A 63422-nucleotide genomic window follows, 5' to 3' on the forward strand; every position below is an offset into this window, starting at 1 on the left:
AGAAGTTCATGAATTTATTACTGCTGAAGTGAAAGCCATCCTCTCTTGGGGAATGCTGTTTTTTAGTTAGCTTTGCGACAGTATCAAAAATAAATTTAGGATTTTTCTTATTTTCCTCAATTAAGTTGGAAAAATAGGATGATCGAGCACCAGTAAGGGCTCTTCGATACTGCACGTTACTGTCTTTCCAAGCTAGTCGGAAGACTTCCAGTTTGGTGTGGCGCCATTTCCGTTCCAATTTTCTGTAAGATGGCTTCGGAGCTCGGGTGTTTTCTGTATACCAGGGTTTGGTACACATCAGCAACTAGCTGTTTCTTATGACAAATGTTTTTAGTTTTTAGGGGTGCAACTGCATCTAGGGTATTGCACAAGGTTAAATTGAGTTCCTCAGTTAGGTGGTTAACTGATTTTTGTCCTCTGACATCCTTGGGTAGGCAGAGGGAGTCTGGAAGGGTATCAAGGAATCTTTGGGTTGTCTGAGAATTTATAGCACAACTTTTGATGATTCCTGGTTGGGGTCTGAGAAAATTATTTGTTGCGATTACAAACGTAATAAAATGGTGGTCCGATAATCCTGGACTATGAGGAAAAACATTAAGATCCACAGCATTTATTCCATGGGACAAAACTAGGTCCAGAGTATGACTGTGACAGTGAGTAGGTCCAGAGACATTTTGGACAAAACCCACTGAGTCGATGATGGCTCCAAATGCCTTTTGGAGTGGGTCTGTGGACTTTTCCATGTGAATATTAAAATCACCAAAAATGTGAATATTATCTGCTATGACTACAAGGGTCGATAGGAATTCAGGAAACTCAGTGAGGAACGCTGTATACGGCCCAGGAGGCCTGTAAACAGTAGCTATAAAAAGTGATTGAGTAGGCTGCATAGATTTCATGACTAGAAGCTCGAAAACGTCAGTTTTTTTTTTGTAAATTGAAATTTGCTATCGTAAATGTTAGCAACACCTCCGCCTTTGCGGGATGCACGGGGTATATGGTCACTTCAAATAAAAATGACATCTGCAATGTTAGACAATGAAAAGTAATGATTCACTTTCTAATAGGAAATACAAAAATAAAATCTTCTCTTCACTGATTTGAAGCAGACAATTCAGTCAGAGTACAAACAGAGACATTTTCAAAAATTACTTGTTTCCAAGACAGTACAGAAAGTAGAAAAAAATAACAAATGAGAACTGCCAGGAGGTGAGGCCTCATTTAACACAGTAAATTCATCAGGCTTAAGTCATGTTTCAGTCAGGCCAATCACATCAAGATTATGATCAGTGATTAGTTCATTGACTATAACTGCCTTTGAAGTGAGGGATCTAACATTAAGTAGGCCTATTTTGAGATGTGAGGTATCACGATCACTTTCAATAATGGCAGGAATGGAGGAGGTCTTTATTCTAGTGAGATTGCGAAGGCAAACACCGCCATGTTTAGTTTTTCCCAACCTAGGTCGAGGCATAGACACGGTCTCAATGGGGATAGCTGAGCTGACTACACTGACTGTGCTAGTGGCAGACTCCACTAAGCTGGCAGGCTGGCTAACAGCCTGCTGCCTGGCCTGCACCCTATTTCATTGTGGAGCTAGAGGAGTTAAAGCCCTGTCTATATTGGTAGATAAGATGAGAGCACCCCTCCAGCTAGGATGGAGTGCGTCACTCCTCAACAGGCCAGGCTTGGTCCTGTTTATGGGTGAGTCCCAGAAAGAGGGCCAATTATCTACAAATTCTGTCTTTTGGGAGGGGCAGAAAACAGTTTTCAACCAGCGATTGCGTTGTGAGACTCTGCTGTAGAGCTCATCACTCCCCCTAACTGGGAGGGGGCCAGAGACAATTACTCAATACCGACACATCTTTCTAGCTGATTTACAGGCTGAAGCTATGTTGCGCTTGGTGACCTCTGACTGTTTCATCATAACATCGTTGGTGCCGACGTGGATAACAATATCTCTATACTCTCTACACTCGCCAGTTTTAGCTTTAGCCAGCACCATCTTCAGATTAGCCTTAACGTCGGTAGCCCTGCCCCCTGGTAAACAGTGTATGATCGCTGGGTGATTCGTTTTAAGTCTAATACTGCGGGTAATGGAGTCGCCAATGACTAGGGTTTTCAATTTGTCAGAGCTAATGGTGGGAGCCTTCGGCGTCTCAGACCCCGTAACGGGAGGAGTAGAGACCAGAGAAGGCTCGGCCTCAGACTCCGACTCGATGCTTAATGGGGAAAACAGGTTGAAAGTTTCTGTCGGCTGAATGAGCGACACCGGTTGAGCATTCCTACAGCATTTCCCTCCAGAAGCCATGAGAAAGTTGTCCGGCTGCGGGGACCTGTAACGGCTTTCTTCCTGGGATGAAGGAGAGGACCAAAATGCAGCGCAGTTAGTGTTCAACATGTTTAATTTAACGAACTGTGAACACTTACAACAATACAAAACAACAAACGTGAAAACCGAGACAGTCCTATCTGGTGCAGAACACAAACACAGAGACAGGAAACAACCACTCACAATCCCCAACACAAAACAAGCCACCTATATATGATTCTCAATCAGGGACAACGATTGACAGCTGCCTCTGATTGAGAACCATATTAGGCTGAACACAGAAACAGACAAACTAGACACACAACATAGAATGCCCACCCCAACTCACACCCTGACCATACTAAACAAATACAAAAACAAGGGAAAACAGGTCAGGAACGTGACAGAACCCCCCCCCTCAAGGTGCGAACTCCGGGCGCACCCCTAAAACTCAAGGGGAGGGTCTGGGTGGGCATCTGTCCGCGGTGGCGGCTCCGGCGCAGGACGAGGACACCACTCCATCATTGTCTTTGTCCCCCTCCTTAGCGTCCTTTGAGTGGCGACCCTCGCCCCCGATCCTGGTCTAGGAACCTTCCCAAAGGTCCCTCCTAAATAGAGGAGATAACTCAGGACAGAGAGGTAGCTCAGGACAGAGAGGTAGCTCAGGACAGAGAGGTAGCTCAGGACAGAGAGGTAGCTCAGGACAGAGGTGCAACTCCGGACTGAAGGGCAGCTCCGGACAGAGAGGCAGCTCTGGACTGAAGGGCAGCTCCGGACTAATGGCAGCTCCGGGCTGAGGGGCAGCTCATGACTGGAGGACAGCTCATGACTGGAGGGCAGCTTGATTGGAGGGCAGCTCATGACTGGAAGGCAGCTCATGACTGGAAGGCAGCTCATGACTGGAAGGCAGCTCATGACTGGAAGGCAGCTCATGACTGAAGGGCAGCTCATGACTGAAGGCCAGCTCATGACTGGAAGGCAGCTCATGACTGGAAGGCAGCTCATGACTGGAAGGCAGCTCATGACTGGAGGGCAGCTCATGACTGGAGGGCAGCTCATGACTGGAGGGCAGCTCATGACTGGCTGGCGGCTCTGGCAGCTCCTGACTGGCTGGCGGCTCTGGCAGCTCCTGACTGGGTGGCGGCTCCGGCAGCTCCTGACTGGCTGGCGGCTCTGGCAGCTCCTGACTGGCTGGCGGCTCTGGCAGCTCCTGACTGGCTGGCGGCTCTGGCAGCTCCTGACTGGCTGGCGGCTCTGGCAGCTCCTGACTGATGGACGGCTCTAGCGGCTCCTGACTGACGAACGGCTCTGACGGCTCGGGACAGACGGGCGGCTCTAATGGCTCGGGACAGACGGATGGCTCAGATGGCGCTGGGCAGACGGATGGCTCAGATGGCGCTGGGCAGACGGATGGCTCAGATGGCGCTGGGCAGACGGATGGCTCAGATGGCGCTGGGCAGACGGATGGCTCAGATGGCGCTGGGCAGACGGATGGCTCAGATGGCGCTGGGCAGACGGATGGCTCAGACGGCGCTGGGCAGACGGATGGCTCAGACGGCGCTGGGCAGACGGATGGCTCAGACGGCGCTGGGCAGACGGATGGCTCAGACGCCGCTGGGCAGACGACCGACTCTGACCTGCTGAGGCGCACAGTAGGCCTGGTGCGTGGTGCCGGAACTGGTGGTACCGGACTGGAGACACGCACCTCAAGGCTAGTGCGGGGAGAAGGAACAGTACGTACAGGACTCTGGAGACGCACAGGAGGCTTGGTGCGTGGTGCCGGAACTGGTGGTACTGGACAGACCGGACCGTGAAGGCGCACTGGAGGTCTTGAGAGCAGGGCTGGCACCATCCGCCCTGGCTGGATCTTCACCCTAGCCCGGCAGAGGTGGGGAGCTGAGATGTTGCGCACCGGGCTAAGCACACGCACCGGGGACACCGTGCGCTCCACCGCATAACACGGTGCCTGCCCGGTACGACGCCCTCTCTCTCCACTGGAAGCACGGCTGGGAGAGCTGTAGCGCCGAGCTGGCAGAGGACGTGCAGGGCTAGGGAGGCGCACAGGAGGCCTGGTGCGTGAGGCTGGCACAGTCTTAACCAGACGGCTAGCACACACCTCAGGACGAGTATGGAGAGCTGTTCCCGGTGACATCAACTCCCCGACACGTTCAGTCGGGCGGATGTCGTGCCTCATGTACCAAACCAGCACCTCCCTCATAACTCTCTCCTCCAATTTCCCCATTAACTCCTTCACTGTCTCTGCGTCGCTCACCTCCAATTCCGCCCTGACCGGCTCCTTACGGTAAGCAGGGGGAGTTGGCTCAGGTCTGACTCCTGACTCTGCCACACTCCCCGTGTACCCCCCCAAGAAATGTTTGGGGCTGCCTCTCGGGCCTCCAGCCGCTCTGCCGTGCTAGCGCCTCATAATAGCGCCTCTCCGCCTTCGCTGCCTCCAGCTCTTCTTTGGGGCGGCGATATTCCCCTGGCTCTGACCAGGGTCCTTTGCCGTCTAATTCGTCCTCGCATGTCCATTCCTCCAAATAGTGCAGCCTCTCCTGCTGCTGCTGCTGCTGCTGCTGCTGCAGCCTCTCCTGCTGCTGCTGCTTGGTCCGGGTTAGGTGGGTGGTTCTGTAACGGTTTTCTTCCTGGGATGAAGGAGAGGACCAAAATGCAGCGCAGTTAGTGTTCAACATGTTTAATTTAACGAACTGTGAACACTTACAACAATACAAAACAACAAACGTGAAAACCGAGACAGTCCTATCTGGTGCAGAACACAAACACAGAGACAGGAAACAACCACCCACAATCCCCAACACAAAACAAGCCACCTATATATGATTCTCAATCAGGGACAACGATTGACAGCTGCCTCTGATTGAGAACCATGTTAGGCTGAACACAGAAACAGACAAACTAGACACACAACATAGAATGCCCACATCTGCTTGCTTGTAGTATCCCCCTGAGGATAGCCTGTGCACTTAAAGCCATGATGGGCCAGGTCAATGGATACTCGTAGCTCAGGATCTAGAATAGCCCCTGGCATAGATAGCCTACCGAAGTGTGAAAAGAGTGTGGATCTCTATTAATGGTCCACACTGTAGTAATATGTATCTAACTGTGCAGTCATATGAAAAGTACTTGGATTAAAATGATGATGTAATCTTTTGTTTCACAGACTTGTTGGAGACCTCATCAATGTTGCTGTCTCTAGAGGAAAGAAATGGCTTCTCTCAATGTCCTTGTAGTAACTAGATCACTGTGATGCCCTGACCACTTCATGTGGATAGAGGAGTGGGTGTGAGCGTGTGTGTGCTTTTGTGTGTGTAGGTGTGTGTACGTGCATGTCTATGTGTACGTGCATGTCTGTGTGTACACCTGGGTAAGAGACCCTTTGATCCCCTTATTGGGTAGATTAATATTTGAAATCATAGATGGACACATCTCACCATCCCTCCTACTGTCTCTCCTCTATATCAACCCATTCATCCCCCTCTCTCTTCTCTCCCTCCCCTTTCAGAGTTAATATGTTCTGCATCTTTTCTAGATTAACAATCATCAAAAACGTCATGCTTAATTACATACATGTACAGTATCTATGTTATGTTGATTTAATTCCATGTCTACTTTGTCAACAGTATGTTGATGTCAGGCTGATCTTTATTGTGGAGAGTGCACTCATGTACAACTAGGGGGTTTCTCAGGTGAAGTACAGCTTGGCTGTAGCCCTAAACGATGTGCTGCTACTACTACTTCTCTCAGCTCATTATCCATGCATGTAGGCCACTGGAATATGCAGCTCTGGGGAGGCTGTACAGCTGGTGACCACAGGCATGACAGAGACAGAAAAGTGCAGTTTGACCGAAATCTTACCTGTGAGAATTCATAAAATACCTAAATTCTCAAAATGATTTTCTAACGGAGCATTTTTCACCCTGCATTTTAACACTTAATTCAATAGTTTCAAAGTTCTCTATTCTGTCACCATTCAAGGTGATAAAACGACACATACAGTATGTGTGCTAATCAATTACTCTGATGACACCAATATATCCTCCCCTCCTGTAATATAGGCAAAGACAATGATGTGCTGTAGTATGAGGATGTTCCCACCATCCTTATTTAGGTTGACTGATTTAACCAATCCCCCTGTAATCTGTTGGAAACCCACCAGTAACACAGCACCTTCAGGTGGCCCAGATATGTGGTGATAGGAGGACTCTATTTGATGCATGTGTAACAAAGGTAATTAGGCCCTGAGTTTGCGAGGTGTTATTAAAATGCTAAACAGTTTAAGGGCTGGACAACATGACAATCTAAACCTCATCAGGATGTGGGAGGGACGGACAGAGGGAGAAAATTGAACACGTCTGATTTGTATTCGCTGTGGGTGAATGTTATTTCATACATTAGAGAATGCAATATTCCTATGGATCATTATTGTCCAAATGAACTCTATGCTGATATATTCACTCTCCCCTACCTGTAGTGGTTTGATTGTTCCCTTGGCAGTAATATTTATAATTTTTGGTGAATTCAAACAAATAGGTCTAATCTAAACATGCTGCGTCACATTTCAACAGTAATGAAAATTTGCTGCAGAAAAAATGTTTTATTAATTGATCATAGTATAGCTTTTGCTACATTGAAATGTTCATTAGGCCTATTGGCTCTTCAGAAATCCATTAGGCCTATTGGCTCTTCAGAAATCCAGAGGCAGCTCGATCTCCACTGTCAACATGTAGTCATGTTGACGGTGGCATTATCAGTAGCAGTGGTAGAGGAGGCAGCCATATCCTTCAGCTCATTGTCATCTTCATACTCAGCGATGAGGTCTTTCAGGCTGGTCTCACTGATGGATTTCTCCATAGAGGTGTCTGTTAGGTTGGAGATCAAATCTTTAGCAGAGTCATCCTTCACATCCTCATCAGTAATGATCATGTCCTTAGTGCTCTCAGGGGTCAGTGCCATGTCAAGAGTGGAGGTCTTGGTAATGGAGTCTGACGTGTGAACATCTATCATGGTCTCCGATGAGACCATGGAGGTCTGGCTCTGAGAGGCTGCAGTGGTCTGTGTGTCTGTGTTCATTTCTGTTGTCTGTGTTTCCATCTGCGCATGTGTCGAAGTGCTGGTAGAGGATGGCTTTCTCTCTGTCCTAGCTGCCGTAGACGAGGTGGTCAGAGGGACTCCAGGTAGCTGCCACTCCAGCGGGAGGACGGCCAGGTTCCTAGCCAGGGATTCCTGGGAGAGGGAGCTCTACTCAGTGGAAAAGGGGGGTTAGGTTGAGGTCAGAGGGGAAATTGTCGAGATGTTTGAATCTCTGTCTGTCCGTATAGTAATTTAGGTTTCAGTAACTTACGTTGGCACGTGGTAGAGTCGGAGAGTCAGGTCTTATGTAAATTTCCTCCACAGGGGTCTTCACTTGCCGGGGTGTCCTTCGATTTTCCTGAATAACACAATTGTAACACCCAATGATAACACAGCATTTGGGGAAAGATCTTTTGCTCACAATAAAATATGATACAGCATGTTTGGTTGTCTCACAGAGTTAGGTCTTTGTCCCAAATTAGTTCCCTTGTCTGTTTCTGGTGTTGTACTTATGGGTTTGTGGTCTTGAGATGATTTCAACAGCTGAACTTCAGTACGGTCTTTCTCCCTCCCCACCTTTCCATTACTCTTGTCCTTTACCCTTTTGGTTGTAACATCACCTCCAGACACGACCGAGCCTGTGTAGATTAGACATTTTGATTTTGAAGAAACGTTCTTCCAAGTGGAGCCAATCTCATTCTATATCTAATCAGCAGACACCCCATAACACTCACCAGTATCAGATGCATTGTCTTTGTCCTGGTCCTTTCTACTCTGTCTGTTCTGAGAGAGACCAGTCTTCCTCAGCTTGACTTTCCCACCACAGCAGACGAGAGTGAACATCTGCATTGCCGCCACAGCTGGATGGATGCTCTTCTTCTTCTCTTTCTGCTGGGTCTCCTTTGCTTGATCCTCAGAGGAGACCTCAGTGTCGCATTCAGTACATCAGTTAGAAATCTACTGATATTTCAAACTACAATATCAATGTTGAATATATGTAGCCAATGAGCTCTAGCTTGATTGACAACAAATATTATTTCCTAAGTGTGTTTCCATGTCAAAATGTTACACCATAATAACTAGGGTTAGTGCTGTCCGTGATCCTTAGGACGTCCCTATCCTAAACCCTAACCTAAACCCTAACCTTAACCCTTACCCTAACCTTAACCCCTACCTTAACTATTTCAATTTCAACGTCAAAGGTCAGAGTTGGGACGTTCCATGGATTCTGTTTAGACTTTTCCTAATAACTATTAGGGCCTACCCCATCCGAAGGGGCATTGTGACATTATCACATTTGTCAAGCCATGTCAAAGGATCAGATTCAACACAATATGCTGTGTTTTCCTTATTGTGGTCATTATCAGTTGTCAAATGCTTTGGTTAATCCTCATTAATAAACAAGTTTGGATGTCTTACCGAGTTAGGTCTTTGTTTAATGTCTTTTTCTTTTTCCGGTGTCGTTCTGCATTTGTGGTCCTGAGATTCAATGCAATATTTCTCTCCCCCAACCTTTCCTTTACTCTTGTCCTTGATCCTTTTCACGTCACCTCCAGAGTAGTCCAAGCCTGTAAGTGAAACATTTCTAAGACACATGACCTGTTGTTTTCCAAGTGAAGCCTAAATAATTGTACTATGTAGCAGCACTAATCAATATACACCTCCTAACACTCACCAGTATCAGAGTCATTATTGTTGTTCGTATCGTGTATCGTTGTTCCCTTTCTCCCCTCACCACTCTGGGAGGGATCAAAGGGGGTTTTCTTCACCTTGACGCAGCTCAGCAGTGTAAACAGCTGAAGAAAAGTCAGGGCTTGAGGGATCCTCTTCTTCTTCTTGGGTTTATCTTTATGTTCCTGTGTCTCCTTTGGTTTCTCCCTGTGGGATACCTCAGGGACAGGGTCACTTAGTCTCTGACCCATGTCACGACAAGGTAGTGTAATGTTGTAATCAATCAAATCAGTTATAGGTTGAGAGATCGTCCGAATGTAGCTAATGCGCTCTACCTGAGCTTGTCTGACAGTTTCAGTGTGGTCTGAGATTATGACATAAGTGTGTTTCCGTGGCAACATGTTACCTCATAATGTTCCCTTATAATAACTAGTGCTCCATCCCTGGTAACGGGGCATTGTGACATTATCAAGTTAGTTACCTATCCACATATCCACCCAGAACACTGGAACAGCCTATTTCTATAGACCTAGTCTGCCTGTATGTCTATTTTCCTGCTGTAGCAAACTGGATCAAATTAAGATCCAGCAACTGTATGTCTGTCTCTCTCTTTCCTTCTCTCTACCTCTCTCTCTCTGTCTGTACTCATATTCAACCTCTGCCTTCACCCTATTGCAGCAGTTTATTTTCTCATCATTTGCCTGCATCATGTTGCAAGGAGAGAGTGTCTGAGCACAGGTCAATCACTCCACATTGCGTATGATTATACAGTTGATTATCAAGTGCCACATTCAACAGACTACTACTGTTGGTAATCAGAATACATGCTTGTTGTTGTCCAAGAGTCGACTCAGTGAATACATGCAGCCCAGTGGGCAAGAGTCATGGCAACACGTCTATTCATACCTCCTCTATGTCTGCACTATTAAAAGCAGATCGCAGCCACAAGTAGCGTAAGAGATAGCAAGCCTCCCTGGCTCAGCGCCTGTTAGTGTCAGCTTTTAAGTGCTACATGTCAGCCTGATAATTACTCTGTGTGTCATCCGCTGAGGCGATTAGTGATAAAAGCTCACACAACATGATAGGCTAACACCTCTGTAGGCACCTGGATGGATCACAGTAGTTTATCCATTTCACTCAGACCACTAACGACAGGTTTGCAGGTATGCACGCACAAACACACACCACATGCACACACACACAAACACACACCACATGCACGCACGCACGGACGGACGGACGGACGGACACTCTCACACACCCTAATGTCACACAGTAATGGTTGGTATAGGTGGACTGCGGGTTCATAGGTCACGGTTGTTAACCTGACGAGAGGCGACCGCAGGCTGGCTGTCATAAAGGCGGAGAGAGAGAGACCTGTGACACTGCGCATACTAATGGTAACTAAATAATTAATCTGTAGCACGGCAACATCCAACAGCAGCGCAGCTAGCTAACGGCCTGGTTTAAATCAGTCAGGGATGAGAGGCCTTATCTACATCACAGCAACTCTAACCAACGGCCTGAGTGATGCTATATGCTAGACAGAGGAGAAGAGAGGGACAATAGAAAAGAAAAAGACTGCAGCTAGCTGAATGTAATGGGGATCAGATATGGAAGAGGATGTTCTACAGTGCAGTAGCAGTGCAGTAGCACCAGTCTGTCTGTTGACAGCACTCGTGGTAGCGGTGATACACGATCTCTCTTTATGGTGGTCCATGTCAATGCCCTGCTTAGCAGTGTTATGTGCTATACAGCATAGTGAATGTATTGTATAACATGTTATAAGACTGTCATCTGATGAAGTTGTTTCTTGGTTAGTGACTAATTATATCTCTATTTGGTCGGTTTTGTGATAGCTACCTATGCAGTAGAAACATGGTGAAAATATGCGGTTGAGTCTTTGGCTATTGTGGTTAGCTAATAGAAATACATATTGTGTTTTCGCTGTAAAACATTTTAAAAATCGGAAATGATGGCTGGATTCACAAGATGTTTATCTTTCATTTGCTGTATTGGACTTGTGATTTCATGAAAATTATATTATATGATTTCCCTGTCCCGTTAGGCTAGGATATGCTAGTCAGCTTTATTGATGAGGAGGATCCCGGATCCGGGAGAGAGAAGTGGTAGAGGCTAAGTAAGCAGCAGCCTCTCTGAGTCAGTGAACGCTGTTCAGCAGTCTGATGGCCTTGAGATAGAAGCTGTTTGTCATTCTCTCGGTCCCAGCTTTGATCCACCTGTACTGACCTCGCCTTCTTGATGGTAGCGGGGTGAACAGGCAGTGGCTCGGGTGGTTGTTGTCCTTGATGATTTTTTTGGCCTTCCTGTGACATCGAGTGCTGTAGGTGTCCTGGAGGGCAGGTAGCTTGCCCCCGGTGATGCGTTGTGCAGACCGCACCATCCTCTGGAGAGCCTTGCGGTTGAGGGCGCTGCAGTTCCTGTACCAGGCGGTGATACAGCTCGACAGGATGCTCTCAATTGTGCATCTGTAAAAGTTTGACTGGGTGTTAGGTGACAAGCCAAATTTCTTCAGCTTCCTGAGGTTGAAGAGGCACTGTTGTGCCTTCTTCACCACATTGTCTGTGTGGGTGGACCATTTCAGGTTGTCTGTGATGTATACGACTAGGAACTTAAAACTTTCCACCTTCTCCACTACTGTCCCTTCAATGTGGATAGGGGTGTGCTCCCTCTGCTGTTTCCTGAAGTCCACGATCATTTCCTTTGCTTTGTTGAGTGAGACGTTGTTTTCCTGACACCACACTCCGAGTGCCCTCACCTCCTCCCTGTAGGCTGTCTCGTCATTGTTGGTAATCAAGCCCACTACTGTTGTGTCATCTCCAAACTTGATGATTGAGTTGGAGGCATGCATGGCCACTCAGTCATGGGTGAACAGGGAGTACAGGAGGGGGCTGAGCACGCACCCTTGTGGGGCCCCAGTGTTGAGGGTCAGCGAAGTGGAGATGTTGTTTCCTGCCTTCACTACCAGAAGACGACCCGTCAGAAAGTCCAGGACCCAATTGCACAGGGCGGGGTTGAGACCCAGGGCCTCTAGCTTAATGATGAGCTTAGAGGGTACTATGGTGTTGAATGCTGAGCTGTAGTCGATGAACAGCATTCTTACATAGGTATTCCTCTTGTCCAGATGGGATAGGGCAGTTGTAACCCCAAAATATTGTTGTATAATTATAAATACTGTTTCGGTATAAATAGCCTCTAAAATATATGTAAACAGACCATAAATGTCAAAAAAAAAAAAAACTTGCAAATCTGTGTTTGATATTATATTATACATTATCAGTACTTGATGCATTCACAACTTGTCTAAATCATATCATCAACTGATTGCAGCCAGTGTATAGCTGTGGATTGACCGCATTGTTTAAATAGAATGTTGGCATATTGGCATAATTAGAAAAATGTATGGAATCATTGCTATTAAACTGTCTGGCTATTACAAACATACAATGCAGATAATCTTCAAATTCATTGTTTTACACTATCTTATCACAGCACTGGCAAATCATGTTTGACCAACTCCCTGACCAAAATGGCTGACCCTTTAGACCATCAAAAGCATCCTGTAGGCTACACAGAACGGGGAAATTGCCCAGTTTATAGCGAACGTTGCATCATCATCATCATCATCTAAACGGTGTCACGCGTCATCTTCTAAAGTGTCCCATATGCAGGGAGGGAATGCATCGGCTGATGACCAGTGGTGGAAAAAGTACCCAGTTGCCAAACTAAAAGTAAAGATACCTTAATAGAAAATGACTCAAGTAAAAGTGAAAGTCACATGGAAAATACTACTTCAGTAAAATTCTATTTGATTTTAATATACTTAAGCACCAAAAGTACATGTAATTGCTAAAATATACCTAATTATCAAAATTAAAAGTGTAAATAATAAAAAATTCCTTATATTAAGCAAACCAGACAGCACCATTTTCTAGTTTTGTATTTTTTTTACGGATAGCCAGGGCACTCTCCAACACTCAGACATAATTAACAAACGAAGCATGTATGTTTAGTGAGTCTGCCAGATCAGAGGCAGTAGGGATGACCAGTGATGTTCTCTAGATAAGTGAGTGGATTAGACTGTTTTCCTGTCCTGCTAAGCACTCAAAATGTAATGAGTATTTTGGGTGTAATGGGTTTTTTGTGTGTCAGGGAAATTGTATGGAGTAAAAAGTAAAAAGTCCATTATTTTCTTATGGAATGTAGTAAAGTAATAGTAAAGTACAGATACCAAAGAAAACTGCTTAAGTAGTAATTTCAATTTAAATTATTATTGTACTTAAATACTTCACACCACGGCTGATGACATACTCAGCTAATAAAGAAATGGATGGCTCCAGTTCCTAATGTTCTCTCTTGTCATATTCAAAACGTACACAATGTTGGCTTGTTATAGATGTGTATGGAGCTATGAAGTCATGCTGGTAAATGTGGTTAACCTTCACAGTAGCCATAAGAGTGATTTCCAGAAATGTTAAAAGTCCAGAGTACAACAGATGTTACATGATTCCCATGACTAAAGTCAATACAATGGTAGCCATCATTCAGGTAGAGTTCAACATGTAAAGTCATTCATCACTAAAAGCATAAGATAATGAAACATGGATATTCAACAGACAGTCACGGTAGACCTCTTCTGATCTACAGTATATCTGATAAACTGGCTCAATACACGAGGTACAATTGATTAGATTAGAACACCACACTTCTAGTGCTGCGGGTAGTAGGCACAGATCTAGGATCAGTTGACCCTCCTAATCCCTAACTTTACCATTAGGAGGAACATGCTAAATGGACCTGAGAACAGCATATGGAGTAGGTACAACTTCATCAGACTCTGATTTCTGGCACTTTGTGAGGGGCAGGCATGTCTGATTGAAAACACTCTCTCTGACAGTGACAAATCACAGCTCATCATCACTGGAGGCAGCTAATCCATGGAGAGCGACGGAGGACCAAATTAGCCCCAGAACATGCAGCCTACGCAATGAGGAGACACATGGTTCGATAACCAATCAGCTTGCTCTAAAACTGATGAGCCTGTATGACACTGAAGGAAACAGTGGAGTCAATATTCTGTCAGAGCCTCAAATGTACAAGTACATGTATCCCCAAGAGGTATGCATAGCCACACATTATTATTGGCTGAACCCAGCTGATAAAGTGAAACAGTAGTTAGCAACTAGGCATGTATCCAGATTATTCTAAACCATAATGATAAGTCATCTGTGAATGTTCTGAGCAGATGTTCATTTGGCATTGGTTTCTATGTGGATTCATTAGTAACCTTCTCACAAATACAGGCGCTTCTTCCAGTCATGGTTATCCACTTGGCTGCGATCTCATTGATTGGATTTGTAATTTGCAAAGCAACTGATCATCGACAAGGTACAAAACAAATGACTAGACCCCATCTCCATCTCTCAGAAAACACTTAGACTCACACGCACACACACACACACACACACACACACACACACACACACACACACACACACACACACACACACACACACACACACACACACACACACACACACACACACACACACACACACACACAGTTTCGCTGTTTATTTTTATGACTATCTCTTGATAGCCCTTCTCTCTGGTCTTGGTCGTCTTTCCCCCTCTCTCTACAGTATTTTACAGCCACTCAGTTTGACATTTATCTTATTGTAATAACTTACAGTTTTTTACAATAACTGTGGCACTAATTTCAGAACCTTGATGTCATTTTTCACAACTCTAGACACAAAACTCACATCCGATGATCAAAATGCACAATTTTCAAAACTCTAACACTTTTTCCATTTGCTTGGATCAATACACATAAAACTAAGATCATTTGTTCATTGAACTAAAATCACCTGTTCAAAATGACACAACTTAAATAATATAATATAATTTCATGAAATCACAAGTCTAATACAGCAAATGAAAGATAAACATCTTGTGAATCCAGCCAACATGTCCGATTTATAAAATGTTTTACAGCGAAAACACAACATATATTTATGTTAGCTCACCACCATATCCCAAAAAACACAGCCATTTTTTCACAGCAAAGATAGCTTTCACAAAACCCACAAATAGAGATAGAATTAATCACTAACCTTTGAACAACTTCATCAGATGACAGTCATATGACATCATGTTATACAATACATTTATCTTTTGTTCGATAATGTGCATATTTATAGCCAGAAATCGTGGTTTTACATTGGCGCCATGTTCAGAAATGGCTCCAAAATAGCGAGAGTATTTACAGATAGCCACGTGAAATACAGAAATACACATCATAAAACTTTGATAAAGATACATGTTTAACATATAATTAAAGATACACTGGTTCTTAATGCAACCGCTGTGTTAGATTTTAAAAAATTACTTTAGTAAAAAGCACAGCATGCAATAATCTGAGACGGCGCTCAGCCATTCTCCGCCATGTTGGAGTCAACAGAAATACGAAATTACATCATAAATATTCCCTTACCTTTGATAATCGTTCATCAGAATGCAGTGCCAGGAATCCTAGTTCAACAATAAATAGTTTTTTTGTTTTATAATGTCCATTACTTCTGTCGAATTAGCAACTTTGGCTAGCATGTGTAGTTCACGTGTCCATCCAAATTTACGCTAATGAACGAAAACTTCAAAAAGTGATATTACAAATCGAATAAACTGGTCAAACTCAGTTGAGAATCAATCTTCAGGATGTTTTTATCATATATATCCAATAACGTCCCAAACGGAGCATTTCTTCATATCTATATAACCGATAGAAAGGAAGGACATCACATGCGCAGTGTGCGTGGCCAAGAACTGGCAATATGCCTGACCAGTCACTCCAATGGCTCTCATCCGGTCCCACATCAAGCTAGACGCTTCATTCCACGTTCCACTGCCTGTTGACATCTAGTGGAAGGCGTATGAAGTGCAGACAGATCCATAAATATAGGAGAATTGAATAGGCGATGCCTTTCACAGCAACCCATTTCAGAATTTTCACTTCCTGTTTGGAAGTTTGCCTGCCATATGAGTTCTGTTTTACTCACAGATATAATTCAAACAGTTTTAGAAACTTCAGAGTGTTTTCTATCCAATAGTAATAATAATATGCATATCATATGATCTAGGACAGAGTACGAGGCCGTTCAATTTGGGCACCAATTCATCCAAAAGTGAAAATGTCGCCCCCTAGTTCTAAGAAGTTAACATCAAAGTATTACCATTTCAAAATACAATTCACACATTACGTCTGAGATGACTGTCTATTCATTTCATTACAATGATCTAACTATCAATTGATACAACTGCTCAAAATGATAAGTAACTGTAGCATTATTTTTAATGCATAGTTTTATGGAAACTGACAAACAATATTCCATGTTTAGATCATGAAAGTTTCAGGATAACGAGATCCATTGACACCAATTTCCGTGGAACAAATTGGACTACATTATCTATGGATGTAATATTTCATCATCAATATCAGAAACTTTATCAGAAACTGTTTCTATGGTCCCATGTACCACTTTTCCAGACCATGTTTTCAGATTTGACATTACTGTACACTTTATTAGGTACACCTATCTAGTACTGGGTAGGACCCCCTTTTGCCTCCACAACAGCCTGAATTATTCACGGCGTTGTACGTTAAGAGATGCCCTTCTGCACACCACTGTTTTAAACGGCTGTTATTTTGGTATTTGTGGCCTTTCTGTTAGCTTGAATAAGTCTGGACATTCTCCTCCGACCTCTCTCATTAACATGATGTTTTTGCCCACAGAACAGCCGCTCACTGATTGTGTTGTGTTTATCACACCATTCTCTGTAAACTCTAGCGACTGTAGTGAGGAATAATCCCAGGAGGGGAGCTGTTTATGAGATGCTGGAAGCACCATGGTCAGAACTTTCTGCAATGAGAACCGGTAAGTCTTCAGCATGCACTAAACTTTAGGCTACTCTCAATTGTCAAACAACTGTATACTGCATACAAATGTGTACCACAGAGTAGGTGATGTGACTAAATGTGTTCTTACTGTAATTTTCCCTGCAGAATTGAGACTAGGCCAAATAGGGGAGGCAGAGGCAAAATTCTGACTGACCAACAAGAGTGGGCTGTGGTCAATTTGGTTCGGGCCAGAAATGATATTCACCTTACTGAAATTCGGCAGCACATCTTGGACAATGACGACATGTTCAACAATGTGGAAGCCATAAGTTTGCGGACTATTGCACGCGTGCTGAAAAGCACCAGGTGTCTCTAAAACAGCTATACCGTGTGCCTTTTGAAAGAAATGCAGACAAAGTGAAGCAACTGAGCACTGAGTACGCTCAGGTATGTTCAGTTTCAAGATGCCTCTTGTGAAAAATTCCCCCCAAATTCTGCATCATTGTAATCAGTAATTCTCCTTCCAAAATGTATTTTTAGAGGGTGATGGAGCTGGATGCTGACGAAAACCATCACAAATTCCTATTTTTGGATGAGGCAGGCTTCAACCTGGCCAAGACAAGGAGGAGAGGTCAGAATTTCATTTGCCAGCGGGCAACCATCCAGTACCTGGACAACATCACCATGTGTGCGGCAAAATCGGAAGATGGTGTGGTGGGACGCAGACCTCGTATTGAATCATATAATGCAGCTCTCCTTGTAACATTCCTTGATGATCTAAATCAGGTCTGTAGAGCTGATGGTGTGACCTATGTCATTGTGTGGGATAATGTCAGGCTCCACCATGCTCAAATGGTGCAAGCATGGTTTCAGGCCCATCCACAATTTACCACCATGTACTTACCCCCATACTCTCCTTTCCTTAACCCGATTGAGGAATTTTTCTCCAAAAGGAGGTGGAAGGTATATGATAGGCGCCCTCACGAACAAGCCACCCTTCTCCAGACCATGGATGACGCATGCAATGAAATCACGGCAGACCAGTGTCAGGCCTGGATTCGCCATGTCCGAAGATTCTTCCTAAGATGTTTGGCTAATGAAAACATCCATTGTGATGTGGATGAGAACCCGTGGCCAAATCCACAAGACAGGGTTGATGAAAATATAGAAGTACAGTAATCAATCTTTTGTTTAGCTTTTTACAGTAAGCCAGGTGAGGAACACTGCAGTTGACCTTTAACTGTTTTTTCTTTTTTTTAGCTAATTATTTTAGCTTTGATTCAAAGAAACCTATGTTGTGATTTTAATGTATTTCATCAATACATTTCATATTTTGTTCAATGATTCCACTATGTCTGTAGTATTCTCTCTACTAGTCCTTTTACAGTGATGTATTAACGTGTAGTAGCATAATGAAACATGTATCACATATTTTGTACTACAATATTTAATGATTGTATGAACAACTACACAGTGAAACTATCGGTATCTTGTGTGTGGGTGATCTCAATGAATGTTCCTATGGTTTTTCATGATAAATGAGTTATTTGAACCAATGATTCTTCAAGTGCAAGGTTTCTTTAAAGATATGAATGCACAATGCAATGTTTTGAACATTGGACAGCCTGTGTTACAAGTGATGACCGTTTTGAGTTTTGTGTCTAGAGTTTTGAAAAATGACCACAAGGTTCTGAAATTAGTGCCAAAGTGATTGTTAAAAACTGTAATAGAATCACAGTCCCCCAATTACACATAATAATTGTATTAATTTACATGATCAGATTAGGCATGTTGGTTTTCATTACCATATGGTTTTACACTTGCCTTTTATCGCCTCAAGACAATCTGTAGTTGCCATAGCAACAGGTGACGAGTATTAACATTGAACACCCAGCTGTGTATTTATTAATAAATATTTATTGATAACAATTGAAAGGACATTTTTACGTACAGGTACTAAGTCTAAGAAATGAATTGCCACTGCACATGTCATGTGATCATCCGACAGAACAATCTATTCCAAGAACAGAAACCGAAAGAAACTGATGAGAAGATATTCCACCAAAAACCATGACCTCATGCACCGTTTCCAAATGAAATATGTATGTCAGTTCAACTGGTTGTTTTTAAGTACACTGTGCAATACAGACACACCCCATTAAAAACAGGTAGAACAAGACTAATGTAAAAAACGGTTACTTCAAACTCAGGCTTAGACCAAACTGTTAAAACTTCCTGGTTGTTTTTGTCATCGATTTTCTTTTTGGAACTGAATAAAAAAGAAAACAACCATATTATGTGGTCACTCAACATGCAACTGAATCAATCCAACTCCCCATGCAAACGTCCTGTCCCAGAGACGCAGAGCAGACAATAATTGGTCTCTGATAACCAGGAGATCGACCGCACACGGTCGTGACGTATAACAGTATGTCGACCACTCAGCAGAACGGTACTCCTACGGTTGGGCTGGGCTGCCTGGCTCTTCTCCTTGTGGTCGTATTCCAGGAGGGACCAGACGGTTAAGCTTACGGGCTTACGGAGACGGAGGAGTCTTCAGGGAATTACAGGACCCTGCCTGGCTCCCGCCTGTGGTGCCTTGGTACTGTGGGAGAGAGAGAAGAGAGATGAGAGAGATAAACCTCCAATAAAGATAGCTGTGTACATGTAGATTAGTAGTCCTAGAGACATTCTGTAAAGGGGATGAAGATAACAGATCACTTCGGGTCAGTGTATTGACCAAATCTGCTACTTCAATAAACTAATTAAATTGTGAGTTCTGTTAGAAAGTGACGTTCACTGCACTATAGTTAAAGCGTAATAGCAGCAATTGTGACCTAAAGACATTAATAAGAGCTCACTAATGCAAGACTCTCTCACTAATTGTAGGTGATAAGCAACAAGCTGTGCCAAACTAAAATATGTTTTGGAAATAATCTTTATTGCCTCTGAATCCTCCTTAGAGGACTGCCAAACAGAACTACTCTCTAAAACACCCGTAGTGAAAACAGAGATTCTCTCAAACTCCCAGCACTTCAACATGAAAGCACTTGATTGATTCTCTTCTTTCGCTTGCAGAAATCTAGCCGCTCAGAATCGGTTAGTTAAGCAAGCAGAAAAACGTCTTCCTCTCTTTTCATCTCATCAAAGTCAGATGTATTTTCCAGTTAAAGGTTCAGTTCTTCTTGACAGTAATTGTTTTGTTTGCTGGCTAAAAAGCAAAAAGACAGAAGCCATTACGGAAAGAGAGTGAGGGAGAGAGTGATGGGTTACAGAGCAAACAAACACACACAAACAAAGCTGCGTTTGAAGTCCTTTTGCGTCCCGGGTGTGTTTTGAATATGTGATTTTTTGGGGGAGGGCCTTGTGAAGGCAGAACAACATTGATTCAAATGGCTGGTGAGGCAGACTGCTAAATAATAGATGTGCTTTCCTGGGGGCTCAAATTAGGATTTCAAAGTATAGTCACATAATGTAACTAACTAAGTAAGTATCCCTGAAGCAAACAGAATAGTCTGCTTAATTGTTCCTTTTCTCAAATCCTGCTCTGTCTGTCTCTCTACCTCTTTTCTTGCTCTCGTACTGTCTCTTTCACTTAATCTACAGTGTCTCTCCCTATCTGTCTGTCTCACTCTCTCTTTCTCCCCCTCGCTCCCTCTCTAAACATTGGTGGTTCACTCAGCTGTGTTCTAAAAGGAAGACAGTCTCCTTTGATGCCAACACAATAAAGCCATTACACAAGGCTGAGTGCACAGGTCACACACTCTCTCCTTCAACTCCTCAACACTCCTCTCCACTCAATTTAGCCGCCATAATAATAGATGTATTATTATATATTTCCAATTCATGTCAGCTATTGTATGTATACCGCTGTTCAGCTACCTTGTACATAGCAACATCTTATACAATGCAATGTAAACATGAAATGTAGAAAGGCCTTGATTCTTCTTCAGAAGAATCAGTATACTTGCTGCCATGCTTCTTGCTGCCATCAAGGTACACCTACTCGCTGAAAGCCTTGGCATTCTCAGCTGTTTTTAACAATGGAGTATTTTTTGCGTTGGGAGGTAGAGAGGTTGAGAGCCTCTTAGGGTATTGATTATTGAGAAGAATGAGGCTTTAGAAAAGAGGAGGGTAATTCTGATGAATGAGTTTCTGTGGCAGTTAACGACACTCTACCGTTTGAAGTCTAAAACCACCAGACATAGGTCAAACTAGTCAGCTCAAAGATGCCGGGTATTTGAGTCATTTTGACAGTATGCAATAAAAACCTATTTAGGCTGAGACAAACCTTGAAAATGTTGCACTTGGAAACAAGACACATATGTGGGCACACACACACACACACACAAACGAACACCGGCTTTACCTCTATGAGCGGGTGCCAGTGGGCGATGGGTTTTCGCGGGTAAGACAGCATTTCGTTCCAGTGGTCTCGGCCCAGGTGCTCTGCATCGGTGCCCACTTTACACACCCCGATGACCTCATTATGGCCTACACTGGATAGGGAAACACACAGAGGCCTTCATTACTCCTGCCTTTGGACTGGAGATGAAGGAGTACTGTCTCTACCTAAACGTAATGTTTATTTGGGTAGTAAGATAAACATACACGTTTATTCCTAACTTTAGACAGAACATTAAAGTAACATTACAGTAACCCTGTGTGGATCTAAAAGTGAATCACATGACTCATTGAAAATGTGTGAATTCAGCGAAAAATAGGGCATCAACCAAAATGTATGATGGGATGTGAAATCTCAGGAAAGAACATTCATATTGTGTCTGTATGAATGGTGTGACAGAACTAAAGGATGTGACAGAAAGAGAGAATCTTTTCAATAATGGTGTGACAGAACAGTCATTCAAAGCTAGGTGATCATGTGAATATGTCTGCCTTCACAGTAATGATGATACATTTGCCATGGTAGAAAAACATAGCGGTACTAAAATGAGAATTGATAAGAGAAAGAATAGAAGGAAGATAAAGACGTGGAGATGTTGGACTGCTACCCACAAGATAGGAGGCTCCGGGGTAATGTAACCTTCTCTAATTCACTCCCATCTGCATTGAAAGCGTTTTAACCTTCTATATGCCATGCATCAATTCTGAGAGACTGACAAGTAGCACAAGGGTATATACTGCATAAGAACCACAATTTAAAAACTACTGTCACTGAGTTAAAAGCTACTGAGTCATTGAGTTTAGCTTTTAGTTTAATTTATTAATTCGACCATTTAAAAAAAACAAGCACACATAAAACTTGAAAAAGCCGTACGTGTACATGAATAAAATCATTGAGGATAACACACAATAAAGTCTGGGACTTATTTCCATTGTGGTCCTCTTGAGACAAGATGGCTAGACAAGACCGAACACAGTACGGCAGTGAAATAATAAAACAAAAACAGAGAAGAAGAACATCTATCTCATCATTCCAGTTACATCATAACAGTTATTCATATGGGCACAAACATATTTTTACTTTATTTTTAAAGCTTCCCATGGAGGAAGTTGTTTTTATGAGCAGAGGCAACTCATTCCATTCTGAGGCTCCAGTACATAAGAAAGTATATTTCCCAGCATTACTCCTGAACCTGTAAAAGCACACATCAGCAACACCTGATCTGGTGCTGTGATTGTGTGCATCCCTAACATGAGGAAATCAATCACTTAGATATCTGGGCGCAGGATCATAAATAGTCCTGTAAACCGAACCTAGTCTAATCTGGGACACCCTAGCCTCAACAGGCAGCCAGTTTAGTTCCTGAAAGCAGCTCCTGCCTATGTGAGTACGTGGACTCACCTTCAATACCACCCTGATCAGCTTATTCTGGGCTACCTGGAGCTTCCCCTTCATACATTTAGATAAGCCCCCAAACCAGGAAGTACTAGCATAGTTAAAATGGTGTTGAATGAGGGCAGTAGCTAGCACTTTCAAAAGCTACTGAGTCACTGAGTTAAAAGCTACCGAGTCACTGAGTTAAAAACTACTGGATCTCTGAGTTAAATTTACTCACCGGTCGTAGTCCATGACGGCGATCATAAGGCCGATCTGGTCAATGTTCTCTGGGGGGACATCAAAGACTATGGCTTCATTGTAGACAGGGTTCAGAGTGTTCCTTTTAGTTGAAGTTTTCCTCTTTTTTAATCTCCGACCGTCACACATTAGCGAGACCTTCACATACGGGTCTAGAGAGATAGAGACATAGAGAGACTGAGAGATTGAGAGATTGAGACTGAGACATTGAGACTGAGACATTGAGACTGAGACATTCAGACATTGAGACTGAGACATTCAGACTGAGACATTGAGACTGAGACATTGAGACTGAGACATTCAGACATTGAGACTGAGACATTGAGACTGAGACATTGAGACTGAGACATTGAGACTGAGACATTGAGACTGAGACATTCGGACATTGAGACTGAGACATTGAGACTGAGACATTCAGACATTGAGACTGAGACATTGAGACTGAGACATTGAGACTGAGACATTGAGACTGAGACAGAGTCTACTGTACTATTTTTGTTGTATACAGCATATGTTGATGTTAGGTAGTATTAAATAGAAACACACAGTGTTATAGTAATGTGCTGAATAGAAATCCACAGTGAGATATGATGTATTTTTGTGGTAGTGTTGACTTCTACCTGATGCCCCAGTGATGTCCATGGCCTTAAGGTTCCTGGCCTTGATCATGGTGATGGTCAGTCTGCCGGCAGTGGGCAGGTAGCACAGAGAGAACATCAGGTCTCCCAGGTCCACATTATCCTGCAGGGTGGAAACACCACAATATCAACCACATCCTGCAGGGTGGAAACACAACCTAACACCACAATATCAACTACTGTGTCCAGGGTGGAAACACAATACTATCAACCACTGTATCCTGCAGGGTGGAAGCACAACATAACAATATCAACCACTGTATCCTGCAGGGTGGAAACACAACCTAACACCACAATATCAACTACTGTGTCCAGGGTGGAAACACAATACTATCAACCACTGTATCCTGCAGGGTGGAAGCACAACATAACAATATCAACCACTGTATCCTGCAGGGTGGAAACACAACACAACAATATCAACCACTGTATCCTGCAGGGTGGAAACACAACACAACAATATCAACCACTGTATCCTGCAGGGTGGAAACACAACACAACAATATCAACCACTGTATCCTGCAGGGTGGAAACACAACACCACTATATCAACCACTAAATAAATAATCTCAAAATAATCAATATACGGTCCGGATCGGTCAAGGGCAAGATCCTTATTGTTCTTACCCCAATATCATTAGAATAAGGATGGAATAGAACACTATCACAACAAGCTCTGACCATATCAAGCTCAAACCATTGCCGTGGGATTTTACAAGGACTTGAGCCAACATGTTGACCAAAACCCTATCATGGCAACTCTCTAGTTGGTTTCGCTGAAGGGTAGGCAGAGCTTTTTCTTATGAGATTAACAATGGCAAATTCCCTCAATCTCTTTATAACTAATATGTTGCTAATTTATAGGAGAACTCATCACTGACATGTCCTCATAAGTATCATCACAATCTCAATCACAGGTAACTGTCACGACTTCGACCGAGGCAGGCTCTCCTTCCCGTGCGGGTGGCGTTCGGCGGTCGTCGTCACCGGCCTATTAGCTGCCACTGATCTTTTTCTCCCCCTCCCTATGTGGTTATTGGGTTCACCTGTGGTGTATTAGGGTTAATTAGTTGGGCTTATTAGTCAGCCGGCCCGCACGTTTCTTTGTGCGGGATTGTTTGCTTGTAAGTAGTGGTGTTGATTGTGTGCTACGTGTTTTCTGGACTGTGTTCCTTTTCCCCCGTGTCTGGGGTTGGTTAGATAGTACACCCAGTGTGTTTATAGGGTGGACTAGATGGTCCGTGTTCATTAAAGAACATTTTGTATTTGGCACCTGCTGTTTCCTGCGTGTTGACTCCACACTCCGACACCCAGGCCTTACAGTAACGGTGCTGTAGCAAAGGTGTCAGGCTAGATTTATCTGAAACCCTTCCCAGTCATTGGTCTGGAAAACTCCCTATCATATTTCCAATAATAAACATTGATGCTACACGAGAGAGAAGACTTGTAACGCCCTGACCATAGAGAGCCTGTTATTCTCTATGTTGGTTAGGTCGGGGTGTGACTAGGGTGGGTCATCTAGGTAATTATATATCTATGTTGGCCTGGTATGATTCCCAATCAGAGGCAGCTGTTTATCGTTGTCTCTGATTAGGGATCATATTTAGGCAGCCATTTACCCTTTGTGCTTTGTGGGATCTTGTCTAGGTATAGTTACCTGTGAGCACTACGCTGAGCTTCACGTTTCGTTTGTTCGCTTTATTGTTTTTGTTATTTGAGTTTTCTCTTCCTAATCAAAAGGATGGAAACATACCACGCTGCATTTTGGTCCACTCCTTATGATGATAGTGACAAGACTTCTGTTCGGCTGTAAAAAGCAACAGCTCAAATATCACCCTGTTCTGAAAATAACTCCGTAGAGGTAGTGAGAGCTCCTCTGACACACTGAGAATTCCACTGGAACATTTTAATGGGAGAGCAATAACTTTCTATGCAAGATTTTAATTGATTAACCCAATGAAAGGTTTCATAAAAACGTTACCAAACTTACACAAAATGTTTTGCTACTGTACTGTAGTCCTACTAATGAATACCTCTAGACATTCCTAAGGCATATTGATGCGTTTGCAGCCGTGCATTTTTTTTTTATAGTTACTTTCTCCTTCCCAAACTAGATTAGCGAACACAAACAGAATGCCCCTCAGACTGTTAATAGCAGGGCATTCTGCTGGTCTCTCTCTGCCGTCTACCATGCCCGAGGGGGGGAGGGGGGTTGTTTTCTCCTAGAACCCCCTGCGGTGTTCTGTGATGAGGTCCCTACGTCCTGTGACATTTACACACCTCTCCCTAATCGTCTTCCTATCGAGTTGCTCTGGGGTGCAAGCAGGATGAGAAGGGTTAGATCCGTGTCCCAGGCATCCAGGGACCCCCCGAAGGGCCTTCGCCAGCAGGAAATAGCATTTTAAGAGAGCGGGAGGGGGGGGGGGGTGACAGTAGGTGTAGGAGGCAACAGCGGGTGCTCCTCTGAGTCTCTGGTCATCACGTCGCCTCACAACCCCAAATCTCATTGGCTTTACACATCCCAGCTAAAGTACAGCCTCGTAGAGAGCATTTACTGCTAACGCCATGGTTTCAGGTAACACAATCTACTTACAGAAGCTACTACTCTGCCTAGGAGAAGCTAAATTAGTCCTACAGTTGTGCAGTCATACCCCTTTGTTTCAGTACAGCAAAATTACATTTACAAGGATTCTTCTATGGCCATGGCCTCAGCACAGACGCGGAATACAGCTGCACTTCCGTTGAATTGTATAGGCCCTTCACACAGATAAGCAAACACCCCTCTATGACTAGCAGAGCTGCTCTCCCCCGGGCCAAACAATCAGTTATACTTCAACTGATATTGGTTTTGTGTATGCGTTCGTGTGTGCGTGTGCGTGTGCGTGTGTGTGTGTGTGTGTGTGTGTGTGTGTGTGTGTGTGTGTGTGTGCGCATGCCTGTGCGCGTGCGGGTATGTATGTGCTGGACGGCAGGTAGCCTAGCGGTTAAGAGCTTTCGGCCAATAACCGAAAGGTCTCTGGTTCGAATTCCTGAGCCGACGAGGTGAAAAATCTTTCTCTTAACCCTAATTGCTCTTGTTAGTCGCTCTGGATAAGTGTCTGCTCAATGACTAAAATGTAAAAATATGCGTGTGTATGCATTGGCAAACAACAGAAACCATACTTGGTTTAGACATCCCCCAAAGGATAGTAGAGAACCTGAAGGAGGGAATAAGGAAGAGAGATGGTGCTAAAGACTGAAATAGAGGATGGTGGGAGGAGCTATAGGAGGACGGGCTTATTGTATTTGTGTTGTATTTGTATCCCTGAATCTCCCTCCTACCCTCTTCCATCAGGAATCCTTCCCTCTGATTGGTTGTCCGGCAGACAGATACAGCACGCTACCCCAACTTAATCTGAGAGTTAAGGTGACCACTCATCTACAACAACACAAATAACAGGTCAAACCCACTGGCTCCAGGTCATCTATAAGTCTATGCTAGGTTAAGCCCCACCTTATCTCAGCTCACTGGTCACCATAGCAACACCCACCTGTAGCACGTGCTCCAGCAGGTATATTTCACTGGTCACCCCAAAAGCCAGCACTTCCTTTGGCCGCCTTTCCTTCCAGTTCTCTGCTGCCAATGACTGGGACGAATTGCAAAAATCACTGAAGCTGGAGACTCATATCTCCCTCTCTAACTTTAAGCATCAGCTGTCAGAGCAGCTCACCGATCACTGTACTTGTACACAGCCAATCTGTAAATAGCCCACCCAACTTCATTCCCATATTGTTACTTGCACCCCAGTATCTCTATTTTCTACCTGCACATTATCATCTGCACATCTGTCATTCCAGTGTTAATGCTAAATTTTAATTTTTTTGCCTCTATGGCTTATTTATTGCCTTACCTCCCTACTCTTCTACATTTGCACACGCTGTACATAGGTTTTTCTATTGTGTTATTGACTGTACGTTTGTTTATGTGTAACTCTGTTGTTGTTTTGCCGCACTGCTTTGCTTTATCTTGGCCAGGTCGCAGTTGTAAATGAGAACTTGTTCTCAACTGGCCTACCTGGTTAAATAAAGGTGATTTTTTAAATATTTTTATAAATAAATAAATTGAACAACGTCACTGCTCTCCTATTTCGGGAGCTGTGACTGTCGTCGACTTCGTCTATGTTTGGTGTGCAGTGGTCTCGGAGTGCAGTAGTAACACGCACTCTGTCTACACATATTCAAAGTTAACACGCCAAACATAACAGCAGCTTACAACAGATCCGAAAGGCTGTGATAACACTGAACAATACAACTGTTTTGTCAGGTTTCTGCCTGTGTCTAGCTAATGATGAAAGGGATGAGGAGATATTTTGTCATTCGAGGCAAGTTGTTATATTACAATAACTGTTCCATTTCAGAAAAACTGATATGTTGTGAAAACTAAAACTCCATAATAATAACTATGCCATTTCAGAGAACCTGCTACATTTCCAAAGTATTCGAGGCGTGTTGTCATCTTACAATAACTGTGAGATTTCAGAGCAACTGGAATGTTGTAAAGAATAACATTCCGTCCCATGTATATCTTCCCCATCATACCGAGCACTGATACAGCTGGTCAGTGAGGTGTGTGATTCTGTCAGCTATGTGAGGAGATGTGGATCTGATTGCCTCAGGTTGTGAAAGAAGGGAGAGATGCATGATCCTGTCAGCTCTATGAGACACACTCCTCCCTCTTTCTCAGTAACACTTCAGCAGGGTTGTTTCATACTGTCTCACCCTTCATCTCACTCTGTTTTTTGTTCTTTCTCTTTTCCCCTTGAGTAGTGGTTCAGAGAGAGGGAAGATATTGGGTGGACACCGAGTGTTATAGACACTAGAGAGTAGTCCTGTCAGGTTTCTTTGTTTCTTCTGATCTATGCTAATATATGTGTGATCTGACCTTCTTCACTGGGTCCAGACTCTGACTGGCTACATGATAGCTTTGGAGGTAATGTGTTACTTATAACTGGAGGGTCTCTGTTTCAAGCCCCCTCATCATCCACAACAGTTTTACCTTCAAGACCCTAACAAGCTCCTCCGATATGCATGTGTATTCATGTCACAGTACACAGTGAGCGGTTAACATGTACATCATATACTGTAGCTACACTCTGTATGAGCGGGTTGTCATTTGCAGTAAATTGTTGTGTTTGGGGCCAAATGCTTGCTTATGAAAGTCATTTCACTGGGCTGGGTCTGTGAACTGTTCTGACAGAGCATCTTAGACAGATCTTGTGTGGTTTGGATTGGGTTTTGAAATGTTCCAGAGAGCTTCATGTGCCCTCAGGGTAAGGACTGCTAACCACAGGCAGCTCAACACAAACAAGCCTATTGCAATCCAATTGTAATATCATTGTGAAAATAAAATATAAAGAGCAAAAACTATAAATGTATGACTTACAGGCTATAATTAGGCCCAGAGTATTTCCTGGTCAGGTTACATGGTCAGGTAAACTCCTGGTCTTAGTCATGAGGGATGTATGATTTCATGGTCTTGGTTAGGGCTGTTCTCTGTTGTTGCTGGGGCTCCAGACTTAGTGGGAGGCCTGGTCCAGCCCTAGACAGGCTTTAGTGATTAATGGATGCCATCACCATCTCTGTGTCAACCTGTCAAAGCTGCCTCCCTCTCACTAACAGCCGAGATGTAGGTCACTCCCCTCTGAAATGAAGCCCTCCATCCTGCTATGTGTATGCAAACATAAACATCCACAGAAGCACGTGTCATATGCATGCACACTCACACTCCCGCACACACACACACACACACACACACACACACACACACACACACACACACACACACACACACACACACACACACACACACACACACACACACACACACATCCAAATACCAACATCCAAATGCCTGCGGTTAAATGAAATACCATGGGCTTGAGACTGATATTTTTGTCCTTCCCAAATATAGATACACTCAGAGCTAATGACCCATGTTACCAGACAACCCCTCACTGGCACATTATTTAGGTCATCTTCCTAAATAATGGCTGGATCAAAGTGGCAAAGACATTTGAAAGTCTAATTAAACTTATCAAAGACCCAATATGAGTGGCGATTTATTAATTACTACCTACACTGAGTCTGCCCTCCACTATATACTTTTATTTCTCTGCCCAGCCTACTACCACCCTCATTGTGTCCCACTGTACACTCCTAGTAAAAAAATGTTTGATTCCAGGTAGAACTGTTTTTTTCTTAGAGTGTATTCATATTATTAATTAGTCTAACATTAGCATGCAGATTATATTAGAGCTCATCAGAGATGGTGGGTACAGCGGCATCTCACTGTCATCACCCAGAGAGAGAGAGAACCGATTGCCTGATTACCAGACAGGTGAGGTGGAGGCGGAGGAGGCAGAGCTGAGGTGAAGAGGGAGGTGAGAGAGAGGAGGCAGAGCTGAGGGGAGGAGGGAGGTGAGAGAGAGGGGGAAGAGGAGGTGAGGGGATGGAGGTAGAGTTCAGTTGTCACAGAGCATCCAATTAAACCACACTGAGACAGTCAGACACACACGCACATGTGGTCAATATGTTAGACAACCAATTATGTGAGAATAATAAATGGCAGAGGAGGGAATAGGAGAGTAGAGCAGTGAAGAGAAAGCAGAGGAGGAGAGGGGAGAGGAGAACAGAGCAGTGAAGAGAGAGAGAGCAGAGGAGGAGAGGAAAATAGAGCACTGAAGAGAGAGAGCAGAGGAGGAGAGGAAAGTAGAGCAGTGAAAAGAGAGAGGGGAGAGGAAAGTAGAGCAGTGAAGAGAGAGAGAGGAGGAGAGGAGAGGGCAGAGGAGAGTAGAGCAGTGAAGAGAGAGAGCAGAGTAGGAGAGTGGAGAGGAGAGCAGTGAAGAGAGAGAACAGTGTAGGAGAGGGGAGAGGAGAGGAGAGCAGTGAAGAGAGAGAGCAGAGTAGGAGAGGAGAGGGGAGAGGAGAGGACGGCTGATGTTAAAACTTCTTAAGACTAGGGGGCGCAGTTTTCGCTTTTGGCTAAAAAGGCGTACCCATTTGAAACTGCCTATTTCTCAGCCCCGAAACTAGAATATGCATATAATAGTCAGATTAGGATAGAAAACACTCTGAAGTTTCCAAAACTGTGAAAATGTTGTCTGTGAGTTAAACAGAACTGATATTGCAGGCTAAAACCTGAGGAAAATCCAACCAGGAAGTGGCCCTGTTCTTGAGACCTCTCTGTTCCCATGCATCCCTATTTCCCATATAAAGGGATATCAACCAGACTTCTTTTTCTATGTCTTCCCTAAGGTGTCAACAGCCTTTAGACATAGTTTCAGGCTTTTATTTTGAAGGATGAGCGTGAACGACCACATTGCGTAAGTGGATAGGTGGGGGCTCTCCGAGTGATTTTTGCGCAAAAGTGAAAGGCAGCCATTGTTTCTCTCGGTCCTAGTGAAAAGCCAACTGTCCCGGTTGATATATTATCGAATAGATATTTGAAAAACACCCTGAAGATGGATTATAAACAACGTTTGACATGTTTCTGTGGACATTATGGATATAATTTGGAATTTTTTCCGGCGTTGTCGCAAACGCTCTTTCCGGTGGATTCCTGGGCATAACGCAGCAAACAAACGGAGGTATTTGGATATAAAAAATATCTTTATGGAACAAAAGGAACATTTGCTGTCTAACTGGGAGTCCCGTGAGTGAAACCATCCAAAGATCATCAAATGTAAACAATTAATTTGATTGCTTTTCTGATTTTCGTGACCAAGTTACCTGACGCTAGGTGTTCTTATTGTTTTGTCGAGTGATCGATAAATTTACACAAATGCAAGTATTGCTTGCGCTGTAAAGCATCATTTCAAAATCTGAGATGACAGATGGATTAACAAAAGGCTAAGGTGTGTTTTGCAATATTGCACTTGTGATTTCATGAAATTATATTTTATTATATACCGTTTGCGCTAGGCTAGGCTATGCTAGTCAGCGTTTCTGATGACAAATATCCCGGATCCGGGATGGGGAGTCCAGACAGGTTTTATCAAGGCAGCAGAGAGACTGCAATCAGATAATTACCACTGAGTACACTCTGAAGCCCAACCTTTACATCCAAAATCCAAGGGCCTCAATAAAAAAAATCCCTATTTGAATGTAGCCCAGCACTAACACAGGATTGTACCAATCAGCAGGGCATTGGTTGAATCAGTGCTGGAAAAGTCTGCACACCCTCTATGTAGCTTCACAGGAGTAGGGCTGGCCAGCCCTGACTTACACTATGCAACCAGCCACATTGGCTGGAACAAAAGTCTACAGCCAGGGCCAGAGTAGGATTGACCACCCCTGGTCTATGTGCCTTTAAGTTCCATTGATATGGGTTGAAGGGAAGGACAGGTCATTAGCTATACCTATTATTCTCCAGGCTACAGGGCACAGGGCTCTAACACAGTCATCCTGGAGGAATAATGAGTCACCTAGAGTCAGGTCACCTGGGTTCCAAACTCATGAAAGTCAAAATGGTTGCTGTTCAGACAAACTACAAAGACTTGTATCACTATTAAAGGTACAGAATCACCTGCACCCCAACACAGAGGACAGAATAACCAGCTCATGAATTATTCATAACTCAACATTTGCATGCTGTCCTTGCTCTGTGACTGTATCGCAAACCTGTGCGTACAGGAATGCTCTGAGTGGGTGTTAAATCATCTGTGACAAATGTCATCATATATCAGTGTGTGTGAGGGTGTTCTCTTCATCAGCTACGCCTCATTGATTCAGCACTGACCTCCCTGGAATAATATGAATCGTATTTTATAATCAATGCGAGGGCAGAGCTCTGATAAATGCCAGTTCCATATGACATGAAAAACACAGACAGGATCAATGGACACATCACAGCTACTGTAGCTCACTCTCACACACTGAGAAAGGCGCTTGTCAATCAATGCAATTACTGAAGACAGGGCCTACCTGCGATTGTCTGCTACAACACCTTGCTTGTTTCAGCAAGGAGCAACAATATTTCTTCACGTTGTAGAGTCCATGTTACAGCAGATATTGATTCAACCGCACAAACGCCCGGCCGTCCTGTCCCGTAAAAAATAATTCTTAACCGATTATGACAGTTATTTTCTTTTCATGACGGTCTTCATCCATAACTGTCGGTTACAAGGTTATACAGTAATTGTAATTGTGTCAGCCCTAAGATTGACAGACACACAGTACCATTCAAAGGTTTGGATACACCTACTCATTCCAGGGTTTTTCTTTATTTTTTACTCTTTTCTACATTGTAGAATAATAGTGAAGACATAAATATTATGAAATAACACATATGGAATCACATAGTAACCAAAAAGTGTTAAACAAATCAAAATATATTTTATATTTGAGATTCTTCAAAGTAGCCACCCTTTCACTTAATGACAGCTTTGCACACTCTCTCAACCAGCTTAACCTGGAATGCATTTCCAACAGTCTTGAAGGAGTTCCCACATATGCCTGGCTGCTTTTAATGGTAGTGTATTTTTACACTCACTCACACACACACACACACACACACACACACACACACACACACACACACACACACACACACACACACACACACACACACACACACACACACACACACTGAATTTAACATCACACAAACACACACAGTGCTGTCAGTTGTCTAATTTGCGTGGCACCGTGATGAGCACTCATTCCTGATGACCTCAGGCATCATCACCATGGTCCCATTTAGCTCTGCTGAATGAGGTTAGGACCTGGTGGAAAGGAGCTGAGATGAGGTGAATTGGGAAGATTAGTGCTTAATGCTAATACTAATGGAAATGCCTCTGTGTCCTTCACCAGGGTCCACTTGATGGAACAATGCAGAGAAAGTGATTATGAGTTACCTTCCTGAAGGAGACAATGCTTCACTACTGAGAGATGAGATAGATAGAGCCCTAGGGGTGCTGGGGCACCTGCCCATTTGGTGTTTTTTTTAAACAAATTACTTTATATTTTTTGTCTCTTTTCCTATTCATTTTTTTGTCTCTTCTCCCATGTGGCGCACCGGTCTAAGGTACTGCATCTCAGTGCTAGAGGCTTCACTACAGACCCTGGTTCGATTCCTGGCTGTATCACAAGTGGCTGTGATTGGGAGTCCCATAGGGCAGCGCAGAATTGGCCCAGCGTGGTCCAGGTTAGGGTTTGGCCAGGCTAGGAAGTCATTGTAAATACGAATTTGTTCTTAACTGACTTGCCTAGTTAAATGAAGGTTAATTAAAAATACAATTGTAACTGTAAATATAATGAATTGCCTATCCAAATTAGATCATTTCTCATAAACTTAAGAATCTTGAAAAAAGTCCCCTCCCCCGCATTTCTGCCACTTTGAGTGTGGCAGTTCATTGCTGTACATTTTTTGTTTTATGTTGGGGAGAGGGGGTGGCCTTTTTTCACTTTGAGCACCTGCACCGCCAAAGGTCTGTTCTGTGCACCGCCCTGGAACATATACTCCATCATTACCTTGCACATTACCATAGATAGTCTACTATATGTGACTGGCAACACGATCCTAGGCTTATTGTAATTTTTCACAAAAACGTTTCTTTTATACAGTTTATAACAGTACAGACTTGGAGCTTCAAAGGCTTGGCCGCTCACTGGCCAATCAGAACGTGCTCCCTGGTGAAATATGTGGTTGCTTCAAGTTGTGTATTTACTGTATTTTACGTATTGCCTTGGAATCAACTCCAATACCAATGTTAGTCCGTTATAGCTTGGCTTACAGAAACGAAATAACAAAATGTAGACCTATCTTTGCTAAACACGTTAACTTGAAGCCATTTGCAGTCCACATTGTTCTAAGAAATCGCTTGGTTTCAAAAGCATTCACAATGATATAGGGGCTAGGTTTACACGGGACAAGACGGGACAAGACAAAACAGACATCCAACTGCATCTTGGAATTTTTTTATGTGGTGATGATGATTAATTCTCTCCCAAGCCTTTGTCTTGTACATGTGTCATTGATCTTTGTTTGTCTCACTGTGACTCTCAGCTCCTTATATCAGTAAAAATTACCCTACTAACTCTCTCCCTTTCTTTCTTTCCTCCCTCTCTCCATCTTTCCCCCCCCTTCCTGCATTCTGTAGATGTGTTAGTGAGCCTGCTGTCCCTTGTGGTGACAATTGGCCCAGCGTGGTCATAATAGGTTTATGGCTGAGCAGGGACATGCAAAATTTTGTCAATAAGCAAGATTAAATTAATTTTTGATAAGGCCTAAAAATAAAACAAATAATTATAATCAAATTCTAAACAAAACGAAATAACAACTTGTTTTAAATAGGCTGTGTCACACTTACAGGCACCATCATTTCTCCCCATGGCCATATACCATTAAAACAATGCAGACTATGGAGGGTTTTACGGAACATCGTAACTTTTCACAGTAGCTGGACAAAGATCCAATATAAAGAGAAAGGGAGAATGTCCATTCACTGTTAGGCCGATTTGGGAGCAGTATATGTTTTATGAACATAATCGGAACCATCTTACAGATCAGGTCCCATTCACACATCTCCAGAAGTTGCATTGCAGGCGCGCCACGACATTGTAACCATTAAACCATGCAGGTGAATCATTCTAATAAGATTGGTTGTAATAAAATGAAACGAAAAACCAGCAATCAGTTTTTTTTAAACAACAACAATAAATAAATGCAAAATCTCCAGGAAAAAAAGACATGCATTGCAGTTGAACCAGCCTTATAGTAGGCCTAAGGGAGGGGTTGGGTTTTGAACATATAAAACGGAAAACAAGCAATTGTTTCAGGTACAGATAACTTCTGAATACAAGGTTCACCGGTATTCACCAAGGTTCTCATCTCTCTATTCATGATGGGCATTGACACAGCCTACATCATGATTCTTTGTTTTTAAACACGTCCAAACGGGACCTGCATGGCTAACATAATGTGGACTTGCCTACAATGCATAGATAAAAAGGAAATGTCAGCTCACTGTTTTACTCCTCTCAAACTTCATATTTTAATAAAGCTATAGTAATGAAGATTTATTTCCAAGCGGTCTCAGGAGCCAAACCCTTTATCGAGTCTTGACTACTTTGCAATTGCATTGGGCAGGACTACAAAAAGCCTTGTTTGAGACGAGGTGGGGCTATGTTTGGTTTCTAACCAAATAAAATGAAACAAATCTATATATACAGTATATACGTATATATATATATGAATGTTTTTTTTGTTTATAAATACGAAGTATATGCAGGCACCAAAAGCACATTAGGTTACTCTTGTCTGTCACAGCTGGATAGGCTGCGTTTCTACTGTCAAAATTCATGCCATAACCAACTGCGTTACTGCTCAAACCAGCGTTTGGTTGGTCTTAGATACCCCTATCAGTGCTGCCTGAAATTAGCACTTTGTATCATGCTTTTAAGGACACACCTAAAATATTTCCACTCCTCTCATCGGAGCACAAGTGAGCTGGTATAAGACAGGTAAATTGACGAACACGGCGTTAGGGCTGGAAAATGCTGTGCTCCAGTTTTTACATGAAAAGATTGCAAACTAACGCAGGTTTGACACTAGGGCCGCCTTAACGCCTGCCGAAAATAAAGCTTATTGTCTCTGTTTCAGATGAAGTGACTCACTGACAGCTTACTGTGGCTCATCTTGAAAAAATGTATATGAGGCATTCAACCAGAGGACAGTACTGTAAAAAATGGCTAATCTGAAATTAATATCCTGCTATAGTTATAATTTACCATTTATCTTCGTAAATCTAACAGGGTTCAAGCAGAACAAACATTCCCCTAAAAGCTGGAAACAGGAAGTGATCAAACAGGATGTGTTGACTGACCGTGGAGACATACTGGATGTCCCGGCAAAGCTTTGTCTCTGCAGGGAAGTCCACCAGATCAAGGAAGTTGTCCACCACCACCTGGCCGATGATATCGTGGCGCGAGAAGCGATCAAAGTCATAAACACTGAAGTGCAGCTTGCGAGTCGGCAGCTCAGCGTACTCCACGGGGAACAGGAATACTTCATCGAACACGGGGTTGAGTGTCTTGCGGTGAACCTTGGTCTGGTGCTTGGTCTGCCGGTCCGGTAGTAGGTAGATCTTGACGTAGGGGTCCGAGGTGCCCAATAAGTCCTTGGCGGGGAGATCCTGCGCCTTGTGGATCTTGACGATTAGTTGCTCCAGGTCACAGTCGAACTTGAGAATGAAGTGTAGGTGTCCACAGCCTCCGCCCCGCCGGCCGCCCTCATCCCCTTCCAAGGAGCGCTGCTTATAAAGCTCTGGTTTGAGACGGCCCAGACCCAGTCCCATCCCAGTCAGGGAGTCCTGTCTCTGGAACTGGGCCACGTTAAAGTCCGGGTTGGACCTGTTTACGGATAATCTACGAATAGAGTTAGACCTGTGCAGAGAACAGACAGAAAGAGACACATTACCATTGTCAGCATAGGTGAGAGGACACACACAGAGAGACAGAAAATGTGTATTTGATACAACAACAGAGTACCTGAATAATATAGATGAAGGATTTATGTAAATATGAACATTACGGCTCAAGCAACAATCGCCAAAAATAACAAATTCACTCTACTCGGTTTTTCAAGAGGGATGAGTTGTGGGTAAGTGTTACGTGCTGAGCAGTGGATAGACTTTCCTTCAAACACAAACAAATTACTAACAGCTAAAGTGAAACTCATTGATAAAAAGAGTGTCTTGGGTTAGAATTACTCACAGAACAATGTTTTCTGACTCCACAAGACTCAGTGGGATAGCTGCCCTACAGCTGCTGGGTTGCTATGTCTGAGCTTCTGTTCAATGTTCTAAACCTTGTTAATGCTAGAACTTCCCAACTGCCTCTTTTGTGTCACACAGGGCTTTAAAAGTTCTTCGGGATAGGGGGCAGTATTCTGAAGTTTGGATGACTGAGGTGCCCAAAGTAAACTGCCTGTTACTCAGGCCCAGAAGCTAGGATATGCATATAATTGGTAGTATTGGATAGAAAACACTCTAAAGTTTCCAAAACTGTTACAATAATGTCTGTGAGTATAACATAACTGATATGGCAGGTGAAAACCTGAGGAGAATCCATCCGGATTTTTGTTGTTGTTGAGCTCACCAGTCATTGAAATGGCTGTCTACGGGAATATCAATGGAATACCTCCCAGATTGCAGTTCCGGAGTGAGTCATGGTTTCTACCTAAGTGTGGATGAAGTTTACAATGTTCTGAAAGTGAAATTAAGAATCTGGAGATTTTTTTTTCAAATGAATGAATGGGCTGTCGGGGTGTATTTTACTCGTGGAAAATATTGTGCAAACCAAAGTCAAGAACCAATTATAATGTCTTTACTTCAGAAGGACAGTATAAATATTTGTACAGTAGGGTTGGGGTAAATATTAATTTAATTAGAATGTCCAATTATATTCATAAATTCACTCATGGTGGAGAATTGACATTGAATTACATTGAAATTTAAAAAATCTTCAAATTATGGAATTGGAATTAGACTGTACTTGTTTAATTTGAATGGAATTGTAATTGTAAAGGAAATTTAATCTTTGGAGTTTAATTGGAATTCAATATTTTTACATTACCCAGTTAAAAAGGAATGATCACAAATAGTATAACACATTTACTGTAGATTTTATTTGTAATAATTTTAACCTGTAATCCTATATTTCCAGTATAGGTAGGCTGTCTGAACGGTGACATGAGCCTGAAAGCCTGAAGGAATTTAATTTGAATTTGAATTTGTGGAATTCTTGGAATTTAAACCTAACATTGGAATTCAGAGGAATGGAATTATCTCTGAATTGAAAGATTGACCTGGAATTTGAATTAAATTAAATTGAATTTATAATACATTTGTGGAATCAACCCCAATCTTGGTGGACTGTGGTACTCATGGACTGACAGTGTACTGTATTGAAAGCTTTACTCCTACTGTGATAACCATTGTGGTGAACTAATTAAATACTATGTATTATGAAAGCAAAGTAGCAGTCTTAGTAGCAGTCTTATATTGTAAGGGAGCTTGGTATAGTAGGTACTACAGTATACAAGCACAGTACATAGCACAATAGTGACTTCATCATAGTAGAGGACTGTGATATAGTACTCACCCAATCTCTGTGTGTATAGACATTGACCGGACGGAGGGTGAGGGCTCAGTAGTCTGCCTCTGCGTACGAGGGTTGGTGTGGACCCCGTTCTCGCGGCCTTTACTCTGGGACTCTAGGGGGATGTCTGGAGACGTGTGGCTAATCTTCATGGCCGCCTCTGGGATGGGGATGATCGCCGCTATGGGGGGCGGTGATACGGGGGTCACCGGCCCCGTCACGGTCCCAGATGCCACAGGGACAATGGAGCAGCGATGGGACTCACGGCGGTCGAGGGTGGGGACAAGGGGGTCGACGGCTGTGTAGACTGACTCCCTGGATGGGACATAGGGTTGTAAAGGTGCCATGGGGGAATTGTGGTGCCCATGGGTGGGCTCCTTGATGCTGGGGGAGGGGCCACGCTCCCTCCATGGGATCCAGCAGAGCTTCCAGGAGACGAAGATTGAGACCCCGAACAGGGCCAGGCCACAGGCTGTCACCACCAGGGACAGCAGGCTCACTGACACATCTACAGAATGCAGGAAGGGGGGGAAAGATGGAGAGAGGGAGGAAAGAAAGAAAGGGAGAGAGTTAGTAGGGTAATTTTACTGATATAAGGAGCTGAGAGGCACAGTGAGACAAACAAAGATCAATGACACATGTACAAGACAAAGGCTTGGGAGAGAATTAATCATCATCACCACATAAAAAAATTCCAAGATGCAGTTGGATGTCTGTTTTGTCTTGTCCCGTCTTGTCCCGTGTAAATAATAGTTTTCCTAGTTTTTTCGTATATATTTTAACCTGTCTGGCACCAGCGTTCCGCTAGCGGAACTCCTCCCACATTCCACTGAAAAGGCAGAGCGCGAAATTCAAAAGATATTTTTTAGAAATATTTAACTTTCACACATTAACAAGTCCAATACAGCAAATGAAAGATACACATCTTGTGAATCCAGTCAACATGTCCGATTTTTTAAATGTTTTACAGCGAAAACACCACATATATTTATGTTAGCTCACCACCAAATACAAAAAAGGACAGACATTTTTCACAGCACAGGTAGCATGCACAAAGCCAACCTAACTAACCAAGAACCAACCAAACTAACCAAGAAACAACTTCATCAGATGACAGTCTTATAACATGTTATACAATAAATCTATGTTTTGTTCGAAAAATGTGCATATTTGAGGTATAAATCAGTTTTACATTGCAGCTACCATCACAGCTACCGTCACAAATAGGACCGAAGCAGCCAGAGTAATTACAGACACCAACGTCAAATACCTAAATACTCATCATAAAACATTTCTGAAAAATCGATGGTGTACAGCAAATTAAAGACAAACATCTTGTGAATCGAGCCAATATTTCTGATTTTTTAAGTGTTTTACAGCGAAAACACAATATAGCATTATATTAGCTTACTACAATAGCCTACCACACTACCGCATTCATTCATCAAGGCACGTTAGCGATAGCAATAGGCACGTTAGCGATAGCGAATAAACCAGCAAAAGATATATAATTTTTGACTAACCTTGATAAGCTTCATCAGATGACAGTCCTATAACATCAGGTTATACATACACTTATGTTTTGTTCGAAAATGTGCATATTTAGAGCTGAAATCAGTGGTTATACATTGTGCTAACGTAGCATCTTTTTCCCACAACGTCCGGATATTTTTCTGACACTTTTTCTGACACACATATTCTGACCAAATAACTATTCATAAACATAACAAAAAAATACATGTTGTATAGGAAATGATAGATATACTAGTTCTTAATGCAATCGCCGTGTTAGAATTCTAAAAATAACTTCATTACGATATGCAGTTTACGTTATGGCGAGAGCGTGCCCAAAACCTGGCCGCAAACTACTAGTTCACATGTACGACAGATATATGAAATAACATCATAAAATGGGTCCTACTTTTGCTGATCTTCCATCAGAATGTTGTACAAGGGGTCCTTTGTCCAGAACAATCGTTGTTTGGTTTTAGAACGTCCTTTTTCCCTCTCGATTTAGCAAACACACTTGCCAAGTGGCGCGAATCTCTCCATCGTCAACAAACTCAGAGAACGGAACACGGCAAAACTCCCGAAAAAAAATCAATAATCTGATTAAACTATATTGAAAAAACATACTTTACAATGATATTGTCACATGTATCAAATAAAATCAAAGCCGGAGATATTAGTCGTCCATAACGACAGCTTATCAGAAGGCAAATCCAGGTCCCTTCTCGCGCTCTCCAGAAAACAGGAAACTGGTGACACGTCATGCCAAGAGCTATTATTCGACCCCAGATCAAGTTACACACTCAATTTCTTCTCTCACTGCTTGTCGACATCTAGTGGAAGACGTATGAAGTGCATCTAAACTAATAAATATCAAGGACTTTAATAGGCAGGCCCTAGAACAGTGCATCGATTTAAGAATTTCCACTTCCTGTCAGGAAGTTTGCTGCAAAAGGGGTTCTGTTTTTCTCACAGATATAATTCAAACGGTTTTAGAAACTAGAGAGTGTTTTCTATCCAATAGTAATAATAATATGCATATTGTACGAGCAAGAATTGAGTACGAGGCCGTTTAAATTGGGCACGATTTTCCCCCAAAGTGAAAACAGCGCCCTCTGTCCTCAACAGGTTTTAATCTCACTTTCCATCTATGGACTGAATATACTCTCCTGCAACCCGCCTCACCCAATGTGGTACAGATCTGCTATTTTATACTTTAGAACCGGAACCCCAATCAGAAGCTAGCCAGCTAACTAGCTACTAGTTAGTTGTCAGTTAGCCACTGCTAGCGGTCTTCACCGTTAACTCGGACACCAGCCAGCCTTAGCTCGGTAAATACCTGCCAGTCTGCACAGCGTGCTATCAAGTCAGAGCAAATCGGACTGCTTTTTCTCAACCACATCTCCGGATTCCTATCGCAAGCTCTGGACCTTTACACCGGATCATCGCAGCTAGCTAGCTGCAATCCGAGTGGCTACTCCTGGCTAACGTCTCTGTCCCGAAGCAACACCAGTTATCCTTGAGCTAGCCCATCTCCCGGCTAGCCGAAAAGGTCCACCAGCTAATTCTTGGGCTACAATAACTCTTTTGCCAATTGGCCTGGACCCTTTATTGCCGATCCATCACGACTGGTCTGCCGGCGTAATCGTTCAAGGTGGTTTCAACAGGCTTTTCCATTGCAATGTCGCCGAAGATCCATTTGCTGGCCACGGCCCGCTGGCTATCTTAATCGCTGTGTCTCCAGCTCGCCTAGCGTAGCAGAGACTACCGAATGGCCGCGACTCACCTTTTGCTGCTCATTGGACCCTATGATCACTCGGCTACTCATTTCTCTGCCTAATGTCAATATGCCTTATCTACTGCTGTTTAGGTTAGTTATTATTGTTTTATTTCACTATAGAGCCCCCAGCCCCGCCCTAAATGCCTTAGATAGCTCTTTGTCGCATCCTCCACACATGCAGAGACTTCACCTGGCTAAACTGGTGCCTCCAGAGACGCAACCACTCTCATTGTCACTCAATGCCTAGCTTTACCTCAACTGTACTCACCTTCTACCATACCCTTGTATGTACATTATGCCCTGAATCTATTCTACCACACCCAGAAATCTGTCCCCAATGCACTAGACGACCAGTTCTTATAGCCTTTAGCCGTACCCTTATCCTACTCTTCCTCTGTTCCTCTGGTGATGTAGAGGTTAACCCACGCCCTGTTGCACCCAGCACCACACCTATTCCCAATGTGCTCTCATTTGTTGACTTCTGTAACTGTAAAAGCCTTGGTTTCATACATGTTAACATCAGAAGCCTCCTCCCTAAGTTTTTTTAATTCACTGCTTTAGCACACTCCGCCAACCCTAATGTCCTAGCAATGTCTGAATCCTGACTTAGGAAGGTCACCAACTACAACATTTTCCGACAAGATAGATATTTCAAAGGTGGCAGAGTTGTAATCGACTGCAGCGATGGCCTGCAGAGTTCTGTCATACTATCGAGGTCTGTGCCCAAACAATTCGAGCTTCTACTTTTAAAAATCCACCTTTCAAGAAATAAGTCTCTCACCGTTGCCGCTTGTTATAGACCCCCCTCAGCCCCCAGCTGTACCCTGGATACCATATGTGAATTGATTGCCCCCCCATCTATCTTCAGCGCTCGTACTGTTAGGTGACCTAAACTGGAATACGCTTAACACCGCAGCCATCCTACAATCTAAGCTAGACGCCCTCAATCTCACACAAATTATCAAGGAACCTACCAGGTACAACCCTAAATCTGTAACCATGGGCACCCTCATAGATATCATCCTGACCAACTTGCCCTCTAAATACACCTCTGCTGTCTTCAACCATGATCTCAGCAATCAATACCTCATTGCCTGAGTCCGTAATGGGTCTGCGGTCAAACGACCACCCCTCATCACTGTCAAATGCTCCCTTAAACACTTAAGCGAGCAGGTCTTTCTATTTGACCTGAGCCGGGTATCCTGGAAGGATATTGACCTCATCCCGTTAGTAGAGGGCCCATATACACAGTCAGTTAGGAAAGCTAAGGCTAACTTTTTCAAAAATAAATTTGCCTCCTGTAGCACTAATTCCAAAAAGTTTTGGGACACTGTAAAGTCCATGGAGAATAAGAGCACCTCCTCCCAGCTGCCCACTGCACTGAGGCTAGGAAACACTGTCACCACCGATAAATCTACGATAGGCATTTCTCTACGGCTGGCCATGCTTTCCACCTGGATACCCCTACCCTGGCCAACAGCTCAGCACCTCCTGCAGAAACTTGCCCAAGCCATCCCCCCGCTTCTCCTTCACCCAAATCCAGACAGCTGATGTTCTGAAAGAGCTGCAAAATCTGTATCCCTACAAATCAGCTGGGCTAGACAATCTGGACCCTCTCTTTATAAATGTATCCGCCAAAATTGTTGCAACCCCTATTACTAGCTTGTTCAACCTCTCTTTCGTATCGTCTGAGATCCCCAAAGATTGGAAAGCTTCGGCGCCAAACCCACTGGCTCCAGGTCATTTATAAGCCTATGCGAGGTAAAGCCCCGCTTTCTCTCAGCTCACTGGTTACCATAGCAACACCCACCTGTATCACACGCTCCAGCAGGTATACTCTATGTAAACTGTGTAAACTGGAAACCACATATCCCGAGGCTGCATTTATTGTAGCTGGGGATTTTAACAAGGCTAATCTGAAAACAAGGCTCCCTAAATTTTATCCGCATATCAAAGGCACGAACCAGGCTGGCAAAACCCTGGATCATTGTTATTCTAACTTCCACGACGCATATAAAGCCCTCCCCCGTCATCCTTTCGGAAAATCTGACCACGACTTAATTTTGTTGCTCCCAGCCTATAGACAGAAACTAAAACAGGAAGCGCCCATGCTCAGGTCTGTGCAACGCTGGTCCGACCAATCGGATTCCACGCTTCAAGATTACTTCGATCACGAGGACTGGGATATGTTCCGCATAGCGTCGGACAATAACATTGATGAATACACTGATTCGGTGAGTAAGTTTATTAGCAAGTGCATCGGTGATGTGTACCCACAGCGTCTATGAAAACCTTCCCCAACCAGAAACCGTGGATTGATGGCAGCATTCGCGCAAAACTGAAAGCACGAACCACTGCTTTTAATCAGGGCAAGGTGACCAGAAACATGACCGAATACAAACAGTGTAGCTATTCCCTACGCAAGGCAATCAAACAAGCTAAGCGTCAGTATAGAGACAAAGTAGAGTCGCAATTCAACGGCTCAGACACGAGAGGTATGTGGCAGGATCTACAGTCAATCACGGACTACAAAAGGAAAATCAGCCCCGTCGCGGACCACGATGTCTTGCTCCCAGACAAGCTAAACAACTCCTTTGCTCGCTTTGAGGACAATACAGTGCCACTGACACGGCCCACTACCAAAACCTGCGGGCTCTCCTTCACTGCAGCCAATGTGAGTAAAACATTTAAACGTGTTAACCCTCGCAAGGCTGCCGGCCCAGACGGCATCCCCAGCCGCGTCCTCAGAGCATGCGCAGACCAGCTGGCTGGTGTGTTTACGGACATATTCAATCAATCCTTTTCCCAGTCTGCTGTTCCCACATGCTTCAAGAGGGCCACCATTGTTCTTGTTCCCAAGAAAGCAAAGGTAACTGAGCTAAATGACTATCGCCCTGTAGCACTCACTTCCGTCATCATGAAGTGCTTTGAGAGACTAGTCAAGGACCATTTCACCTCCACCCTACCTGACACCCTAGACCCATTCCAATAGGTCCACAGACGATGCAATGGCAATCACACTGCACACTGCCCTAACCCATCTGGACAAGAGGAATACCTATGTAAGAATGTTGTTCATCGACTACAGCTCAGCATTTAACACCATCGTACCATCCAAACTCGTCATTAAGCTCGAGACCCTGGGTCTCGACCCCGCCCTGTGAAACTGGGTCCTGGATTTCCTGACGGGCCGCCCCCAGGTGGTGAGGGTAGGTAACAACATCTCCACCCCGCTGATCCTCAACACTGGGGCCCCACAAGGGTGCATTCTCAGCCCTCTCCTGTACTCCCTGTTCACCCATGACTGCGTGGTCATGCACGCCTCCAACTCAATCATCAAGTTTGCAGACGACACTACAGTGGTAGGCTTGATTGCCAACAACGACAAGACAGCCTACAGGGAGGAGGTGAGGGCCCTCGGAGTGTGGTGTCGAAAATAACCTCACACTCAATGTCAACAAAACAAAAGAGATGATCGTGGACTTCAGGAAACAGCAGAGGGAGCAGCCCCCTATCCACATCGACAGGACAGTAGCGGAGTTAAGTAGTTAGTTCCTCTGCGTACACATCACGGACAAACTGAAATGGTCCACCCACACAGATAGCGTGGTGAAGAAGGCACAGCAGCGCCTCTTCAACCTCAGGAGGCTGAAGAAATTTGGCTTGTCACCAACAACACTCACAAACTTTTACAGATGCACAATCGAGAGCATCCTGTCGGACTGTATCACCGCCTGGTACGGCAACTGCTCCGCCCACAACTGCAAGGCTCTCCAGAGGGTAGTGAGGTCTGCACAACGCATCACCGGGGCAAACTACCTGCCCTCCAGGACACCTACACCACCCGATGTCACAGGAAGGCCAAAAAGATCATCAAGGACAACAACCACCCGAGCCACTGCCTGTTCACCCCGCTATCATCCAGAAGGCGAGGTCAGTACAGGTGCATCAAAGCGGGGACCGAGAGACTGAAAAACAGCTTATATCTCAAGGCCATCAGACTGTTAAACAGCCATCACTAACATTGAATGGCTGCTGCCAACAGACTGACTCATCTCTAGCTACTTTAATAATGAAAAAATTGATGTAATAAATGTATCACTAGCCACTTTATATAATGTTTACATACCCTACATTACTCATCTCATAAGTATATACTGTACTCTATACCATCTACTGCATCTTGCCTATGCCGTTCGGCCATTGCTCATTCATATATTTTTATGTACATATTCTTATTCATTCTTGTACACTTGTGTGTATAAGGTAGTTGTTGTGAAATTGTTAGGTTAGATTACTTGTTAGATATTACTGCATGGTTGGAACCAGAAGCACAATCATTTCGCTACACTCGCATTAACATCTGCTAACCATGTGTATGTGACAAATAACATTTGATTTGATTTGATTCGCATATTTCACTGGTGATCCCCAAGCCAACAACTCCTTTGGCTGCCTTTCTTTCCAGTTCTCTGCTGCCAATGACTGGAACGAATTGCAAAAATCACCGAAGCTGGAGACTTATATCTCCCTCTCTAACTTTAAGCATCAGCTGTCAGAGAGTACCAGTACACAGCCCATCTGTAAATAGCACACCCAACTACCGCATCTCCATATTGTTTTTTTGTTTTTGGTTGCTCTTAGGCACCACAGTATCTCTACATGCACATCATCACCTGCACATCTATCACTCCAGTGTTAATGCTAAATTCTAATTATTTTGCCTCTATGGCCTATTTATTGCCTTACCTCCCTAATCTTACTACATTTTCACACACTGTACGTATACTTTTCTATTGTGTTATTGACTGTGCATTTGTTTATCCCATGTTTAACTCTGTGTTGTTGTTTTTGTCGCACTGCTTTGCTTTATCTTGGCCAGGTTGCAGTTGTAAATGAGAACTTTTCTCAACTGGCCTACCTGGTTAAATAAAGGAGAAATAAAAAAATAAAAACCGTATATATAATTTCACAACATTTCTAGCTCGCCGCCATTGGACTCTGGAGCATTGGATACGCGTTCTCTGGAGTGATGAATCACGCTTCACCATCTGGCAGTTCGACGGACAAATCTGGGTTTGGCGGATGCCAGGAGAACGCTACCTGCCCCAATTCATAGTTTGATGGAGGAGGAATAATGGTTTGGCGCTGTTTTTCATGTTTCGGGCTGAGCCCCTTAGTTCCAACGAAGGGAAATCTTAACGCTGCAGCACATAATGACATTCTAGATGATTCTGTGCTTCCAACTTTGTGTTAACAGTTTGGGGAAGGCCCTTTCTTGTTTCAGCATGACAATGCCCCCGTCGTGCACAAAGCGAGGTCCATACAGAAATGGTTTGTAGAGATCAGTGTGGAAGAACTTGACTGGCCTGCACAGAGCCTTGACCTCAACCCCATCGAACACCTTTGGGATGAATTGGAATGCCAACTGCAAGCCAGGCCTAATTTCCCAACATCAGTGCCTGACCTCACTAATGCTCTAGTGGCTGAATGAAAGCACGTCCCCGCAGCAATGTTCAAATATCTAGTGGAAAGCCTTCCCAGAAGAGTGGAGCCTATTATAGCAGCGAAGTGGGGACCAACTCCATATTAATGCCCATGATTTTGGAATGAGATGTTCGACGAGCATACTTTTGGTCATGTAACGTATAAGTCATAGTTTGCCTGTGTGCTTCTCTAGATGGGTGCCATTAAAGACAAACCACAAGGAACGGCCTAAGACTGATTAAATCACTGTGCACTAATTGAAAAAACATGGCTTGCAGGAACTTTTCTCATCCTCCCTTAAGAAAAAAATAAAGAGAGTGCGTGACAAACTTAATTAGGAATTATCCGAAGTTGTTTAATTATCTCCTCTGGAGTCCCATATGAGGCCATGGTCCTGATTGTAGCGCTGCTGTAATCCACTGTCCTTGACTGATAAGAATAGAGCAAGACAATGTGTTGTGGGGAAACATTCTATGGGAATCTATTGACCCATCTTGAGTTCTAAGCCCCTTGTCATGCTAAAATCATTAATATTTAGATATACCTGGCGTGCAGGTGATATTTAACAGTAATTTTGGGTGATTAAAGTATGTGATGGATCCTCTGTAAGAGTTTAAAATGTTGTGACGACGTCGGACATATCTGTTCATTTCTCCTCACAGAACTCATTGTTTGCTAAATTGTTTGCCACAAACATACCAGCTATATCTAATTCAAGATAAAACCTTATGCTTTGTAGAGTAATATAAAATAACAAATGCCATGTATGTCTTCTTATAATATATTAACCATTTGAAATATTTAGCCTTAGTATTGGAAACTCTAATGTTTATGCCATAGACATAGACCATATATACAGTATAAAGGTTTGCACTAACCAAGGCTATGTTCATAGAGAACAGAATACCTGTTTAGAGGTTTGAATGGTTTATGCCAGGTCCTTTACCGATGCCGAACGTCTCCTCCTCATCCAAGGAGAGCTGTTGGTGCAGGTAAAGGGCACGCTCCTCTGCCCAGGCGTGGGCTGACGCATGCCAGATCTTATGCCTGGATAGGTATTTTACGTACCAACTAATCACATCATACATGTAACTGCCAAAATAATGGAAACACTTGAGTAAATGAGGGATACAAAGTATATTGAAAGCATGAGCTTCCACACAGGTGGGGATCCTGAGTTAATTTAGGTTTGATGAGCATAAAAATTATGTAAACCATATGCCATTGCTGTCTCAGTCACCAGATCTCAACTCAGCTGGTTGAATGGCTGGTTTAATGGCTATTTTTGCCCCGTTGGCACAGGTGAGGTAATTTACACTTGCTGAGAATCACTTGCCTCCAACCAAATTAGTTTGAATTTTTAATAATTTATCCATGCCATTTTTGGACTTTGAGGTGGTCCTGTGCAGTTGTAAATCAAACAAATACACATGTGAACACCAATGTTTTCAATTTCAACTTATTTTTGACGAAATTGTGAATCGTTCAAGGATGCATCTTCTCCTCCACCCTCTTCTGCCTCCTTTTGAAAAATGTCAATGTAATTGAGGAGTGGAAACGTGGAAACAAATGCGCTTGAATGAAATGAGATTCTCCTCCACAAGTGCGTCATTAGGCAAACTATGTATAACATGGTACAAACACATTTTGCTAGCTGTACCAGACATTTTATAGATTAAAAGTGGGGTTTTTAAAATGTGTGCATGCTTTTCTCCTCTGAGAAAAATACTGTTGATTCAAAGGGGGTGTGGCAGATTACAAAACTCTTCCTGGTAGGAATCCGGTAGGATATACGTAAGAATTCTCGGCCGGAAGAGGCTATCGAGGAGAGGTTCAAACTCCTTCGTTCACCTATTAACAAATTGATATTCACCTGTCACACCCTGATCTGTTTCACCTGTCCTTGTGATTGTCTCAACCCCCTCCATGTATCGCTTATTATCCCCGATGTATATGTCCCTGTGTTTCCTGTCTCTCTGTGTCAGTTTGTCTTGTTTGCTAAGTCAACCAGTGGTTTTCCTTGCTCCTATTTTTTCCCCCAGTCTCTTTTGTGTGTAGTCCTCCTGGTTTCGACACTTGCCTGTTCTGACTCCGAACCCGCCTACCTGACCACTCTACCTGTTCTGTCTTCAAGTCTGCCTATCCCCTTGCACTGTTTGAACTCGGATCTGGTTACTAGACCAGACTGCCCTTCGACTGGTACTGTTTTGGACTCTGTCCCGGTTTATGAACTCACGCCTGTTCTCGACCTACCTTTTGCCTACCCCTTGGTTGAGCTCCTATTTATTAATCCATCTGCTTCCTGTGTCTGCATTTGGGTCTCGCCTTGTGTCCTTCTATTCTCCTACATATGGCAATTTTTTATTAAATGTTTTATTTCACCTTTATTTAACCAGGTAGGCTAGTTGAGAACAAGTTCTCATTTACAACTGCGACCTGGCCAATATAAAGCATAGCAGTGTGAACAGACAACAACACAGAGTTACACATGGAGTAAACAATAAACAAGTCAATAACACAGTAGGGAAGAAAAATGTGTCTATATACATTGTGTGCAAAAGGCATGAGGAGGTAAGGCAATAAATAGGCCATAGGAGCGAAAAATTACAATTTAGCAGATTAACACTGGAGTGATAAATCATCAGATGATCATGTGCAAGTAGAGATACTGGTGTGCAAAAGAGCAGAAAAGTAAATAAATAAAAACAGTAAGGGGATGAGGTAGGTAAATTGGGGTGGGGGGGGGCTGTTTACAGATGGACTATGTACAGCTGCAGCGATCGGTTAGCTGCTCAGATAACAGATGTTTAAAGTTGGTGAGGGAAATAAAAGTCTCCAACTTCAGCGATTTTTGCAATTCGTTCCAGTCACAGGCAGTAGAGAACTGGAAGGAAAGGCGGCCAAATGAGGTGTTGGCTTTTTGGATGATCAGTGAGATATACCTGCTGGAGCGCGTGCTACGGGTGGGTGTTGTTATCGTGACCAGTGAACTGAGATAAGGCAGAGCTTTACCTAGCATGGACTTATAGATGACCTGGAGCCAGTGGGTCTGGCGACGAATATGTAGCGAGGGCCAGCCGACTAGAGCATACAGATCGCAGTGGTTGGTGGTATAAGGTGTTTTAGTAACAAAACGGATGGCACTATGATAAACTGCATCTAGTTTGCTGAGTAGAGTATTGGAAGCTATTTTGTAGATGACATCGCCGAAGTCGAGGATCGGTAGGATAGTCAGTTTTACTAGGGTAAGTTTGGCGGCGTGAGTGAAGGAGGCTTTGTTGCGAAATAGAAAGCCGATTCTTGATTTGATTTTGGAGATGTTTAATATGAGTCTGGAAGGAGAGTTGACAGTCTAGCCAGACACCTAGGTATTTATAGATGTCCACAAATTCTAGGTCGGAACCGTCCAGGGTGGTGATGCTAGTCGGGCGGGCGGGTGCAGGCAGAGAAACGGTTGAAAAGCATGCATTTGGTTTTACTAGCGTTTAAGAGCAGTTGGAGGCCATGGAAGGAGTGTTGTATGGCATTGAAGCTCGTTTGGAGGTTAGATAGCACAGTATCCAAGGAAAGGCCAGAAGTATACAGAATGGTGTCGTCTGCGTAGAGGTGGATCAGGGAATCGCCCTCAGCAAGAGCAACATCATTGATATATACAGAGAAAAGAGTCGGCCAGAGAATTGAACCCTGTGTAACCCCCATAGAGACTGCCAGATGACCGGACAACATGCCCTCCGATTTGACACACTGAACTCTGTCTGCAAAGTAGTTGGTGAACCAGGCAAGGCAGTCATCAGAAAAACCGAGGCTACTGAGTCTGCCGATAAGAATATGGTGATTGACAGAGTCGAAAGCCTTGGCCAGGTCGATGAAGACGGCTGCACAGTACTGTCTTATATCGATGGCGGTTATGAAATCATTTAGTACCTTGAGCGTGGCTGAGGAGCACCCATGACCAGCTCGGAAACCAGATTGCATAGTGGAGAAGGTACGGTGGGATTCGAAATGGTCGGAGACATGTTTGTTAACTTGTCTTTCGAAGATTTTTGAATGGCAGGGCAGGATTGATATAGGTCTGTAACAGTTTGGGTCTAGGGTGTCTCCCCCTTTGAAGAGGGGGATGATCGCAGCAGCTTTCCAATCCTTGGGGATCTCAGACGATATGAAAGAGAGGTTGAACAGGCTGGTAATAGGGGTTGCGACAATGGCGGCGGATAGTTTCAGAAATAGAGGGTCTAGATTGTCAAGCCCAGCTGATTTGTATGGGTCCAGGTTTTCCAGCTCTGTCAGAACATCTGCTATCTGGATTTGGGTAAAGGAGAAGCTGGGGACGCTTGGGCGAGTAGCTGCGGGGGGGGCGGAGCTGTTGGCCGAGGTTGAAGTAGCCAGGTGGAAGGCATCGCCAGCTGTTGAGAAATGCTTGTTGAAGTTTTCGATTATCATGGATTTATCGGTGGTGACCGTGTTACCTAGCCTCAGTGCAGTGGGCAGCTGGGAGGAGGTGCAATGACTTATCGGTTTCTGGGTCAGGAGGAGTTGAGGAGAGGATGGACTTATGCCCAATGGAGAATCTAACTATATCTAGGTTTGTCACGATGGACATGGGAAGAAGTGGACCAAAGCGCAGCGTGGTACGTGTTCATTCTATTTATTTATTAACTGAATACCGACAACAACAAAACAAAATACGAACGTGACGTTCTGCAGGGCAAAATAACAACCAGTGCAAAAATAAGAACCCACAAATGAAAGAGGGAAAAAGGACTGCCTAAGTATGATTCCCAATCAGAGACAACGATAGACAGCTGCCTCTGATTGGGAACCACACTCGGCCTGTCACGATCGTCGTCAGGGTGGAAATGACCGGGCCAAGGTGTTGAGCGTACGTTTTACTTTATTATAAATGTCGCCAACAAAACAAGACTCAACAAAAACGAACGTGAAGCTTACTAGAGCTATACAGGCCACTAACACAGACAACTACCCACAACTAAGGTGGAAAAACAGGCTGCCTAAGTATGATTCCCAATCAGAGACAACGATAGACAGCTGTCCCTGATTGAGAACCACACCCGGCCAAAACATAGAAACAGAAAACAAAAGCCCTGTTCGCCTCAGCCGATCACTGCAACCGTACAGGACCCCCCTTCAGCATTGAGGTAATGGGAGCAGCCACCTGGCCAAAACCCCGGATAAATCTCAGGTAGTAATTGGCAAAAACGCTGCACCTCCTTTACCGTGGTGGAAGTCGGCCAATTACGCACTGCTGCAATGCGGTCACTCTCCATCTCCACCCCTGATGTGGAAATGCGATACCCTAGGAAGGAGACGGCCTGCTGGAAGAACAGGTATTTCTCAGCCTTGACGTACAGGTCATGCTCCAACAGTCGTCCAAGTACCTTGCGCACCAAGGACACATGCTCGGCGCGTGTAGCGGAGTATATCAGAATGTCATCGATATACACCACTACACCCTGCCCGTGCAGGTCCCTGAAAATCTCATCTACAAAGGATTGGAAAACTGATGGAGCATTCATCAACCCGTACGGCATGACGAGGTACTCATATTGGCCTGAGGTGGTACTAAATGCCATCTTCCACTCGTCTCCCTCCTGGATACGCACCAGGTTGTACACGCTCCTGAGATCCAGTTTATTGAGAAGTGCGCCCCGTGCATTGACTCAATCGCCGTGGCGATGAACGGTAGCGGGTAACTGTACCTCACCGTGATTTGATTGAGACCTCGATAGTCAATGCACAGTCGCAGACCTCCCTCCTTCTTCTTCACAAAAAATAAACTTGAGGAGGCGGGTGAAGTGGAGGACCGAATGTACCCCTGACGCAGGGATTCAGAGACATATGTCTATGTAGCCGCCGTCTCCGCTTGCGACAGGGGATACACGTGACTCCTGGGAAGTGCAGCGTCTACCAGGAGATTTATCGCACAATCCCCCCGTCAATGGGGTGGTAATTGAGTCGCCTTCTTTTTACAGAAGGCGAGAGCCAAATCGGCATATTCTGAGGGGATGCGCACGGTGGGGACCTGGTCTGGACTTTCCACCGTGGTAGCACCAACGGAAACCCCTACACACCTCCCCGAGCACTCTCACGACCACCCAGAGAGCCCTCTGTTGCCAGGAAATGGTGGGGTTATGACGAGCCAACCAGGGAAGGCCTAGTACCACGGAAAACACAGGAGAGTCAATGAGGAAGAGACTGATTCTCTCCTCGTTACCCCCCTGCGTCTCCATGGCCAGGGAGATGGTGGCTTCCCTGAATAGCCCGGACCCTAATGGTCGACTATCCAGAGCGTGTACCGGGAAAGGTCTAACCACAGGAATAATGGAGATCCCTAAACTAAGGGCGAACGCTCTGTCTATAAAATTCCCAGCTGCGCCTGAATCGACGAGCGCCTTATGCTGGGAATGCGGGGAAAACTCAGGAAAACAAACATGTACAAACAGGTGTACAACAGAGGACTCTGGATGAGAGTGGTGCAGACTCACCTGGGGTGACGCCAGAGTGCCCTGCCTGCTGCCTCGAGTCCCAGAGGGACCGACCCGGCACCGACCGGCAGTGTGCCCTCTGTGGCCACAGATGGTGCACGTGATGGCCCCTCCTCCAGCCTCCCTACGTGCTGCCCCTCCCAGCTCCATGGGCAGCGGAGCGGGGGTGCTGGAAGATGGAACCGACAGAGCCCCCTCTGGACGTTCGCGGGTGACCAGCAGGTTATCCAACCGGATGGACAGATCCACCAGTTGGTCAAAAGTGATGGTGGCATCCCTGCAGGTCAACTCCCATCGGACATCGTCGCGCAGGCTGCATCGGTAGTGGTCGATGAGGGCCCTGTCGTTCCATCCTGCTTTGGTGGCCAAGGTCTGGAATTCCAGGGCGAACTCCTGGGCGCTCCTCGTGCCCTGCCTCAAGTGGAAGAGCCGTTCCCCCACCGCTCTTCCTTCGGGCGGATGGTCGAAGACGGCCCGGAAGCAACGGGTGAACTCCTCGAAGTGGTCCCACGCCGCGTCTCCTTCCCCCCACATGGCGTTTGCCCACTCCAGAGCTCTCCCCAAGAGGCATGAGACGAGGGCGGACACTCTCTCCCTTCCCGAGGGAGCTGGGTGAACGGTGGCCAGGTATAGGTCCAGTTGCAAGAGGAACCCCTGGCACTGTGCTGCCGTCCCATCATACTCCCTGGGAAGGGAGAGAGGAATCCCACTGGAACTGGATCCGAACGGGACGCGTAGAGGTAACCCCGGTTGTACTGGTCGAGGTGCTGGAGAGACTTCCTGTCTCTCCCAGCGGTCCATGGTCTGGACAACGCAATCCATCATGGCACCGAGCTGATGCAGCATTGCCAAGTGTTCCTGGACGCGCTCCTCGACTCCTCTGACCTGGGTACCTGCTCCTGCTAACTCTGTCAAGGGTGTGTGTACTGGTGGCGAAGTCAGGTGCAGGAGAGCAGAGGGTTTTGAACAGGCGCACACTTTATTCAGGCTAGAGTGAACAAACAGATGGACGCAAACTGCGTCAAAACCTCCAGGAAAAAAGGCAAAAGTGCAAAGCGCGAAAAAACACTCACCAAAGCTAATGTACCAAATGAACATACAACGTGCACAAACACGGAACATGGAAACATAGCCTGGCGCGCCACAATAACCACATAACAATAAACAATTTCACACAAAGACACGGAGGGGGACAGAGGAATAAATACATGCAGTGTGATTAGGGAATGAAAACCAGGTGTGCAAGGAACAAGACAAAACAAATGGAACAATGAAAAATGGAGCGGCGATGGCTAGAAAGTTGGTGGCGTCGACCGCCGAACACCGCCAGAACAAGGAGAGGAGCCGACTTCGGCGGAAGTCGTGACAACCTAACCAACGTACACCTTCCGAACTGCAGAGTAAATCAGCACTCATCACTACTACACATAATGGCACACCTGCAGAGGCTGGGCATTTTGCCAAGCTGTCTTTATGGGAGTAAAATGGCCAGATTTTCTAGAGGCATTTACAAAACAAACCCACTCAACTGTAAATTGTTTTGCATCATCACGTATTGTACCATGTAGTTTACCATATTTTTCCATATACTGTCCCATTCTCCAGCCCTGTTTGTCCGTTTGTTTATGAAACCCTGTGGGTTTACATCAACTGAGGCATATTAAATTATGATTTGTCTAATTAATCCACTGGGGGAATTATAAAAAAAAAAAAATATATATCTATATATATATATATGCTAAATGGCTAAGCACAGACAGGGCTATGCAAGAGAACACTCAGGATGTTATCTTGTCTTAAACAAGGTCTGGGTTTGTGAGATACCATGTTTCTCTGGATCTCAGTGACCACATCTTAATGAAATCTTATCATAGCCCTTTTACATACTGTACCTTCACAGAGGTGAAAATAGTGAAGACAGCTGTTTGGCAATCATCAGTAACAGTAAAAATTTTGCACAGCTGTGGAAAGACAAAATGTGGAAAGACACTCCTGTCACCTGTGTGGCATAACAAACCAAAGACATGGTACACCAGGGGTGAGTTGTGTTTAGATCACACTGTGGCATCTGATTGGACTGTGGATATTGAGCTCAGAGATGAGGGCGATAGACTGACATGGGCAGCCCTGTAGCCTGAGAGCACATTGATCCAGAGGCCTAGTGGTGGTTTACTTGGCAGGATGCCCTGGTACTGCCTGAGGAGGTAAAGATTCATAGTATATCTGAAAAGACTCAAATGACCCCGATAGCTAACAAAAACATCCAAAAGAAAGAGAGGGGGGGATACTGCCAATTTAAGCATTACCTTGGACCTACAGTAGTATTCCTTTGTGTTGCTCTAAGGTGCCTTACAGATTGTTTGATGTTGAATTAGTGAGAGATTAGTTAGGAAGCACTAATTAGTGTGCCCCTATAACAAACTGATATGTAATCATCTACATTACCTACATCTCTCCTCAGTAAGTCATCAGCAGCATTAGCAGTCAATATACACTGAGTTTACAAAACAGTAGGAACACCTGCTCTTTCCATGACATAGTTTGACTGAACAGGTGAAAACTATGATCCTTATTGATGTCACTTGTTAAATCCACTTCAATCAGTGTAGATGAAGGGGAATATTTTTAAGCCTTGAGACAATTGAGACATGGATTGTGTATGTGTGCCATTCAGAGAGTGAATGGGCAAGACAACATATTTTTTAACTCAATATTAGGAAGGTGTTCTTAATGTTATGTACGCTCAGTGTAGATTAGCTACTGTATGTGGATATGAGTGAGCTGCTACCAACCAAAAACCTCACAGGCATATATCACAGACATTATCTATAAGTAGAGTTTCATAATACTGTGGCAACGACACCTAAACAGTGTTGAGTAGCTGGAAGTCCTGCTCTCAGTCTATCAAGTCTACAAGGTGAGCACAGCAGGGGGACATGTTGCTGGAAAACTCTCTTTTCCCAGCCACTCGCTTTATGGCCATGATCTGGCTTAAGATAGAGTAGCTTAATTTCCCCCGGGGCTGCTATTACTGAAGACTCAACAAGGCATGTGTTACACATTAGCCCAGAATCACATCCATGTGCATAATAAGTCTGAGTGCTTACGTAGCAACATGCTCAGCACTACATTAATGTATAGACAGCTGGCAGATGTCTGTGAAGTTATTTTGGTAAAGGTGAGAGATCTATTGTAAGTTATACAGTGGGGAGAACAAGTATTTGAAACACTGCCGATTTTGCAGGTTTTCCTTCTTACAAAGCATGTAGAGGTCTGTAATTTTTATCATAGGTACACTTCAACTGTGAGAGACGGAATCTAAAACAAAAATCCAGAAAATCACATTGTATGATTTTTAAGTAATTAATTTGCATTTTATTGCATGACATAAGTATTTGATACATCAGAAAAGCAGAACTTAATATTTGGTACAGAAACCTTTGTTTGCAAATACAGAGATCATACGTTTCCTGTAGTTCTTGACCAGGTTTGCACACACTGCAGCAGGGATTTTGGCCCACTCCTCCATACAGACCTTCTCCAGATCCTTCAGGTTTCGGGGCTGTCGCTGGGCAATACGGACTTTCAGCTCCCTCCAAATATTTTCTATTGGGTTCAGGTCTGGAGACTGGCTAGGCCACTCCAGGACCTTGAGATGCTTCTTACGGAGCCACTCCTTAGTTGCCCTGGCTGTGTGTTTCGGGTCGTTGTCATGCTGGAAGACCCAGCCACGACCCATCTTCAATGCTCTTACTGAGGGAAGGAGGTTGTTGGCCAAGATCCCGCGATACATGGCCCCATCCATCCTCCCCTCAATACGGTGCAGTCGTCCTGTCCCCTTTGCACAAAAGCATCCCTAAAGAATGATGTTTCCACCTCCATGCTTCACGGTTGGGATGGTGTTCTTGGGGTTGTACTCATCCTTCTTCTTCCTCCAAACACGGCGAGTGGAGTTTAGACCAAAAAGCTCTATTTTTGTCTCATCAGACCACATGACCTTCTCCCATTCCTCCTCTGGATCATCCAGACGGTCATTGGCAAACTTCAGACGGGCCTGGACATGCGCTGGCTTGAGCAAGGGACCTTGTGTGCGCTGCAGGATTTTAATCCATGACGGCGTAGTGTGTTACTAATGGTTTTCTTTGAGACTGTGGTCCCAGCTCTCTTCAGGTCATTGACCAGGTCCTGCCGTGTAGTTCTGGGCTGATCCCTCACCTTCCTCATGATCATTGATGCCCCACGAGGTGAGATCTTGCATGGAGCCCCAGACCGAGGGTGATTGACCGTCATCTTGAACTTCTTCCATTTTCTAATAATTGCGCCAACAGTTGTTGCCTTCTCACCAAGCTGCTTGCCTATTGTCCTGTAGCCCATCCCAGCCTTGTGCAGGTCTACAATTTTATCCCTGATGTCTTTACACAGCTCTCTGGTCTTGGCCATTGTGGAGAGCTTGGAGTCTGTTTGATTGAGTGTGTGGACAGGTGTCTTTTATACATGTAACCAGTTCAAACAGGTGCAGTTAATACAGGTAATGAGTGGAGAACAGGAGGGCTTCTTAAAGAAAAACTAACAGGTCTGTGAGAGCCGGAATTCTTACTGGTTGGTAGGTGATCAAATACATATGTCATGCAATAAAATGCAAATTATTTACTTAAAAATCATACAATGTGATTTTCTGGATTTTTGTTTTAGATTCCGTCTCTCACAGTTGAGGTGTACCTATGATAAAAATTACAGACCTCTACATGCTTTGTAAGTAGGAAAACCTGCAAAATCGGCAGTGTATCAAATACTTGTTCTCCCCACTGTATATATATTTTTTCATTCTCTAGATGATTTAAAATAGTAAGCTTCAAAGTGGCATTAACATTGAGTAAGGTGCAGACATTCATTTTGACCTGATCTGGTGTGAAGGAGTCGCTTGGCCTGTACAAACACTGCAAATGTTTTAGCCATGGTTGGTTTTTAACCCTCCACACACACACAGTCCTCTCCGTTTGGTAACATATTATCTTTGAATGCCAGAGACCAATGCAAAAAGACTTGTCAATCTTCCTATATATTTTTCTCCTCTCTCTTTCATCCTTATTTCTCTATGGTTTTATTGAGGTGCCAGTCATCCAGGACAGGATGACATGGCTCAGTTGGATATGTAAATAAAACCAGGGACTATGGACTCAAGGGAACCTGCCCCTGATCGCAGTTCAATAACCCCGCCATAGACACTCCACCTGGCTGTCAATGCAGAGGGGAGAATGGAGAGAGGAGAAGGGAGAGTGCACAGAGAATATTGCTGAAGGGAGAAGAAATGGTGCACAGGGGAGAGGAGCAGGGAAGGATAGTGCACAGAGAATAGAAGGTAGAGGGGTTATAGGGGAATGGGAGGAGAGAAGAGAGCAAGGAGATGGGAGAGTGAAGAGAGGTTTTGACTGAAAGGATGGGGGTGGGGTTACGCTCCCCCCATTGGGGACACAATGTCACATGTTATGCCTTCCAGAAACCTCCAGAGAACCTTCACCAGGTAGTAATCACCAGGGTCTGCAACAGGCAGTCATGGATCAGTGGGTAGAGTGGGACACACACACACACACACACACAAACACACAAACACACACACTCACACACAAACAGCTCGCGTGGGTTAGTGTGATACTGTATTACTAAGAATGCACTCCTCCCTCTCCCCAGACGCGCTTGCTCAGCGTGCTAGGTTCCCCAAAATTCCCGCTCCACTATAAGCACTGCCTCCCTCCTTTGCTGAGGCTAGCACACCTACGCATGCACTCACCGCTCACCCTTGATGAATGGGTCAGGGATTACAAAACGAATCCGCTGAGATCTTTAGTGTGGCCGAGTGTTGTATCGCATGTGCCAATGCAAAAAATGAGATAGCATTGGGAATCACGCGAGCTCAAGCTTCAATGAATGCTACCAAGGACTACGCAAACTCGCGCCAGTCCCCATCCCCCACTCCCAACCCCCCATCCACCTCAGGTGCACCAGAAATAAAGGCACATATAACAAGATCCATGGCGCGCACATATCCCACACTACATTTATAGGCAAGGTTGAATATAGCCTACTGACTTTTGTTTTTTTATCAAACAAGTGTTCCTGCAAAACCCTACATAAAATAATTCCCCCACTCCTATTCTCCATGCAACAAGTTCTGTGCAGAAATGGAACCCTATCTCTCCATGCTTAATGTGTGAAAAAATCTGTTCAAAGTGTATGTAGATTTCAGAGCACAGGGAAAAAAGTTACATCGTTGTATAATTCAAACTGAAGAGCGCATACGCATTGCATACACACACTGCTTTCAGGGCCGATTAATTGGATATGATTGACCGGTGCATTAATACCTGAGTCCGTGTAGCGTGGTCTGGCGAGGTCCCGGAAATGGTAAATGAAATCCAGACAGTTCTCATTCTGTACTTCCCCTTTAGAGCACAGGTCAGACAGTAGTTCTAGTGCTTTTTGACAAATCTCGTCCTCTCTGTCGCCAGGCATTTCCCACCAGCATCCTTCTGAATGGAGGGGCTCCTATGGCACCACCACACCACCCCGCCCACCAGAGAGTCGACTAGCCCCCGCAGAATCACACTAATCCTCCCGGCAGAGAGTCAACTGAAGCCCCAGTAGCAGCGCACCACTCCAGCCGAAGCGGAGTCACCAACACCCCGCAGCTCAGCACCACTCTGGCTGTCTGAAAAACCAACCAGGGTAGCGGAGGAGGAACAGGTAAGTATACTAGGTCAAAAAAACATCATATTCCTTTATTTTTTTCCAAACGTCGGCATCCCTTTTCGAGTGTGTAGTATTCAATTTTGGGGTTTCCCCATCAAAGTAGCATATCGTACAATTTAGCCACAGGTTGAATGTCCGATCACTCACAGGCTATGAGGCACCGTGCGCTGTCCACACTCAATTGGTGCTGAAAAAGTGCATGCGCTCTCTCGATGTGTGAATGACCAGCGCCGCGCAGCCGGTCTCTCAATTCACCATTAACGCAATGAGCGAGCGTGATCCCGACTCTCCACGGTTCAAAGCGCTCCGCTTAGTAACGGCGCAGTCAACATTAAACCCCCAATGCTCTCTTTGCGCCGAGACCCCTGGGCTGGCATCCAAATGCACGTCAAGAGTGACGCCCAACTGGCTTTCCATAGAACTGGCCCTGAGAACAAACTAATTAGTGGTGTTGACTGTGCACGTTGTTTAGTAGTAAGTGCCTGTTTTCTGCTACTGCATTCATTTTTATTGTTTTTCTCAGTTATGTTCTATGCTGTTCTGTTTATTGCTTTGGACATGTTAGAGAGAGTGCAACATAATAGTGGCCAGGTAGGACTGTTGTTCTACCTATTTATCTTGGGATATACAGTATGTCAATGCCATTAAGGGCTGCATGGTGAGGCTGGTTGATAACTAATTATATTGTAGATTTGCACAATTGATCAGTAAGCACCTCTTTTATTGTGCAGTCAATTTAATAATTTCTCAGTCCATATCAGTGATTGACAGGCACTGTATTAACCATGTGGAAATGTGTGTGTGTGTGTGTGTGTGTGTGTGTGTGTGTGTGTGTGTGTGTGTGTGTGTGTCTGTGTGTGTGTGTGTGTGTGTGTGTGTGTGTGTGTGTGTGTGTGTGTGTGTGTGTGTGCATACATGTACAGTATATGTATTTGATCTATAGATCTAAAGACAGAACTATAGGGGAATTGAGGTATATGTAATACATTCCTGTCTAACCCTTGTCCAGACAGTTTTGTAAAGATGAATGAAAACAGCCTGTGCACCAAATAGTTATTTAAGCAGCACAGTGGAGCTAAAGCTACCAGTCCCATAGAGCCTTATACAGGAGTAGAATCAGACTCCATAATGAATGAGAGCAAACCCTTTCCATGCCGGAGGGCAGGATTACCTCATAAAGAGCAACACATTAAATAAAGCTTAGCACCATTGGACACATGTTAACATGTTTTTGTCGCTTTGGTATTATATTCACTTAACAACCATTGATCCAAAATATATGTTTAATGTGAAATATAATGAGTACATTGGTTTAATCACCAAAACACAACATAATGATATCTTCTCAATGTCATTATTTTAACAACCAGTTCATTCAAAAGCAAAACTTTGAAGATAAATTGCCCTAATAAATTGCCCTTTGGTAATATGCTAAATTACAGTACATTACACTGTTTTCACATTAGACAATACACTTCCACTACTCATTAAAATGTACTAAACATAAAATGTACATTTCTATCCCATGTGTGTCAATGGTGTGACCATTGAAGACCTCTTTACAATGTAATCAAATGAAACAAATTAAAGAAACCTAGTGTTTTTCAGGCATTAGTTTGTATCAAGCCTGTATTGAGCATTTGACATAGGTTGTCATTGAAATCACAGTAAATATCCTCATTGTTCATGCACCTGGGGAAAAACCTTTTGGCATGGTGAATCCAAGCCTAAAATACTGTAGGTCTGGATTTAAGTCATTGCATGTCTCATCCATGGCCTGAATGAGGGTGTTACTCTCATGGGGATGGCAATCATACATCTTCCATTGTAAACATGTATTGTAGTGGTCTTGTGTGTGGCTCAGTTGACGAGAGCATGGCATTAGCAACACCAGAGTTGTGGGTTAGATTCCCACTGGGGACACATACAAAAAGTTTAAAATGTCTGCTGTGTAAATGGCATAGAGTGCCATTCCATTCTATTTTTGCATATTTTTTTATACTGAATGTTATCAGAGCTTCAACCAAAACCTAATATTAAATAAATGGAACCTGAGTTTACAAATAACAACAACAAAAAATGGATACATATTTTATTTATTTAATTAACAAAGTTATGGAACATATAATTCCCCTGTGTGAAAAAGTAATTACCCCCTTACACTCAATATCTGTTTTTTTCCCCTATTGTGTTATTGACTGTATGTTTGTTTATCCCATGTGTAACTCTGTGTTGTTGTTAGTGTCGCACTGCGTTGCTTTATCTTGGCCAGGTCGCAGTTGCAAATGAGAACTTGTTCTCAACTGGCCTACCTGGTTAAATAAAGGTGAAATAAATCAATATTTAAAAAAATAACTGGTTGTGCCACCTCTAGCTGCAATGACTGCAACCAAATGCTTCCTGTAGTTGTTGATCAGTCTCCCACAACACTGTGGACGGGAGAGAAGAGGATAGAGTAGAAGGGAGAGGGGAGCAAAGAGATGGGAGAGTGAAGAGAGGTTTTGACTGAAAGGATGGGGGTGGGGTTATGGGCCACATCTTGTACCATTCATCAATCAGGGGCATGTGAGAAATGCAGAAGGTTGGGTT

The 63422-nt window shown here is 44.1% G+C and overlaps 1 protein-coding gene across 1 annotated transcript; it reads right to left on the reverse strand.

Annotated features, from left to right (window-relative positions):
- Nucleotides 1-19527: 19527 nt before the first annotated feature.
- LOC120025344 (synaptotagmin-9-like) lies at nucleotides 19528-60596 on the reverse strand. The gene is made up of 8 exons (XM_038969881.1): nucleotides 60449-60596; nucleotides 39208-39315; nucleotides 38838-39105; nucleotides 36533-37091; nucleotides 23652-23772; nucleotides 23012-23183; nucleotides 21361-21490; nucleotides 19528-19596 (listed from the first exon to the last, which is right to left on the reverse strand). Exons 1-8 carry the CDS (start codon nucleotides 60594-60596, stop codon nucleotides 19528-19530), a joined length of 1575 nt encoding a protein of 524 aa, XP_038825809.1.
- Nucleotides 60597-63422: the final 2826 nt, after the last annotated feature.

This window comes from Salvelinus namaycush, chromosome 30 (genome assembly GCF_016432855.1).
Source record: "Salvelinus namaycush isolate Seneca chromosome 30, SaNama_1.0, whole genome shotgun sequence".
Classification (NCBI taxonomy): domain Eukaryota; kingdom Metazoa; phylum Chordata; class Actinopteri; order Salmoniformes; family Salmonidae; genus Salvelinus; species Salvelinus namaycush.

What these genes read in the sequence shown, in the direction of transcription:
- LOC120025344 (XM_038969881.1), bottom strand. Translation starts at nt 60,596, where the DNA reads ATGCCTGGCGACAGAGAGGACGAGATTTGTCAAAAAGCACTAGAACTA. An exon ending in GAGCCCTCACCCTCCGTCCG is followed by an intron (nt 37,092 to 38,837) that starts GTCAATGTCTAT and finishes TTCTCTGCACAG; the next exon opens with GTCTAACTCTATTCGTAGAT. An exon ending in GCCGTCATGGACTACGACCG is followed by an intron (nt 21,491 to 23,011) that starts GTGAGTAAATTT and finishes TTCCCTATCCAG; the next exon opens with TGTAGGCCATAATGAGGTCA.